This window comes from Nerophis ophidion, linkage group LG11, assembly GCF_033978795.1.
Source record: "Nerophis ophidion isolate RoL-2023_Sa linkage group LG11, RoL_Noph_v1.0, whole genome shotgun sequence".
Lineage (NCBI taxonomy): Eukaryota > Metazoa > Chordata > Actinopteri > Syngnathiformes > Syngnathidae > Nerophis > Nerophis ophidion.
Window position 1 is genome coordinate 60,807,878 of NC_084621.1, and position 72,089 is coordinate 60,879,966.

The window sequence follows — 72,089 nt, forward strand, 5'->3', positions numbered from 1 at the left end:
TGTCTGATGGAAGACGACGGCAGATACAAGGACGGCGCAAACTCCACAGATCTCCGGTAAGAGGCCACTTTTTAACACAATTTTCTCACCGAAACCTGCCGGTTGACAAGTGGTCGGGATCCATGTTTTCTTGACCGCTCTGATCCGTAGTAAAGATTCACCTCCGGGAATTTTAAACAAGGAATCACCGTGTGTTTGTGTGGCTAAAGGCTAAAGCTTCCCAACTCCATTTTTCTACTTTGACTTCTCCATTATTAATTGAACAAATTGCAAAAGATTCAGCAACACAGATGTCCAGAATACTGTTTAATTGCGCGATGAAAAGAGATGACTTTTACCCGCAAATAGTGCTGCGCTAATATTTCCTGACAGTCCGTGTCGTCACGCACACGCGTCATCATTCCGCGATGTTTTTAACAAGAAACTCCGCGGGAAATTTAAAATTGTAATTTAGTAAACTAAAAAGGCCGTATTGGCATGTGTTGCAACGTTAATATTTCATCATTGATATATAAACTATCAGACTGCGTGGCCGGTAGTAGTGGGTCTCAGTAGGCCTTTAACTCAATGTTGGTTGATTCATAACCCAACTAGTTGTCCTGGGCATGACGTTAAAGTGCATCCGGCAGTGGAGGCTCCTCTATGGGGTCTTGGCGCACTAGGAGGTTAACCCCTTTACTACTGTTACCCCCGGTGGTCCTTGGCAAAGGCCTAGTACCTGACTGCCCCCTAGCCAGGGATACGGTGAAGACCTCAACGACGGAGCAGGCAAAAGACGGTAGATTTAAAGGCCTACTGAAACCCACTACTACCGACCTTGCAGTCTGATAGTTTATATATCAATGATGAAACATTAACATTGCAACACATGCCAATACGGCCTTTTTAGTTTACTAAATTGCAATTTGAAATTTCCCGGGAGTTTCTTCTTGAAAACGTAGCGGAATGATGACGCGTGCGCGTGACGTCACGGACTGTCAGGAAATATTAGCTCAGCACAAGTTACGGCTAAAAGTCGTATCTTTTCATCTAAAAATTACACTGTAATTTGGACATCTGTGTTGCTGCATCTTTTACAATTTGTTCAATTAATAATGGCGACTATAAAGAACAATGCTGTTGGTGTTAAGCGGTGGATTGCAGCTGTCTTTAGCACCGAGACACAGCCGGTGTTTCTTTGTTTTTAACACAGAGCGATCAAGCGAACATGTTTCTCTACGTCAACCAGCATGTTTTTGGATGGGAAAGTTGTGATATATATCTTACCGGAGACATCATTGGATTATTTGTCCTCCTGCAGTAGCTGTTTTAAAGGCAGCTGTGAGCTTGGCTCCTAGGCTTCTCTCTGAGACACTGCATGTTCACCGCAGCCATCTGACCTCAAGGTATGTCTTTACAATCTCACTAAAACACTATTAAAACAATAAGCAGATAAGGGGTCTTCCAGAATTATCCTAGTAAATGTGTCTAATTACATCTGAAACGCTCACACTGCCGCTTTTTATTTTATTTTATTTTTTTATGTTTTTAGTCCTTCGATATCAATATCATCATCCACAAATCTTTCATCCTCGCTCAAATTAATGGGGAAATTGTCATTTTCTCGGTCTGAATAGCTCTTGCTGCTGGATGCTCCCATTAAAAACAATGTGAGGATGTGAGGAGCCCTCACCTTTGTGACGTCATCGTCTGCGACTTCCGGTAAAGGCGAGGCTTTTTTTATCAGCATCAAAAGTTGCGAACTTTATCGTCAATGTTCTCTACTAAATCCTTTCAGCAAAAATATGGCAATATCGCGAAATGATAAAGTATGACACATAGAATTGACCTGCTATCCCCGTTTGAATAAGAAAATCTCATTTGTGTAGGCCTTTAAGAACTACCACAACGGCTGCGATGTCGGGAGATGGCTGCAGCAGATAAAGGTCCCCAGTCGTCTTGGACTCCATGCCTCTGGACCCTGACCCTATTCTGTCAGGGATCGTGTGGTGACTGTCTGTGCACCAGTGTCCCCATGCACAGGCATCCTCCATAAAGGGATACACCCATACCAGGAGGATTGTCACTTGTTTGAGTGACCGCCGATGATGATGAGTGGGTTGAATTTATTTCACACAAAAGCAGAGTTATGTTCACTACAATGTTGGGTTATTCCAAACCCAACTATTGGGTTGAGCGATTTAGCAGTCCTACTAATAAAAATGATTTTCATTCCATTAAAATATAATCAAAAGCAAGATTAGTAATATTTTATTTTACAAGAATTGCCGTTTATGGTCATAGTTGTCACGGCGTGGTCGCGTTTTATGGTGTGGATGGTTCTCCCAGGATGCAGACAAGACTCCGGAGGCAAGGTGCAGGTAAGGAAATGATTTATTGTCCATAATTCAGGCGGGATACAACCAAAGGAGCACGAGCATGCCGATAGCACGGGTAGCTAAGGGGATAGCGAACAAGAAAAGCTTATCATGTAAACAGGCAAGCAAAAAGGCGAAGCTTAGCTCAGGAATCCAATTAGTAGCCGGCGTAACTGTTGTGTGGAAGCAAATAAGACAGCCAGACTAAGTGTGGCGAAAAGCTCTCTGATTAGTGCCCAGGAGCAAGTGAGTGTCCTAAACACTAATCAGAGGCGGGTGAAAACAATCTGCAGTCATGGCAACTAAAACACAAAACCAGGAGTGCTCAAAACAAGAACTGAGGGAGTCAAAAACTAAACAAACATGATCCGGGCAGCGGATCATGACAATATATAGTAGTTCTATACACCATGCTCAAATATGTTGATGTACATAAGATGTGTGATTGTAAATAATGTTAATGAGATCAATCCTTGGTCAAATTCCCTTTAACCTTCGTCTTGTGTTAGGGTCGGCACCGACCCGTTTTAGTTTTTTAATGCATAAAAGAACCACATAAATGTATTTTTTTGCATCAAGGCTTTTTGACTTTGGCCAGGAACCCCTATTTCAACAGAACAATTTTTTTTTTCACTAAATTATAAAATACTCTGGTTGAAATTAGGGTTGGTTTCGACCCAGTTATAAAATGAAGATTATTAAGCAATAATTAGAGCCAAAACTGAACACACTGACAGCCAGCTCCTCTCCCAATCATGTGTTTATATTTTAGGGGATTCTCATTTTACCTTGTTATGCAGTACAAAAACAAATAAAGACAGGCATGTCCAGACATGTGAGGTCAATTCAGTATAAAATTATTAAAATGAAAAAATATATTCAACAAATTTATTTAAGAGATGTGTTGTAATACCCCTCAGTAATAGTCAGGTAACACAATAACCTTTTATTTATTTATACGACTCTCTTGAGGTTCATTTGACCATTTTTTTAATTGAAATGGAATGGTATACTGACAAATAAAGGCCCAATGGCCCACACCAAATTATTAAAATATTAAAACCAATATTTTCATGGATAAGTAAGCCTAACAAGGTAACCAAGAGATAAAAAAACAAATTGGATAATAGATCATTGTTTTTAGTGTATTTTACAGCTGATTTAAGACATGGGTCAAAACTGACCCGTTAAGAGATGGTAACAGAAATCTAACACAAGAGGAAGGTTAAAAAACAAAGTACTTTTTTAATAATAATAAAAAAGCCTTTTACCCAAAAATGCGTTACTCATTGAAAAACAACCCAAAAAGGGTTCATAGTTTTGAAAACCCAGAAATGTAGTTAAAATAATACCGTTATAACGCAAAAAAATTGATCGCTCTTCATAAAAAAAAAACTCCAAAATTTAACCCAACACTCACAACTCATAAATTGGGTTATTAAAATAACCTAGCATTTTTAGTGTGTACTTTGGACAGCACAGAGTGTTTTGTTTTGTTTCTCCCATTCTCTTATCTGCCTCTGCACCTGTATCTCATGTAGCAGATGCAACCCTTGTGGGGGAAAAGCTGCCAAGTTGCTGGAGGATGTTGCGATGAGAGCCATTTCTGGAAATGTCGGAACGTGTTTTTCACAAAACGCTGAATATTGCAGGTTTCCACAGCACACAGGAAGTACAATTGCAATTCCAATTCAAATTGAAGAAAGCATACATTTCAAGTTGATATGTTTTGTTTTTTCCAGAAACAACTATTGTACTGTTTCAAAGTCAAAATGTTCAACTGACCTACTCAGTGGCCTAGTGGTTAGAGTGTCCGCCCTGAGATGGGTAGGTCGGGAGTTCAAATCCCGGCTGAGTCATACCAAAGACTATAAAAACGAGACACATTTCCTCCCTGCTTGGCAATCAGCATTAAGGGTTGGAATTGGGGGTTAAATCACCATAAAATGATTCCCGGGCGCGGCACCGCTGCTGCTCACTGCTCCCCTCCCCTCCCAGGGGGTGATCAAGGGTGATGGGTCCAATGGAGAGAATAATTTTGCCACATCTAGTATGTGTGTGACAATTATTGGTACTTTAACTTTTTAACTTTAACTTTAACTTACTGTACTTAGCGTTTCCATGCTAGCTGTTAGTGTCCTAACAGCATCCACATTTCTTAACTGATTTAAACTGTTTCAAAGTTAAAAGGCTCCACTCATTTATGGACATGTATTAGCATCGCTGTACTTGGTGCTTTCATGCAAATATAACCACATGCTGTTCCTTAATTTAACTTGTTAAACATATCTGAAACTAACAAATCATAACCATGTTAGCATGCTAGCTGTTAGCATTTTAACCAATATATATTTTTTGTGGATTCTGGAATCCACTACTCCGGCACTTCTTAACTGATTTAAACTGTTCCAAATTTAAAAGGCTCAACTTATTCATGGACATGTATTAGCATCGCTGTACTTGGTGTGTTCATGCATCATACCCATAGATATGTTAGCATGCTAATTGTTAGCATTTTACCCAATTTAATCAAAATTCAATGACATTCCGATTCATATTTTTTGTGAAATTCAGAATCAACTACTTTATCATTTCTCAACCGATTCGAAATTCTGTACTTATTCACAACATTTTGTGAGCATTTCTTTGCTTCGCACTTCCATGCTAGGTGGTAACAGATAGCATGCTTCAGACATGTTTGATTGTGCAAATACAACCATGTGATGTTCCCTAATATAATGTGTTAAACACGTCTGAAGTGTATGTAAACTTTTGATCCCTGTATTGATTTTGGCCCCTTCAACATTACATATGATTTGAAAAGTAACACTGTGTTTGAATATAGGAAAATAAAACACTATACTTTAATCAAGTGATTTTTTGGGCGTACAACCAAACGAAGCCCACATACCAATAATGTTACACTTACCACCGTTTGAGAATCACTGTAATATAGTATTGCTGCCTGAGGCTAAGCCAATCAGTGAACAGCACGTTCTGATTGGTTTGGTTTCATCTCGCGGTCAATATCACTGTGGTATTGAACATTTTAGTTTTTTTTAACCATTGTTATGAATATAAATGCATAACTTAGGCGATGAAGACACCATACAATTAAAAACTGTGTGCACGGTAGTGATATATGGATCGATACTGAAATATCGATACCGCTGACACTAGATCTTAATGGTTTAATATTGAGTCTCAAATCAAAATATGTGTGTGTGTGTTTGTATACAGTCATCTATATAAACGGTATGTAAATATATATACATATATATATATATATATATATATACACAAACTCCGTTTCCATATGAGTTAGGAAATTGTGTTAGATGTAAATATAAACGGAATACAATGATTTGCAAATCATTTTCAACCCATATTCAGTTGAATATGCTACAAAGACAACATATTTGATGTTCAAACTGATAAACATTTTTTTTTTGGCAAACAATCATTAACTTTAGAATTTGATGCCAGCAACACTTGACAAAGAAGTTGTGAAAGGTGGCAATAAATACTGAAAAAGATGAGGAATGCTCATCAAACACTTATTTGAAACATCCCACAGGTGTGCAGGCTAATTGGGAACAGGTGGGTGCCATGATTGGGTATAAAAGCAGCTTCCATGAATTGCTAAGTAATTCACAAACAAGGATGGGGTGAGGGTTACCAATTTGTAAGCAAATTGTCGAACAGTTTTAGAACAACATTCCTCAATGAGCTATTGCAAGGAATTTAGGGATTTTACCATCTACGGTCCGTGAACTCATCAAAAGGTTCAGAGAATCAGGAGAAATCACTGCACGTAAGTGATGGAATAACGGACCTTTGATCCCTCAGGTGGTACTGCATCAAAAACCAACATCAGTGTGTAAAGAATATCACCACATGGGCTCAGGAACACTTTATAAAACCACTGTCAGTATATACAGTTGGTTGCTACATCTGTAAGAACAAGTTAAAGCTCTACTATGCAAAGCAAAACCCATTTATCAACAACACCAAGGAACACCGCCGGCTTCGCTGGGCCCGAGATCATCTAAGACGGACTGATGCAAAGTGGAAAAGTGTTCTGTGGTCTGACGAGTCCACATTTCAAATTATATTTGGAAACTGTGGACGCGGTGTCCTCCGGAACAAAGAGGAAAATAACCATCCGGATTGTTATAGGCGCAAAACTCAAAAGTCAGCATCTGTGATGGTATGGGGGTGTATTAGTGCCCAAGGCATGGGTAACTTACACATCTGTGAAGGCACCATTAATGCTGAATGGTCCATACAGGTTTTGGAGCAACATATCTTGTCATCCAAGCTTATTTCAGCAAGACAATGCCAAGACACATGTTACAACAGCGTGGTTTTGTAGTAAAAGAGTGCATGTACTTTCCTGGCCTGCTTGCAGTCCAGACCTGTCTCCCATCAAAAATGTGTGGCGCATTATGAAGCGTAAAATACGACAGCGGTGACCCCGGACTGTTGAACGACTGAAGCTCTACATGAAACTAAAATGAGAAAGAATTCCACTTTCAAAGTTTCAACAATTAGTTTCCTCAGTTCCCAAACGTTTATTGAGTGCTGTTAAAAGAAAAGGTGATGTAACACAGTGGTGAACATGCCCTTTCCCAACTACTTTGGCACGTGTTGCAGCCATTAAAATCTAAGTGAATTATCATTTGCAAAAAAAAAAAAGTTGATGAGTTTGAACATCACATATCTTGTCTTTGTAGTGCGTTCAATCGAATATGGGTTGAAAAGGATTTGCAAATCATTGTATTCCGTTTATATTTACATCGAACACAATTTCCCAACTCATTTGGAAACAGGGTTTGTTTATGAAGATCCTAAATCAGGGGTCACCAACGCGGTTCCCGCGGGCTCCAGGTAGCCCGTAAGGACCAGATGTTCTAAAAATAGCTCAAATAGCAGCACTTACCAGTGAGCTGCCTCTATTTTTTTAATTTTTCTATTTACTAGCAAGCTGGTCTCACTTTGCTCGACATTTGTAATTGTAAGAGAGACAAAACTCAAATAGAATTTGAAAATCCAAGAAAATATTTTAAAGACTTGGTCTTCACTTGTTTAAATTAATTCATTTATTATTTTACTTTGCTTCTTATAACTTTCAGAAAGACAACCTTAAAAATGATTTTAGGATTTTTAAACACATGTACCTTTTTACCTTTTAAATTCCTTCCTCTTCTGTCCTGAAAATTTAAATCAATGTTCAAGTATTGTTTTATTTTTTTTATTGTAAAGAATAATAAATACATTTTAATTTAATTCTTCATTTTAGCTTCTGTTTTTTCGATGAGAAATATTTGTGAAATATTTCTTCAAACTTATTGTGATTAAAAGTCTAAAAAATTATTAGGGCAAATCTAAAAAATCTTTAGAATCAAATTTAAATCTTATTTCAAAGTTTTTTAAATTTATTTTAAAATTTTTGTTCTGGAAAATATATATTTTCAGGGCCCTGGAGGGGCACGGAAAATTGGGAGTCTCCCGGAAAAATGGAGGGTATACAAATATGACGCTGTAAAGCGCTATTCACATAAAACTCGTGGGCCGCACCAACATAATGTCTCGCGGGCCGCAATTGGCCCGCGGGCCGCGTGTTTGATACCCCTGATGATCAGTCCATGTTCAGATATACAGGATGTCCCTCCCTCTTAGGCGGTGTAATGCAGTGGTTCTCAACCTTTTTTCAGTGATGTACCTCCTGTGAACATTTTTTTAATTCAAGTACCCCCTAATCAGAGCAAAGCATTTTGGTTGAAAAAAAGAGATAAAGAAGTAAAATACAGCACTATGTCATCAGTTTCTGAATTATTAAATTGTATGACCGTGCAAAATATTGCTCATTTGTAGTGGTCTTTCTTGAACTATTTGGAAAAAAAGATATAAAAATAACAAAAAAATTGTTGACAAATAAACAAGTGATTCAATCATGAATAAAGATTTCTACACATAGAAGTAATCATCAACTTAAAGTGCCCTCTTTGGGGATTGTAATAGGGATCCATCTGGATTCATGAACTTAATTCTAAACATTTCTTCACAAAAAAGAAATCTTTAACATCAATATTTATGGAACATGTCCACAAAAAATCTAGTTGTCAACACTGGGTATTGCATTGTTGCATTTTTTTCACAGTTTATGAACTTACATTCATATTTTGTAGAAGTTTTATTCAATAAATATGTATATAAAGGGGGCTTCACAAAGGAAGAGGGGTTAGTGCGTCTGCCTCACAATACGAAGGTCCTGAGTAGTCCTGGGTTCAATCCCGGGCTCGGGATCTTTCGGTGTGAGGTTGCATGCTCTCCCCGTGACTGCGTGGGTTCCCTCCGGGTACTCCGGCTTACTCCCACTTCCAAAGACATGCACCTGGGGATAGGTTGATTGGCAACACTAAATTGGCCCTAGTGTGTGAATGTGAGAGTGAATGTTGTCTGTCTATCTGTGTTGGCCCTGCGGTGAGGTGGCGACTTGTCCAGGGTGTACCCCGCCTTCCGCCCGATTGTAGCTGAGATAGTCCCCCCCCCGTGACCCCAAAGGGAATAAGCGGTAGGAAACGGATGGATGGATGTTCTGTTTTGCTTAAGACTCAATTTTTTCCTGTTTTTGCACTTCTTTGTTTGCTTTGTCACCATGCCAACCAATTAGTTTCACCTGTCACGTCACGCACCTGATTTGTTTTGACTCACGCACCTGTTCAATCAACCGTATTATTTAAACCGAAAGTTGCCAGGAAGTCAGCCTGGCGACTTTACCTCGGATCCCTTCATGCCATGCTACCTCTGATACTGTTCATAGTTTTGCTTCTTGCCATGCCACGTAGGTTTTTGTTCTTTTATGTCACAGTTATCGAGTTTAGTTTCGTGTTCATAGTTTCTGCCTTTGTGCAAGTTTTTGTTTTATTAGCCAAGTTTTTGTAGTTCCGCCTTGTGCGCGCCTTTTGTTCCTTTTTTTTTAATAGTAATAAATAAGTATGTCCCCACCTTCACGCCTTACCTGCGCCAATTTCCCTTTGCCTTCCAGGAAAACAAAACCCAAAGTCCACGTTTTGACAACATAAAGATTTTTACACATAGAAGTAATCATCAACTCAAAGTGCCCTCTTTGGGGATTGTAATAGAGATCCATCTGGATTAATCAACTTCATTCTAAACATTTCTTCACAAAAAAATAAATCTTTAAAGGGGAACATTATCACCAGACCTATGCAAGCGTCAATATATACCTTGATGTTGCAGAAAAAAGACCATGTATTTTTTTAACCGGATTTCTGAACTCTAAATGGGTGAATTTTGGCAAATTAAACGCCTTTCTGTTTATCGGTCTTTTAGCGATGATGTCAGAACGTGACGTCACCGAGGTAACACACCCACCATTTTCATTTTCACATTACAAACACCGGGTCTCAGCTCTGATTTTTTCCGTTTTTTTGACTATTTTTAGGAACCTTGGAGATATCATGCCTCGTCGGTGTGTTGTCGGAGGGTGTAACAACACTAACAGGGAGGGATTCAAGTTGCACCACTGGCAAGAAATCTGCCGCCAGACCCCCATTGAATTTGCCAGAGTGTCTGCCGGCGATGCTAAGACAGACATGGCACAGAGATTTATGGATAACCTGCAGATGCATTTGCAACGATTAAGTCAACGAAATCACAAAGGTGAGTTTTGTTGATGTTGTTGACTTATGTGCTAATCAGACATATTTGGTCACGGCACGACTGCTAGCTAATTGATGCTAACATGCTACGCTAATCGATGCTAACATGCTATTTACGCTAGCTGTATGTACATTTGAAACTAGATACCCACATTTAATGGGAAACAAACACTTACCAATCGACGGATTTAAGTTGCTCCAGTGTCTCAAGATGCGAAAGTCCTGACCGTTTGGTCCGCACATTTTACCGGAGATGCTAATAAGGCAGCCATGCTATGGGCCACTTCATTAGGTACACCCATGCTATGGCTGAATAGCGTCAATAGCTATTCGCTCAATATCTTCAATTTCTTCTTCAATTTCGTTTTCGCTATCTGCCGCCATACTCCGACCATCTGTTTCAATACATGCGTAATCTGTTGAATCGCTTAAGCCGCTGAAATATGAGTCTGAATCCGAGCTAGTGTCGCTATATCTTGCTGTGGTAACCGCCATGTTGTTTGTATTGGCAGCCCTGTATGACGTCACAGGGAAATGGACGGGTGGATATAGCTATGGTGAAAATCCGGCACTTTGAAGCAGTTTTTCGGGATATTCCGGGAGGCGCAAAATTTTGAAAAAAACTTAGAAAAATAAAACAAGCCACTGGGAACTGATTTTTATTGTTTTTAACCCTTTTGAAATTGTGATAATGATCCCCTTTAACATCAATATTTATGGAACATGTCCACAAAAAAATCTAGCTGTCAACACTGAATTCTGCATTGTTGTATTTCTTTTCACAGTTTATGAACTTACATTCATATTTTGTTCAAGTATTATTCCATCCATCCATCCATTTTCTACCGCTTATTCCCTTTCGGGGTCGCGGGGGGCGCTGGCGCCTATCTCAGCTACAATCGGGCGGAAGGCGGGGTACACCCTGGACAAGTCGCCACCTCATCGCAGGGCCAACACAGATAGACAGACAACATTCACACACTAGGGCCAATTTAGTGTTGCCGATCAACTTATCCCCAGGTGCATGTCTTTGGAAGTGGGAGGAAGCCGGAGTACCCGGAGGGAACCCACGCATTCACGGGGGAGAACATGCAAACTCCACACAGAAAGATCCCGAGCCTGGATTTGAACCCAGGACTGCAGGACCTTCGTATTGTGAGGCAGACGCACTAACCCCTCTGCCACCGTGAAGTATATTTACAAAATGATTTTTTAATTGTTGCTATTTTAGAATATTTTCAAAAAATCTCATGTACCCCTTGGCATACCTTGAAGTACCCCCATTTGAGAACCACTGGTGTAATGAGTGTGTGGTGTGCTAGGAGGCAGTCAGGAGGGAGGCAGGCAGCTCCCATGCACACATGAAGAAGGTATGAACACTCACTGGGAATCAAGCAGGAGGACAAACTTCACTTCAGCAGAACATGGAGGAGAATATCAATTTGTCCGGATTATTTCAATTTTTAGCACATTTAATCTCGCTGGCTAGGATTTATTAACTTTTTTTTTTGTATGCAAAAAAAAAAAAAAAAAAGCCATAATGGATAACAACACGAGTGTTCTAAACGACACGACGCCGGCGGGCAACCAAACGCTGGGCGTGTGGAGCGACTACACGCCGGAGTACAAAGCGGTCAGCGTGCTTCTGGTGTGCCTCATATGCGGCGTGGGGATGGTGGGCAACATCATGGTCATCCTGGTGGTGCTGACCACCAAACACATGCGCACCCCCACCAACTGCTACCTGGTGAGCCTGGCCGTGGCGGACCTGATGGTGCTGACCGCCGCCGGGCTGCCCAACATCACCGACGCCCTGCGCGGCCAGTGGGTCTACGGCTACGCGGGCTGCCTGGGGATCACCTACCTGCAATACCTGGGGATAAACGCGTCGTCTTGCTCCATCACCGCCTTCACGGTGGAGCGCTACATCGCCATTTGTCACCCCATCAAGGCGCAGTTCCTGTGCACGCTGTCCCGCGCCAAGAGGATCATCATGGCGGTGTGGGCGCTCACCTCCGTCTACTGCGTCATGTGGCTCTTCCTGTCCGACACGGAAACTTTGGTGTATGACAACGTGGTTCTGCTCAGCTGCGCCTACAAAGTGTCCCGGAGTCAATACCTGCCCATTTACTTCATAGACTTCGCGGTGTTTTACGTGCTGCCGCTGCTGTTGGCCACCGTCCTGTACGGGCTCATCGCCAGGATACTTTTCCTGAACCCTCTGCCCGCACACCCTAAAGACAACACCAATAAATGGAGGAGAAGGACGAGCAATGGAGGAGGGAGGATGATCAATGCCAGCTCCTCCAGCAGCACCACTGCTGCTTCTCGCAGACAGGTGAGGGAACTTCATTAGCCTTCTTATTTCAACTGGTGTTCTATAGAACTGTGGTTCTCAACCTTTTTTCAGTGATGTGAACATTTTTTTTTTTATTCAAGTACCCCCCTAATCCATGGGTAGGGAACCTATGGCTCTAGAGCCAGATGTGGCTCTTTTGATGACTACATCTGGCTCTCAGATACATCTTAGCAGACATTTCTCAACACGATAAGTAATGAATAATTCCGCTGGTAATCACAGTGTTAGAAATAACGTTCAAAATATAACACATTCTCATGCATTTTAATCTATCCCATCCGTTTTCTACCGCACCTGTTCAAGAAGTCGCATTAATGGTAAGAATTATTTTCTTTATTATTGGTTAGCTTCAGGGCTTCACGGTGGCAGAGGGGTTAGTGCGTCTGCCTCACAATACAAAGTTCCTGCAGTCCTGGGTTCAAATCCAGGCTCGGGATCTTTCTGTGTGGAGTTTGCATGTTCTCCCCGTGAATGCGTGGGTTCTCTCCGGGTACTCCGGCTTCCTCCCACTTCCAAAGACATGCACCTGGGGATAAATTGATTGGTAACACTAAATTGGCCCTAGTGTGTGAATGTGAGTGTGAATGTTGTCTGTCTATCTGTGTTGGCCCTGCGATGAGGTGGCGACTTGTCCAGGGTGTACACTGCCTTCCGCCCGATTGTAGCTGAGATAAGCGCCAGCGCCCCCCGCGACCCCGAAAGGGAATAAGCAGTAGAAATGGATGGATGGATGGTTAGCTTCAGGTGGCGACTTGTCCAGGGTGTACCCCACCTTCCGCCCGATTGTGGCTGAGATAGGCGCCAGCGCCCCCCGCGACCCCAAAAAAAAGGGAATAAGCGGTAGGAAAAGGATGGATGGATGGTTAGCTTCAGAATAACAATGTTATTAAAAAGAATAAGATACCTGTCTCTTTGTAATGTTTGTTTGATCTTGAATGGGATTCTGCTGAAAATTGTAATTTTCCTGATGGAACTCTCCTGACGGAATAAACAAAGTACTATCTAATCTAATCTAATAAAATGTTGGTCTTACTTAAAAATGCTCGCATTTAGTTATATTCAATGTTAAAACAAATGATATGGCTCTCACGGAAATACATTTTAGAATATTTGGCTTTCATGGCTCTTTTTTTTAATTTTATTCAAGTACCCCCCTAATCCATGGGTAGGGAACCTATGGCTCTAGAGCCAGATGTGGCTCTTTTGATGACTACATCTGGCTCTCAGATAAATCTTAGCAGACATTGCTTAACACGATAAGTAATGAATAATTCCGCTGGTAATCACAGTGTTAGAAATAACGTTCAAAATATAACACATTCTCATGCATTTTAATCTATCCCATCCGTTTTCTACCGCACCTGTTCAAGAAGTCGCATTAATGCTAAGAAGTATTTTCTTTTTTATTGGTTAGCTTCAGAATAACAATGTTATTAAAAAGAATAAGATACCCGTCTCTCTGTAATGTTTGTTTGATCCTGAATGGGATTGTATAGCTCGGTTGGTAGAGTGGCCGTGCCAGCAAGTTGAGGGTTGCAGGTTCAATTCCCACTTCCGCCATCCTAGTCACTGCCGTTGTGTCCTTGGGCAAGACACTTTACCCACCTGCTCCCAGTGCCACCCACACTGCTTTAAATGTAACTTAGATATTGGGTTTCACTATGTAAAGCGCTTTGAGTCACTAGAGAAAAGCGCTATATAAATATAATTCACTTCACTTCATTGTGCTGAAAATTGTAATTTTCCTGATGGAACTCTCCTGACGGAATAAACAAAGTACTATCTAATCTAATCTCATAAAATGTTGGTCTTACTTAAAAATGCTCGCATTTAGTTGTATTCAATGTTAAAACAAATGATATGGCTCTCACGGAAATACATTTTAGAATATTTGGCTTTCATGCCTCTTTTTTTTTTTTTATTCAAGTACCCCCTAATCCATGGGTAGGGAACCTATGGCTCTAGAGCCAGATGTGGCTCTTTTGATGACTACATCTGGCTCTCAGATAAATCTTAGCAGACATTTCTCAACACGATAAGTAATGAATAATTCCGCTGGTAATCACAGTGTTATAAATAACGTTCAAAATATAACACATTCTCATGCATTTTAATCTATCCGTCCGTTTCCTACCGCACCTGTTCAAGAAGTCGCATTAATGGTAAGAATTATTTTCTTTATTATTGGTTAGCTTCAGGGCTTCACGGTGGCAGAGGGGTTAGTGCGTCTGCCTCACAATACGAAGGTCCTGCAGTCCTGGGTTCAAATCCAGGCTCGGGATCTTTCTGTGTGGAGTTTGCATGTTCTCCCCGTGAATGCGTGGGTTCCCTCCGGGTACTCCGGCTTCCTCCCACTTCCAAAGACATGCACCTGGGGATAGGTTGATTGGCAACACTAAATTGGCCCTAGTGTGTGAATGTGAGTGTGAATGTTGTCTGTCTATCTGTGTTGGCCCTGCGATGAGGTGGCGACTTGTCCAGGGTGTACCCTGCCTTCCGCCCGATTGTAGCTGAGATAGGCGCCAGCGCCCCCCGCGACCCCAAAAAAAAGGGAATAAGCGGTAGAAATGGATGGATGGATGGTTAGCTTCAGGTGGCAACTTGTCCAGGGTGTACCCCGCCTTCCGCCCGATTGTGGCTGAGATAGGCGCCAGCGCCCCCCGCGACCCCAAAAAAAAGGGAATAAGCGGTAGAAAAAGGATGGATGGATGGTTAGCTTCAGAATAACAATGTTATTAAAAAGAATAAGATACCTGTCTCTCTGTAATGTTTGTTTGATCTTGAATGGGATTGTGCTGAAAATTGTAATTTTCCTGATGGAACTCTCCTGACGGAATAAACAAAGTACTATCTAATCTAATCTAATAAAATGTTGGTCTTACTTAAAAATGCTCGCATTTAGTTATATTCAATGTTAAAACAAATGTTAGGCTCTCACGGAAATACATTTTAGAATATTTGGCTTTCATGCCTCTTTTTTTTTTTTTATTCAAGTACCCCCTAATCCATGGGTAGGGAACCTATGGCTCTAGAGCCAGATGTGGCTCTTTTGATGACTGGATCTGGTTCTCAGATAAATCTTAGCAGACATTGCTTAACACGATAAGTAATGAATAATTCCGCTGGTAATCACAGTGTTAGAAATAACGTTCAAAATATAACACATTCTCATGCATTTTAATCTATCCCATCCGTTTTCTACCGCACCTGTTCAAGAAGTCGCATTAATGATAAGAAGTATTTTCTTTATTATTGGTTAGCTTCAGAATAACAATGTTATTAAAAAGAATAAGATACCTGTCTCTCTGTAATGTTTGTTTGATCCTGAATGGGATTGTATAGCTCGGTTGGTAGAGTGGCCGTGCCAGCAACTTGAGGGTTGCAGGTTCAATTCCCACTTCCGCCATCCTAGTCACTGCCGTTGTGTCCTTGGGCAAGACACTTTACCCACCTGCTCCCAGTGCCACCCACACTGCTTTAAATGTAACTTAGATATTGGGTTTCACTATGTAAAGCGCTTTGAGTCACTAGAGAAAAGCGCTATATAAATATAATTCACTTCACTTCATTGTGCTGAAAATTGTAATTTTCCTGATGGAACTCTCCTGACGGAATAGACAAAGTACTATCTAATCTAATCTAATAAAATGTTGGTCTTACTTAAAAATGCTCGCATTTAGTTGTATTCAATGTTAAAACAAATGATATGGCTCTCACGGAAATACATTTTAGAATATTTGGCTTTCATGGCTCTTTTTTTTTTTTATTCAAGTACCCCCTAATCCATGGGTAGGGAACCTATGGCTCTAGAGCCAGATGTGGCTCTTTTGATGACTGCATCTGGCTCTCAGATAAATCTTAGCAGACATTTCTCAACACGATAAGTAATGAATAATTCCGCTGGTAATCACAGTGTTATAAATAACGTTCAAAATATAACACATTCTCATGCATTTTAATCTATCCCATCCGTTTTCTACCGCACCTGTTCAAGAAGTCGCATTAATGGTAAGAAGTATTTTCTTTATTATTGGTTAGTTTCAGAATAACAATGTTATTAAAAAGAATAAGATCCCTGTCTCTCTGTAATGTTTGTTTGATCTTGAATGGGATTCTGCTGAAAATTGTAATTTTCCTGATGGAACTCTCCTGACGGAATAAACAAAGTACTATCTAATCTAATCTAATAAAATGTTGGTCTTACTTAAAAATGCTCGCATTTAGTTGTAATCAATGTTAAAACAAATGATATGGCTCTCACGGAAATACATTTTAGAATATTTGGCTTTCATGGCTCTCTCAGCCAAAAAGGTTCCCAACCCCTGCCCTACTCAGAGCAAAGCATTTTTGGTTGAAAAAAAGAGGTAAATAAGTAAAATACAGCCAATATGTCATCAGTTTTTAATTTTTTAATTGTATAACATTGCAAAATATTACTCATTTGTAGTGGTCTTTCTTGAACTTTTTGGAAAAAAAGATATAAAAATAACAAAAAACTTGTTAAAAAATAAAAAAGGGATTAAATTATAAATAAAAGTTCTACACATAGAAGTAATTATCAACTTAAAGTGCCCTCTTTGGGGATTGTAATAGAGATCCATCTGGATTCATGAACTTCCATCCATCTATTTTCTATCGCTTATTCCCTTTTGGGGTGGCGGGGGGCGCTGGCGCCTATCTCAGCTACAATCGGGCGGAAGGCGGTGTACACCCTGGACAAGTCGCCACCTCATCGCAGGGCCAACACAGATAGACAGACAACATTCTCACTCACATTCACACACTAGGGCCAATTTAGTGTTGCCAATCAACCTATCCCCAGGTGCATGTGTTTGGAGGTGAGAGGAAGCCGGAGTACCCATGCATTCACGGGGGGAAACATGCAAACTCCACACAGAAAGATCCCGAGCCTGGGATTGAACCCAGGACTGCAGGACCTTCGCATTGTGAGGCAGACGCACTAACCCCTCTTCCACCATGAACTTAATTCTAAATATTTCCTCACAAAAAAAGAAATCTTTAACATTGATATTTATGGAACATGTCCACAAAAAATCCAGCTGTCAACACTGAATATTGCATTGTTGCATTTCTTTTTACAGTTTATGAACTTACATTCATATTTTGTTGGTCTTATTCAATAAATATATTTATAAAGGATTTTTGAATTGTTGCTATTTTTAGAATATTAAAAAAAAAAAAAATCTCACGTACCCCTTGGCATAGCTTCAAGTACCCCCATTGGAGAACCACTGTTCTATAGCAGTGGTTCTCAACCTTTTTTCAGTGATGTACCCCCTGTGAACATTTTTTTAATTCAAGTACCCCCTAATCAGAGCAAAGCATTTTTGGTTGAAAAAAAGAGGTAAAGAAGTAAAATACAGCACTATGTCATCAGTTTTTGGTTTATTAAATTGTATAACGGTGCAAAAATATTGTTAATTTGTAGTGGTCTTTCTTGAACTATTTGGAAAAAAAGATATAAAAATAACCAAAAACTTGTTAAAAAATAAAAAAGGTGATTAAAATATAAATAAGATTTCTACACATAGAAGTAATCATCAACGTAAAGTGCCCTCTTTGGGGATTGTAATAGAGATCCATCTGGATTCATGAACTTAATTCTAAACATCCATCCATCCATCCATTTTCTACCGCTTATTCCCTTTCGGGGTCGCGGGGGGCGCTGGCGCCTATCTCAGCTACAATCGGGCGGAAGGCGGGGTACACCCTGGACAAGTCGCCACCTCATCGCAGGGCCAACACAGATAGACGGACAACATTCACACTCACATTCACACACTAGGGCCAATTTAGTGTTGCCAATCAACCTATCCCCAGGTGCATGTCTTTGGAAGTGGGAGGAAGCCGGAGTACCCGGAGGGAACCCACGCACTCACGGGGAGAACATGCAAACTCCACACAGAAAGATCCCTAGCCTGGATTTGAACCCAGGACTGCAGGACCTTCGTATTGTGAGGCAGACGCACTAACCCCTCTGCCACCGTGAAGCCTAATTCTAAACATTTCTTCACAAAAAAAGAAATCTTTAACATCGATATTTTTGGAACATGTCCACAAAAAATCTAGCTGTCAACTAGAGATACGCGGTTTGCGGGTCGGGCGGGTCGGGCGGGTGACATGACGAAAAAATAGATTTTAAATAGATTGGGGCGGATGGCGGTTGAACCATTCGGAAATATTTGATATACATGGTTCAGGAATTGGTATCTTTTACCATTCAAAGAGCCTTGTAGGACCCGTCTCACAAAGCGATAGAGACATTAGGAGACGCAAATATTCTCTAGAATGACTACCGGCAGTCACCCAGTTAATAAGTATTAAGGCGTGCTATGAAGCCATTGGCTTTGTCGCCTTCTACAGCATGTACGATCTGCTTGTCAGTCCAGCAACATGTTGTGTGTGGCTTCCGCAGATACACGCACACAACAGCAAGGCATACTGGGTGACACAGAGTACATTAATGGTTGTGATATAAACAATGTTAACACTCTTAGTAATATGCGCCACGCTGTGAAGCCACACCAAACAGGAATGACAAACACATTTCGGGAGAACATCCTCACAGTAACACAACATAAACGCAACACAACAAATACCCAGAATCCTTTGCATCCATGAAACAGCCTGACTATTTCATACACCCCGCTAGCAGCAAACCAATTTGAGAACCACTGTTCTATAGCAGTGGTTCTCAACCTTTTTTCAGTGATTCACCCCCTGTGAACATTTTTTTAATTCAAGTACCCCCTAATCAGAGCAAAGCATTTTTGGTTGAAAAAAAGAGGTAAAGAAGTAAAATACAGCACAATGTCATAAGTTTTTGATTTATTGAATTGTATAACGGTGCAAAATATTGTTAATTTGTTGTGGTCTTTCTTGAAGTATTTGGAAAAAAAGATATAAAAATAACTAAAAACTTGTTGAAAAATAAAAAAAGTGATTAAATTATAAATAAGATTTTTACACATAGAAGTAATCATCAACATAAAGTGCCCTCTTTCGGGGATTGTAATAGAGATCCATCTGGATTCATGAACTTAATTCTAAACATTACTTTACAAAAAAATAAATCTTTAACATCAATATTTATGGAACATGTCCACAAAAAATCTAGCTGTCAACACTGAATATTGCATTGTTGCATTTCTTTTTACAGTTTATGAACTTACATTCATATTTTGTTGAAGTCTTATTCAATAAATATATTTATAAAGGATTTTTGAATTGTTGCTATTTTTAAAATATTTCAAAAAAAAAATTCACGTACCCCTTGGCATAGCTTCAAGTACCCCGATTTGAGAACCACTGGTTCTCAACCTTTTTTCAGTGATGTACTCCCTGTGAACATTTTTTTAATTCAAGTACCCCCTAATCAGAGCAAAGCATTTTTGGTTGAAAAAAAAGAGATAAAGAAGTAAAATACAGCACTATGTCATCACTTTCTGAATTATTAAATTGTGTAACAGTGCAAAATATTGCTCATTTGTAGTGGTCTTTCTTGAACTATTTGGAAAAAAAGACATGACAATAACTAATAACTTGTTGAAAAACAAACAAGTAATTCAATTTTAAATATGTCATGTCTTGTGATCATGTTTTGTTTAGTTATGTTCTGTTTTGCTTAAGACTCCATTGTTTCCTGTTTTTTCACTTCCTTGTTTGCTTCGTCTTTGGGGGACGGCGTGGCGAAGTAGGTAGAGCGGCTGTGCCAGCAATCTGAGGGTTACTGGTTCAATCCCCACCTTCTACCATCCTAGTCACGTCCGTTGTGTCCTTGGGCAAGACACTTCACGCTTGCTCCTGATGGGTCCTGGTGAGCGCCTTGCATGGCAGCTCCCACCGTCAGTGTGTGAATGTGTGTTTGAATGGGCGAATGTTGAAATACTGTCAAAGCGCTTTGAGCTCCTTAAAAAGGGGTAGAAAAGCGCTATACAAGTACAACCCATTTACCATTTACCATTCGTCACCCATCCATCCGTCCATTTTCTAACGCTTATTCCCTTTTGGGGTCGCGGGGGGCGCTGGCGCCTACCTCAGCTACAATCGGGCGGAAGGTGAGGTACACCCTGGCGGGGTACACCCTGGACAAGTTGCCACCTCATCCCAGGGCCAACACAGATAGACAGACAACATTCACACTCACATTCACACACTAGGGCCAATTTAGTGTTGCCAATCAACCTATCCCCAGGTGCATGTCTTCGGAAGTGGGAGGAAGCCGGAGTACCCGAAGGGAACCCACGCATTCACGGGGAGAACATGCAAACCCGTAGGGAACCCACGCATTCACGGGGAGAACATGCAAACTCCACACAGAAAGATCCTCAGCCTGGAATTGAACCCAGGACTGCAGGACCTTCGTATTGTGAGGCAGACGCACTAACCCCTCTGCCACCGTGAAGCCTACCATTTGTCACCATGCCAACCAATTAGTTTCACCTGTCATGTCACGCACCTGATTTGTTTTGACTCACGCACCTGTTCAATCACCCGTATTATTTAAATGATAAATGGGTTGTACTTGTATAGCGCTTTTCTACCTTCAAGGTACTCAAAGCGCTTTGACACTACTTCCACATTTACCCAATCACACACACATTCACACACTGATGGAGGGAGCTGCCATGCAAGGCGCTAACCAGCACCCATCAGGAGCAAGGGCGAAGTGTCTTGCTCAGGACACAACGGACGTGACGAGGTGTTGGTACTAGGGGGGGATTGAACCAGGGACCCTCGGTTTGCGCACGGCCACTCTCCCACTGCGCCACGCCGTCCCTAAACCGAAAGTTGCCAGGAAGTCAGCCTGGCGACTTTACCTCGGATCCCTTCATGCCATGCTACCTCTGATACTGTTCATAGTTTTGCTTCTTGCCATGCCACGTAAGTTTTTGTTATTTTATGTCACAGTTATCGAGTTTAGTTTCATGTTCATAGTTTCTGCCTTTGTGCAAGTTTTTGTTTTATTAGCCAAGTTTTTGTAGTTCCGCCTTGTGCGCGCCTTTTGTTCCTGTTTTTAATAGTAATAAATAAGTATGTCCCTATATTCATGCCTTACCCGCGCCAACTTCCCTTTGCCTTACGGAAAACAAACCCCAAAGTCCATGTTTTGACAACATAAAGATTTCTACACATAGAAGTAATCATAAACTCAAAGTGCCCTCTTTGGAGATTGTAATAGAGATCCATCTGGAATCATCAACGTCATTCTAAACATTTCTTCACAAAAAAATAAATCTTTAACATCAATATTTATGGAACATGTCCACAAAAAATCTAGCTGTCAACATGTTGCATTTCTTTTCACAGTTTATGAACTTACATTCATATTTTGTTCAAGTATAATTCAATAAATATATTTATAAAGGATTTTTGAATTGTTGCTATTTTGGAATATTTTTAAAAAATCCCACGTACCCCTTGGCATACCTTCAAGTACCCCTAGGGGTACGCGTACCCCCATTTGAGAACCACTGCTATAGAACAGTGGGTCTATAGCCTACCCCCATTTGAGAACCACTGCTATAAAGGACTGCATTTTATACAACTTAACTTTTGCCTGTCCCACTAGACCAGGCCTGGGCATTTAGTTTGACTCGTGTTGTATCGTTCATAGTTAATATTGTAAATCCCACATTCTTTATTTTCATGTACATTCTGGGTGTTTCATTCAGTAAAGAAAATGTAAAATTCCATTCCGGTTTTTAGCATTTGGACATTATTGTGAGGTTTTGTATTAGTGTTCCTAATAAATAGGTATAACGGCCCACATTCACATTTTTTTTCTCTAAATATGGCCCCCCGAAGAAAAATAATTGCCCAGGCCTGTTCTACAGGGTCATTTGACGCCACAGGCGAGAGTAGAGATGGAACAATCTAATAGATGTTGACATCCCAGTAACAACCACATTCATCACGATTATGCATTGATTAATTCCACCACAACATGTTTTTTTTTAAATCGCATAGACCGGTGGTTCTCAAATGGGGGTATGCGTACTCCTGGGGGTACTTGAAGGTATGCCAAGGGGTACGTGAGATTTTTTTTTAAATATTCTAAAAATAGCAACAATTTAAAAATCCTTTATAAATATATTTATTGAACAAATATTTATTCAACAAACTATGAATATAAGTTCATAAATTGTGAAAAAAAATACACTATTGCAATATTCAGTGTTGACAGCTAGATTTATTGTGGACATGTTCCATAAATATTGATGTGTTCTTATTTTTTCCTGAAGAGATATTTAGAATTGACTTAATGAATCCAGATGGATCTCTATTACAATCCCCAAAGAGGGCACTTTAAGTTGATGATTACTTCTATGTGTAGAAATCTTTCTTTATAACTGAATCACTTGTTTATTTTTCAGCAAGTCTCATCCGCAAACTCCGCGGATGAGACCGCAAACCGCGCATCTCTAGTTGACAGCTTGATTTTTTGTGGACATGTTCCATAAATATCGATGTAAAAGATTTCTTTTTTTGTGAAGAAATGTTTAGAATTAAGTTCATGAATTCAGATGGATCCCTATTACAATCCCCAATGAGGGCACTTTGAGTTGATGATTACTACTATGTGTAGAAATCTTATTTATGATTTAATCACTTTTTTATTTTTCAACAAGTTTTTAGTTATTTCTATATCTTTTTTTCCAAATAGTTCAAGAAAGACCACTACAAATGAGCAATATTTTGCGCTGTTATACAATTTATAAAATCAAAAACTGATGACATACTGCTGTATTTTACTTCTTTATCTCTTTTTTTTCAACCAAAATTTTTTTGCTCGGATTAGTGGGTACTTGAATTAAAAAAAAATGTTCACAGGGGGTACATCACTGAAAAAAGGTTGAGAACCACTGACATAAACCAACGGTTCTCAGACTTTTTTTCCACCAAATACCACCTCAGAAAACGCTTGGCTCTCCAAATACCACCATCATGACCAATATTACAATACAGTAGCATAGTACTAATTAAAAACAAGGCCAACATTTTTTTAAAGTATATTTAATATTTTTGGCCATGGCAACATTACACACGGTTTGAACAGTAACACTGTGTTTGAATATAGTAAGAAAAAAGACGATAATACAATTTTTGGCGCACCGCTAGATAGAGCCAGTGTTCTGTACAACAGTATAAGAATCACTGACAGACATTCCTTACTTATTTTGATGTGTTATTTATTACTCTCAAAAATACCATAACAGTACACAATAATGAATATGAACACATTATTTTAACAATAAATACATGAATAAATTATTGTTTTATTAAAATAAAAAATACAATTAACTTTGTTGATCCTCACAGGGGAAATTTTTATCCGGGAGTAATATTATACCAGAAATGGCAACAGAATTTTAGCTTTCATGTGCACGTACAAGCCAGTCTGCCCCACAAGAAGATGTAGAAAAAAAATGAACTTTTTGACTACAACTTAAAGATGCTATGTGTAATTATGTGGCCAGAAATGGTACTGCAACCACAGTCAAAATTATGTAGTCCTCTTCCACTCTCCAAGACTTGAGGTTTTCAGATACACAGCCGAATCCGAATCCTAATCCAAGGAACTTCAAATGGCAATCGAAGAGTCTTACGCTTTATGTTTCTCTTGTTTATGCTTCCTGCAAGATGGTTTACTAAGTAATTATGCCACATTTTACTGATCTTGATTAGCCAAATGTATTTGTAAAGTTACGCAGCGGGAGTCGGGACAGATTGTTGGCATTAACCTGGTAAAATGTCTAGTTTGAACGCACGGACAACCATCAAAATATTTATATATAATAATATAAGATATGTCAGGCTTGCCCCTGACTGTTTGTCTGTTTTAGTTTTTTCCTCTGCATTTCTCTGTTTCTTGTGTTTAGTATTTCCTGTCTTTTAGTTTCTGTCAAGTGCTCTTAATTTGTCAGCTTCCTGTCTTGGTCCCTGAGTGCTGTGTTCCTCCTCAGTGTGTTTAGTATTTCCTGTCCTTAGTTCCTGTCTAGTGCTCTTATTTTGTGCTACATTTTGTCCTGGTCGTCGTAGCGGTAAGCTGTTTTTGTTAGCCATAGCTATTTCCAGTTTTTCTGTTTATTATCCTCTAGCTTCCATGCTAAAGTTCCTTTTTGTTTCTTGTTAGCTTTTATGCTAAAGACCTTTTTTTTTTTTTATCCGCCCACGTGCGCGCTTTTGGTTTGAACCCTTTTGTTTGGTTTTGTCTTAGTATTTATATTAAAATCATGTTTGCTCACTTTATGCCTGCCTCCGTCTCATCATCATCATCATCATCATCATCATTTATTTTTATTCCTTTCATGAAAATGCATATTTACAAGCCACGTACAATTGACACTGTCATTGTTTTTTTTGTTTTTTCTTTCTTATACATTTCCATGATCAGAAAGGAGCAGATGGAAGAATTATATTCTTATATTTATCTGCCCCTTTTTTTAACACAAATTACAGTATTTTAGATGAATTATAACTGTTCCCTCCACCAACACCCAAACTCCAACATACTTTTCCATTTTCCTTTAAGCACTTTCACAATGACACGTCCAATCTAAATCAAAACTCAGTTTGATATAATTTCAGTTTTCTCTTTTTATAACTTTTTTTAAATACAAATATATTCTTACAGCTTTTTAAGTCTTTGTTTAGAGAATTCCATGCTTTCACACCAACAACAGACAAGCACATTTGTTTCAAATTTGTTCGCACTCTTGGATGTTTAAAGTCATACGGCCTTCTGTGGTTCTCATCTTCAGATGTGAACACAAATAACTTTTGTATGTCCTTCGGAAGAACTTTATTTCTCGCTTTGAACATCATTAATAGTGTATTCAATTCTACAATGTCTTTTAGTTTTAGTAATCTCTGCATCTTGGGGTTCGTCAACAAATACCCCTGACAAGATAGGCTACAGCACCCCCCGCAACCCCGAAAGGGACATGCGGTAGAAAATAAATGGATGGAATATATAATGCATTATATATCGCATAGACCTACTTGGATAGCAAGCCAAGGTCAACAGTAAAATTACCGCCAAATTTCGTCCAACCTAACTCCATGTTGCATCCAACCTGACACACTGTATTATCTTCCATGTACGCACATCACCATCTTTCTGTGCAGAGTACAATTCTATGAACCAACCCACGTTACGCATAAATCATATATCCTACCCCCATGTCAATATACAAAGTAGAAAATCATTACGTGTAATGCATTATATTGTGCCAAGCAAACACCCATCCATATGTGTTTGATGCATATACAGTACCAGAAACCGTAATTAGCCATGCTAATGTTGGAACGCATTTCCTCATCGTATCGGCATATTGAGAACGAAATAGGCACTGACGCTACCCATATGCACGTAGGTTTTATTTGTCGAAAATATATTTTGCCCTGTCAGTTGGATGACGCATCGACATACAAACATACTAGCTTTGTTAGACAAGATCATAGACTGTATTGGACAATACAGTTTGCATACTAAATTTCAATTTCCATGTATTACAAGTAATACGAACATCTAAATGCCTGATTTAACTATCAAGGAGGAAATGAGCCAGTTCGGCGTCAGTTGAAAAACTCTTCTCCGTCTCCAATCGTCTCCATCTTTCAAAGGCATCCCCGATACAAATCCTCGTTTTGTTCCTGGCTTTGTCATGAATAAGTGGAGAATCGTAACGACGCCTTTTAGATTTACTAAAGTCTGACATGTTTAATAACTTTACCTGAGGCAGTAGTTCGACAAAGATGGCGGTTTATAACTAGCAACCTGGATGTGACACACTCACAGATTTTATAATTGGTCAAACGACCATCGAAATGAAGACAATAACAATATTTCAGGGCTGTAAATCTAATTTTGAAATTAACATATCCCGGCTTAGCTACTGTTATCAGTTATAAAGGTATTCGAAAAGAACATGATTTATTAATGCCTTTTGACGTATCCGGGCCATTCAATTATGACTTGACATGCAGTTATTACATATGGCACCCTTAATGAAAATGGCAGTCAAACCTAAATCCACACAAACAGTTACTCTAAGGCAGGGGTAGGGAATCTATGGCTCTAGAGCCAGATGTGGCTCTTTTGATGACTGCACCTGGCTCTCAGATATATCTTAGCTGACATTGCTTAACATGGTAAGTAATGAATAATTCCGCTGGTAGTCATAGTGTCAAAAATAACGTTCAAAATATAAAACATTCTCATGCATTTTAATCCATCCATCTGGTTTCTACCGCACCTGTTTAAGAAGTCACATTAATGGTAAGAAGTATTTTATGTATTGTTGATTCGCTTCAGAATAACAGTGTTATCAAAAAGAATAAGAGACTTATTATACTCTAAAAATGTTGGTTTTGCTTAAAAATGCATGCATTTAGTTGTGTTCAGTCTTAAAAAAATATTATATGGCTCCCACGGAAATACTTTTTAAAATATTTGACTTGTATGGCTCTCTCAGCCAAAAAGTTTCCCGTTGGTTTTGCATAATACGGCCTTTTTAAATGAAGTCCTTGACATGATAAATAAATAAATAAATAAATGGGTTGTACTTGTATAGCGCTTTTCTACCTTCAAGGTACTCAAAGCGCTTTGACACTACTTCCACATTTACCCATTCACACACACATTCACACACTGATGGAGGGAGCTGCCATGCAAGGCGCCAACCAGCACACATCAGGAGCAAGGGTGAAGTGTCTTGCTCAGGACACAACGGACGTGACGAGGTTGGTACTAGGTGGGAATTGAACCAGGGACGCTCGGGTTGCGCACAGCCACTCTCCCCACTGCGCCACGCCGTCGTGATGAGTACATGTTGCTCTTTGTTTACACTGAACTGACTTAACACTAAGCTACTAAAGGACACGTTTATATTTAACTCCCTACTAACTCATTAGATAACTTGCCACTAGCATATTTTGACTCAGTTATTAGGTCTTACTTTGGCGTGCAAAGCCGGGTGGATCCTGCAAATGATGCGCCATACCAGACATATTAGACCCTTTAGCTGCAACTCTGTTTTGGTTTTACAAATGGGTGAGACATTGTCTTCAATGACACACATACACTTCAGCTTTTTTGGAGGTGAGGACAGTTCGCTGTTTTGTCCTGCTGTCATTTTTAAAGGCCTACTGAAATGAAATTGTCTTATTTAAACGCGGGTAGCAGGTCCATTCTATGTGTCATACGTGATCATTTCGCGATATTGCCATATTTTTGCTGAAAGGATTTAGTAGAGGGCTTCGAAGTGGCAGAGGGCTTAGTGCGTCTGCCTCACAATACGAAAGTCCTGAGTAGTCGTGGGTTCAATCCCGGGCTCAGGATCTTTCTGTGTGGAGTTTGCATGTCCTCCCCGTGAATGCGTGGGTTCCCTCCGGGTATTCCGGTTTCCTACCACTTCCAAAGACATGCACCTGGGGATAGGTTGATTGGCAACACTAAATTGGCCCTAGTGTGTGAATGTGAGTGTGAATGTTGTCTGTCTATCTGTGTTGGCCCTGCGATGAGGTGGTGACTTGTCCAGGGTGTACACCGACTTCCGCCCGATTTTAGCTGAGATAGGCACCAGCGCCCCCCGCGACCCCAAAGGGAATAAGCGGCAGAAAATAGATGGATGGATGGATGGATGGTTGGATTTAGTTGAGAACATTGATGATAAAGTTCGCAAGTTTTGGTCGCTAATAAAAAAGCCTTGCCTGTACCAGAAGTAGAAGCCGATGTGCGCGTGACGTCACCGGTGTGAGGGCTCCTCACATCCTCACATTGATTACAATCTCGGACACCAGCAGCGCGAGCGATTCTGACCGAGAAAGCGACAATTTCCCTATTAATTGGAGCGAGGATGAAAGATTTGTGGAGTAGGATAGTGAGAGTGAAGGACTAAAAGAAATAAAAAAAGAAAAAGACGAGGGCAGTGGGAGCGATTCAGATGTTATTAGACACATTTACTAGGATAATTCTGGAAAATCCCTGATCTGATTATTGTGTTACTAATGTTTTAGTGAGATTATAAAGTCATACCTGAGTGAAGCCATGGAGGAGCCAAGAAAGTCGCAGCTGCCTCTTTGACAGCTGCAGGACGAACGACACAAGCTCCGCTCATGTTTATGGTAAGAGCCAACTTATTACCACAATTTTCTCACCAAAACCTGCCGGTTGACATGTGGTACAGAAACATGTTCGCTTGACCGCTATTGTTCCATATTAAAGCTTCACAACAAACAAAGAAACACCGGCTGTGTTTGTGTTGCTACAGCCGGTCGAAATACACAACTTTTCACCAAATGCATTCTTCTTTATAGTCTCCATTATTAATTGAACAAATTGCAAACGATTCAGCAACACAGGGGTCCAGAATACTGTGTAATTATGCGATTTAAATCGGACGACTTTTAGCCGTGTGTGGTGCTGGGATAAAATGTCCGCTACAACCAATAACGTCACAAGCACGTGTCAACAACATAAGCGTCATCATTCCGCGACGTTCTCAACAGGACACTTCACGGGAAATTTAAAATTGTAATTTAGTAAACTAAAAAGGCCGTATTGGCATGTGTTGCAATGGTAATATTTCATCATTGATATATAAACTATCAGACTGCGTGGTCGGTAGTAGTGGGTTTCAGTAGGCCTCTAAAGGAGAACTGCAATTTATTTTTTTTTTTTACTGTCATTCACAATCATTATGAAGAAATGAAGACTGATAGATTTTTTTGACATGCATTCTAAATATTAAATAACAGTTTAAAAAAAGTAATCTTACAGTGGAACCAGACAAAACAACATCCATCATCATGTCTCCCATATTGATTGTGAACGAAGATAGGCAAAATCGCGCCCCCCCAAAAATGTGCAGTTCCCCTTTCAAGCTACATGTATATCGAGTAAGGGAGACTAAAACACACGGTAAAGAATTGTGATGTTTTCAATCACGGTTCTTTCTTTCTTTCTTTAGGTAATTTTGAACATGAACACACTTACAGCATAATACATCACACAAATTCATATCATTCACTTTACATCAGGGGTCACCAACGCGGTGCCCGCGGGTACCAGGTAGCCCGTAAGGACCAGATGTGTCGCCCGCTGGCCTGTTCTAAAAATAGCTCAAATAGCTGCACTTACCAGTGAGCTGCCTCTATTTTTTAAATATTATTTATTTACTAGGAAGCTGGTCTCGTTTTGCTCGACATTTTTAATTCGAAGAGACAAAACTCAAATAGAATTTGAAAATCCAAGAAAATATTTTAAAGACTTGGTCTTCACTTGTTTAAATAAATTCATTTATTCTTTTACTTTGCTTCTTATAACTTTCAGAAAGACAACATTAAAAATGATTTTAGGATTTTTAAACACATATACCTTTTTACCTTTTAAATTCCTTCCTCTTGTTTCCTGACAATTTAAATCAATGTTCAAGTAATTTTTTTATTTTTTATTGTGAAGAATAATAAATACATTTTAATGTAATTCTTCATTTTAGCTTCTGTTTTTTCGACAAAGAATATTTGTGAAATATTTCTTCAAACTTATTATGATTAAAATAAAAATAAAAAATTATGGCAAATGTAGAAAATCTGTAGAATCAAATTTAAATCTTATTTCCATGTCTTTTGAATTTCTTTTAAAATTTTTGTTCTGGAAAATCTAGAAGAAATAATGATTTGTCTTTGTTAGAAATATAGCTTGGTCCAATTTGTTATACATTCTAACAAAGTGCAGATTGGATTTTAACCCATTTAAAACATGTCATCAAAATTTAAAATTAATTTTTATCAGGAAAAATTACTAATGATGTTCCATACATTATTTTTAAATTTTTTTCAAAAAGATTCAAATTAGCTAGTTTTTCTATTCATTTTTTTCAGTTGAATTTTGAATTTTAAAGAGTTGAAATTGAAATTAAACTATGTTTCAAAATTGTTTTTGAATTTTTTTCGTGTTTTCTCCTCTTTTAAACCGTTCCATTAAGTTTTTTTTTCATCATTTACTCACGACAAAAAACCTTCCGTAAAAGGAAAAAAAAATGTACGACGGAATGACAGACAGAAATACCCTTTTTTTTTTATATATATATAGATTTATTTATTAAGGGTAAATTAAGCAAATTGGCTATTTCTGGCAATTTATTTAAGTGTGTATCAAACTGGTAGCCCTTCGCATTAATCAGTGCCCAAGAAGTAGCTCTTGGTTTCAAAAAGGTTGGTGACCCCTGCTTTACATCATGTCCGAAAAGGAGTAGGAAAAAGCAAAGCTTATTTAATCAGACCCCTTTCCCACTTCAGAGCGTTTACATATATATACATCATTTACTGACCTTTTCATAATAAATTGACGTCTCTGAATCAGTATATACAACAGTTTTGTTATATGCAGTTAATTAATTCAGACATTATTAACATACGGTTGATAGGAAAACCGGTAAAATCGTGGCATCAATAGGCGAGAGTGAACTTTGCACCCGCCAGAAAAAAAGTCTAATTTTAAATGTCAACACAACAAATTTGCAACACAGCAATCTGAAGAAAATATAAGTTGTTTAAATAATTACCCTCGGATCAAGTAATAACTAAAAAAACCCAAATGTAGTGCAAAAGTCATGGGGAGAAAATGGTGCACATCTTAATTTAGATTTTTTTTTAAATTTTAATTAAATTCTGCCATTTAGTACCCCTGGCAACTGCCCTGTCTTGTGCAATAAATCATGATAATGTGCCAGATTACAGTAGAGTAAACCCTCGTTCATCACTGTTGATTGGTTCCTAGCCTGACCGTGGTGAACTAATTCATTCGCAAGGTACAGATTATTATTCTGATCAGGGTTTTATGGCTGCCACTTACGATACCAATCATCCATGAGTGAGATCAGCTGATACCAACCATTACCGATCATACCTGTCAACATTTGTATTTCAAAATATGGGACATTATCATCACAAGTTGCCTTTTAATAATAAAATACAACTTTCTTGGATGTTTTGTAGACAAAACACATATCACTCTGCAATTAATTTTCCCAACAAGCACCGAGTGCTGCAGTGAACGCCTCCTCACGCAGCAGTCCCAGCTGCAGTCAGAGCAGCGAGGAGGCCCACACCCCAGTGAAATGTGCATGTGAAAAGCCCGCCTTGGTTTACAGAGCGAGATTTAAATGTTTCTTCAATGTCACCGTATAAAAAAATCACTGCAACATCCCAATCCTATTGTTCATGTTAAGGAGCCAGTCACTAGATTTGTGAATGTCACAATCATCCAGTATTTTGATTAAATGTGGTACTCTAACATTTACCAACTCGGAACAAGATTGATTTGAATGTTAACAATGTAAAGAATCAGCAGAATAAAGTTCATGCATCTAATCTAATAAGCATATTTTAAACTGACACTACGTTATTCCCAATCTCCTACAGCGTCCATTGCAATCAATTATGTATGATAAAACCTGAAGTGTAAACAACTGCATGCTCTTTTCTAGGTAAAAATAAGATTTTGTTTTATTTTTAAAGATATTTACACAAGGTCAATCAAAAATGTCCTTTACCATTTAGGAATTAAAACTATAAGGAGGTTATGTGTACAAGATGAATATAATGCATATTTACTTGTTTGTGGGCTTCACGGTGGCAGAGGGGTTAGTGCGTCTGCCTCACAATACGAAGTTCCTGCAGTCCTGGGTTCAAATCCAGGCTCGGGATCTTTCTGTGTGGAGTTTGCATGTTCTCCCCGTGAATGCGTGGGTTCCCTCCGGGTACTCCGGCTTCCTCCCACTTCCAAAGACATGCACCTGGGGATAGGTTGATTGGCAACACTAAATTAGCCCTAGTGTGTGAATGTGAGTGTGAATGTTGTCTGTCTATCTGTGTTGGCCCTGTGATGAGGTGGCGACTTGTCCAGGGTGTACCCTGCCTTCCGCCCGATTGTAGCTGAGATAGGCACCAGCACCCCCCGCGAACCCGAAAGGGAATAAGCGGTAGAAAATGGATGGATGGATGGATTTACTTGTTTGTATACTCATAACTATTAAATCAATTGAAATTAATTAGAAAGTTAACACTTAAATTGCCTGCCTATTCATTTATTTATTTATTTATTTTTAATATATTGAGCTGGTGTATACAGTGAAGGCAAAATAATAATTAAAAAAAAAAACTGTCACAGTTGAAATACTTACAGCTGCTACAAGGTTTACAACAACATTGATAGCAAAGGATGTTTAGTGTTAAATTTGTGGTTTAATTTGAATTACCAGTGAAATGCTTACTTACTTATTGCTATAAACAAGGTGTTCTTCAACTTTTAACAGTAGTGTGTGTATTACGCACCTGACTCTGATTACGGTGGCGTTGCCTCTCTGTTCCGCCACATCCTCCGCCTCCTGGCCTCCATCTTGAGCCGGCAAAAGAGCGTCACGTCCCGTTGTCAGCCCGTCGGCTTTGTCTCTCCACAGTCATATATTTATTACCAACACTGTTTGCGTCATAGCTGACATAGCAAATAGTTTGTGATTATTTGCTTTTAGACAAATGGCTTATGGTCGGAACCTTGGAAACACCTGGTGTAAGTAATGACCCTGACATTTAATACCCAATGTAGGTCTTTAACATGCTAAAATTACTAAACAACAATGTTCATGAAGGACATCAGTGTTTCAAGTTTATGACTCAAATTGGTTAGGTTTAGGCCGTAAGTTAAGTTCGTCTCTCAAAAAATTCTCAATTACCCTGAAAGGCCTACTGAAACCCACTACTACCGACCACGCAGTCTGATAGTTTATATATCAATGATGAAATATTAACATTGCAACACATGCCAGTTTACTAAATTACAATTTTAAATTTCCCGTGGAGTTTCCTGTTGAAAACGTTGCGTGTTTGTGACGTTATTGGATGGAGCGGACATTTTAGCCCAGCACCACTTGCGGCTAAAAGTCGTCTCTTTTCATTGCGCAATGACACAGTATTTTGGACATCTGTGTTGCTGAATCTTTTGCAATTTGTTCAATTAATAATGGAGAAGTCAAAGTAAAAAGATGGAGGTAGGAAGCTTTAGCCTTTAGCCACACAAACACACAGTGTTTCCTTGTCTAAAATTCCCAGAGGTGAAGCTTTACTATGGATCAGAGCGGTCAAGCGAACATGGTTCCCGACCACTTGTCAACCAGCATGTTTCGGTGAGAAAATTCCAGTCTCTCTCAGAGACTGCGTCAACACACCCTTGGACACACCCCTCTGAGTATTAGGTACTATTTAACTCACTAAAACACTAGCAACACAATAGAAATATGAGGGATTTCGCAGTATCATCCTAGTAAATGTGTCTAAAAAACATCTGAATCGCTCCTAATGTAATCACCTTTTTTTTTTTTTACTTTATTTTATTTATTTATTTATTATTTTTTTTCTAGTCCTTCACTCTAAATTTCCTCATCCACAAATCTTTCATCCTCGCTCAGATTAATGGGGAAATTGTCGCTTTCTCGGTCCGAATAGCTATTGCTGCTGGAAGCTCACATTATAAACAATGTGAGGATGTGAGGAGCCCTCACACCAGTGATGTCATCGTCTGCTACTTCCGGTAAAGGCAAGGCTTTTTTATTAGCGACTAAAAGTTGCGAAATTTATCTTTATGTTCTCTACTAAATCCTTTCAGCAAAAATATGGCAATATCGCAAAATACTCCCCATTTGAATAAGAAAATCTCATTTCAGTAGGCCTTTAAAACAAAAGTATTGGCTGAATTTTTAATGTGTGTTTTGGAAGGGGAACTGATCATATAAAAAGCATGAATTCAAATACGATCCAAATTTAAGTTACTAAAAAGCAACAATTTACCATGTTCCGTAAAACCATTATCTTTTTTCAGGTGGCTAAAAACATGTTGATAGAATCCAAGCTAATACTGCCATTCTTTTATTTTGCAAAATTTTTGCACTGAACAGGAAATTATGTGTGCCACATTTTAATGTTCTTTAACAAGTCAGTAGTGCTATTGTGGTACGCTGGTTAGTGATAATAAGGATGTTGAAAACATGACAACATATGTCGACGTATATGGACAATTTTTGATGGAATTAAACATATTTGGCTCTCAAATTTGCTGTGAAGAAAAGTGGCCAACCTGCAAGTACAGGCCATGTATGTCAACGCTGATGTCGCATGTTGTATTTCTAAAGGCGCAAACTTAAAGGTAAATCTACCAAACACTAAAGGCTCGTAAAAACCTTTTACTCCTTTACAGAGCTGTATGTTTGTTTATTGGATGAAGGGAATAAACCTTATTGAATGCATTGAGGGTGTGGTAACAGAGGATCCCTTTCCCCATTGGCCGATTTTAATCAGTTAATTTTAACTCAAATAGGATTTTATCTGCACAGGCAGATGCATGTTGTTTGATGAACGCACACCCACAAATACCCACGCACATATGTTGGTCGGGATTAACTGAACCACTTTGGACACAAGTAAACCAGTTCTGTGTATACTTTTTAGATTAACCAAAGGTCAAGAAAGGATCTGGGATTAGGTTTTGCTCACAGATGACGCCGAAAGCATTGATGTAATGCAGCTTGTGTAAATGTCACTTGTCTGTCTCATTCGAAATAACTCACTGTTGAATACAAAACTGAGCAACACTTTATTTGCTTGCCATCTTTGTCAGCCAGAGCTCTTGTGAAATAGTTGTTGAAACATGTGCAGTGTGTCATCATGATTGGTCGTCATGTTATTATTCGAGATTGAGAAATATTTACATATATTAACATTATGACCAGTTGTATGTTAACAATGGCAACAAGAAAACTGTCACATCGACACTATGATCCTTCAGGAATCAGGAAATTAGCAGTGATCGGCAGTAGCAAGCTACATGTAGCAAAACTCAATTTTCCAGTAGCTTCACTACATTTTTGACTTAGACGTAGACTTAGACTTCCTTTTTATTGTCATTCAAATTTGAACTTTACAGTACAAAGAAGAACGAAATTTCGTTGCATTAGCTCTTGGTAGTGCAGGATTAAAAAAAGCAATAAGGTGCAGATATAAATGAATAGATTACTGGACAGATATATACATTGCACTTTAGCATATGCATCCAGGTTTATGGATGTATGTTATATTGTCTTTTTTATTCCAGCGAGTTAATCCATTTTGGGGGGAGTTGAGGGGATAATTTGATTATGATGCGTTCAAGAGTCTTACGGCCTGAGGGAAGAAGCTGTTACTGAACCTGGAGGTTCTGCTACGGAGGCTGCAGAATGTCTTCCTAGAGTCCAGCAGTCTAAACAGTCCTTGGTGGGGCTGGGAGGAGTCTTTGCAGATTTTCTGAGCCCTGGTCAGGCAGCGGCTTTTTGCGATCTCCTGGATAGGAGGAAGAGGAGTCCTGATAATCTTTTCCGCCGTCCTCACCACTCTCTGGAGAGACTTCCAGCCTGAGGCATTGCAGGCTCCAGTCCAGAACAAGTAGCGATGTTTGTAGCTCAGCTATTTTTAGACCATGTTGGGAGGTAGCTTACATCAAAGCTACAAGCTACGAAGAGAGAAAATGGACTGCAAAACCAGGCCCCACCAAAAAATGGTAAATTGTACAATGACCTGAATGAATAAGAACATCCATACTTGCGGAGAAAATCTATGATGATTGGTTGGTGTTCGTGTGATGAATCACAATTGACTAATGTTGAGACGAAATATTACGGACTGGCCAATGAGAGGCAAGATTAGTCTGGTCATCGAAACCAGGAAGCAAAATCATAATGGACACACATTCTGTAGCTGTGGGGTTCTGTAGCTGAATACATGTCATACCAGGGGTCATAAATATATATATATATATATATACATATATATATATATATATACGGTACACAAACATTTCTGTTCGGTACGTACCTCTGTTTAGAGGTCACGATTCGGTTCATTTTCGCTACAATAGGAAAACAACAAAATATTAATTTTTGGGGTTATTTATTTACCACATCGCCCACCTCAACCACGCAGGGAGGGGGGGGGGGGGTGGTTGGTGCTCGCGGGGTGTATAACATAGTCAGGAAATGTCATGGATGCAAAGGATTCTGGGTATTTGTTGTGTTGCGTTTATGTTGTGTTACAGTGAGGATTTTCTCCTGAAATGTGTTTGTCATTCTTCTTTTGTGTGGGTTCACAATGTGGCGCATATTAGTAGGAGTGTTAAAGTTGTTTATATCACAACCGTCAGTGTACTCTGTGTCACCCAGTATGCCTTGCAATCTCATACATGTGCCGATAGAAGCAGCGAAATGCATGTGTCCGGTCGGCACGTAAATAGCATTCTGTGAATGGCGGGCACGATGACGTTCAAGAGGACGCAAATAGCATTCCGTGAATGGCGGGGGCGATGACGTTCAACAGGACGTTAAGAGTAATATCATCACGGCACGCCCTTGATTTTGTAGTCCGAGTGAAAATTGGAGAACGTTGACGTCCGGAAGAGGCATTGAATTCCGGAATCTCCCCGCAACAATCTGGGGGGTTGGCGATTGTGCAGCTGAGCCGCATCAGAGTTGCCAAAGAGCCGCATGCGGCTCCGGAGCCGCGGGTTGCCGACCCCTGCACTAGATAGAGCCGCAGGTTGCAGACCCCCACCCCAGACAAACGTTCCTTCTCCTCACAATGACAGCATTTCTGTCTCATTGTGTCAATTAATGTGTCTGTTCACCTTTAGTGGTATATTCAGTTTTTCCCCGCCAATTCCTCAACTCATGGAAATCATAGCTCGGCCTTACGTTCCAAACTGATAAGTAACAAAGACAAAGGAACATGATCTGAGCAACATGCGCTCCAACTTGTATTAAATCAACCAAACGGTTATATTTTTTTTAATTAACTGTTCCATCTCTAGTCAAAGCTAAAAATAATCATAAACAAAAAGTAGTGGGACAAGGTCAAGGTCCTCATGTGGACCGCGAGCCACCTATGGAAGTTATTTTATCGAGAGTCGCCATAGCTAAAACAATGTAACACTTAATCTTGAATGCAAAACATATTCCACACTATTGTTTGTTCCTTGGGCATGTGCCTCACAATACGAAGGTCCTGCAGTCCTGGGTTCAACCCCAGGCTCGGGATCTCTCTGTGTGGAGTTTGCATGTTCTCCCCGTGAATGCTTGGGTTCCCTCCGGGTACTCCGGCTTCCTCCCACCTCCAGAGACATGCACCTGGGGATAGGTTGATTGGCAACACTAAAAGGCTAAAAATAATCATTAACAAAAAGTAGCGAGACAAGGTAAAGGTCCTCATGTGGACCGCGAGCCACCTATGGAAGTTATTTTATCGAGAGTCGCCATAGCTAAAACAAGGTAACACTTAATCTTGAATGCAAAACATATTCCACACTATTGTTTGTTCCCTGGGCAGCACGGTGGACAGGGGTTAGTGCGTCTGCTTCACAATACGAAGGTCCTGAGTAGTCCTAGGTTCAATCCCGGCTCGGGATCTTTTTGTGTGGAGTTTGCATGTTCTCTCCGTGAATGCGTGGGTTCTCTCCGGTTACTCCAGCTTCCTCCCACCTCCAGAGACATGCACCTGGAGATAGGTTGATTGGCAACACTAAAAGGCTAAAAATAATCATTAACAAAAAGTAACGAGACAAGGTCAAGGTCCTCATGTGGACCGCGAGCCACCTATGGAAGTTATTTTATCGAGAGTCGCCATAGCTAAAACAAGATAACACTTAATCTTGAATGCAAAACATATTCCACACTATTGTTTGTTCTCTGGGCAGCACGGTGGACAGGGGTTAGTGCGTCTGCTTCACAATACGAAGGTCCTGAGTAGTCCTAGGTTCAATCCCGGGCTCGGGATCTTTTTGTGTGGAGTTTGCATGTTCTCTCCGTGAATGCGTGGGTTCTCTCCGGTTACTCCAGCTTCCTCCCACTTCCAAAGACATGCACCTGGAGATAGGTTGATTGGCAACACTAAAAGGCTAAAAATAATCATTAACAAAAAGTAGCGAGACAAGGTCAAGGTCCTCATGTGGACCGCGAGCCACCTATGGAAGTTATTTTATCGAGAGTCGCCATAGCTAAAACAATGTAACACTTAATCTTGAATGCAAAACATATTCCACACTATTGTTTGTTCTCTGGGCAGCACGGTGGACAGGGGTTAGTGCGTCTGCCTCACAATACGAAGGTCCTGAGTAGTCCTAGGTTCAATCCCGGGTTCGGGATCTTTTTGTGTGGAGTTTGCATGTTCTCTCCGTGAATGCGTGGGTTCTCTCCGGGTACTCCGGCTTCCTCCCACTTCCAAAGACATGCACCTGGAGATAGGTTGATTGGCAACACTAAAAGGCTAAAAATAATCATTAACAAAAAGTAGCGAGACAAGGTCAAGGTCCTCATGTGGACCGCGAGCCACCTATGGAAGTTATTTTATCGAGAGTCGCCATAGCTAAAACAATGTAACACTTAATCTTGAATGCAAAACATATTCCACACTATTGTTTGTTCTCTGGGCAGCACGGTGAACAGGGGTTAGTGCGTCTGCCTCACAATACGAAGGTCCTGAGTAGTCCTAGGTTCAATCCCGGGCTCGGGATCTTTTTGTGTGGAGTTTGCATGTTCTCCCCGTGAATGCGTGGGTTCCCTCCGGGTACTCCGGCTTCCTCCCACCTCCAGAGACGTGCACCTGGGGATAGGTTGATTGGCAACACTAAATTGGCCCGAGAGTCTATCTGTGTTGGCCCTGCGATGAGGTGGCGACTTGTCCAGGGTGTACGTCGCCTTCTGCCCGATTGTAGCTGAGATAGGCACCAGCGCCACCCCAAAGGGGATAAGCAGTAGAAATGGATGGATGGATGTCTGTTCCCTCCCCTCACCAGTCATTTATACGTCTGAATATAAGTATGTTTGGCTCTCTTCTATCCTAATGAGTTTGTAATGAGCTGATTTTTGTGTATTTTGCTTCATCATGGGTGTCCAATCCAATTCCAGCTCATTTATTAGCTGCACCTCGTAATCCTGCTGCTATCCTATCAGCTCCACCAATTATCAGATATATTATTGTGTATTGTGCCAGCATGCCACAGAACAATAAAAATACATAAATGCAAAAGAAGAAGGAAAAAAAAAAACCCTTGAAGGCTCTCAAAATCCCAATCTTGTCTGAAGGCAGCACTTCACCATCAGGATAAAATTTCAAGATGCAGTCATTGTTCTACTGCTGGTGCCATCAAACATCTTAGCAATCACTACAATGAGAAGAGAAAATATTTACTGTATTTGGAACGACAGCTAAGGACGCTTTGGGTCATCTTATTGTCTGATTATCAGAGTATAGCAGGAGGAGGTCTGGGACGGGGGTTCAATTATGAAAAGGTGTTGAAGTTAGCACCAAGTAATATGGAAAGATAATAAATCTTGTCATTTCCAACTTCATGCTGATGCATTGATTTGAAATATTTTTTTGTATTATTCTGACAGGAAAATCCACCTGAGGCATGTCCTCATAGTTTAGTTGTATCTCGATATCCATCCATCTTCTTCCGCTTATCAGAGGTCGGGTCGCGGGGGCAGCAGCGTAAGAAGGGAAGCCCAGACTTCCCTCTCCCAGCCACTTCGTCTAGCTCTTCCCGGGGGATCCCGAGGCGTTCCCAGGCCAGCCGGGAGACATAATCTTCCCAACGTGTCCTGGGTCTTCCCCGTGGCTTCCTACCGGTTGGATGTGCCCTAAACACTTCCCTAGGGAGGCGTTCGGATGGCATCCTGACCAGATGCCCGAACCACCTCATCTGGCTCCTCTCGATGTGCAGGAGCAGCGGCTTTACTTTATCTTGATATTTCACCACAATTGTTTTTGATAAATCAATCAAATATGTTTAAAGTGTAGATTATGACTTTAATTTAAGAGGGTTCCAAGGCAAGGTATATTAAAGGCCTACTGAAACCCACTACTACCGACCACGCAGTCTGATAGTTTATACATCAATGACGAAATATTAACATTACAACACATGCCAATACGGCTTTTTTAGTTTTCTAAATTACAATTTAAATTTCCCGGGAGTTTCGTCTTAGAAACGTCGTGTAATGATGCCGTGTATGCGTGACGTCACAGGGTTTTAGGAAGTGTGAGCGCTACGCACACACACAGGTAAAAGTCGTCTGCTTTAACGGCATAATTACACAGTATTTTGGACATCTGTGTTGCTGAATCTTTTGTAATTTGTTCAATTAATATTGGAGAAGTCACAGTAGAAGGATGGAGTTGGGAACCTTTAGCCTTTAGCCACACAAACACACGGTGATTCCTTGTTTAAAATTCCCGGAGATGAAAATTTACTATGGATCACAGCGCGGTCAAGCAGACATGGATCCCGACCAAATGTCAACCAGCAGGTTTCGGTGAGAAAATTGTGGTTAAAAAGTCGGTTCTTACCGAGTAAAAGCTGAGCTTGTGCCGTCCATAGCTGCCGTCTACTCGCCTGAGACACTGTGCGTCAACAGCCGGCCGTGGTACTATTAAACTCACTAAAACACTAGAAACACAATAGAAAGATAAGGGATTTCCCAGAATTATCCTAGTAAATGTCTTTAAAAACTTCGGAATACGTCCCAATGCTATCGTGTTTTGTTTTGTTTTTTTTCTCGTCCGTTGCTATCAATATCCTCAAACACAAATCTTTCATCCTCGCTCAAATTAATGGGGAAATTATCGTTTTCTCGGTCCGAATAACTGTTTTTGTTGGAGACTCCCATTAAAATCAATGTGAATATATGAGGAGCCATCAACATGTGACGTCATCCTCTGCGACTTCCGGTAAAGGCAAGGCTTTTTCAGGAAGTACCAAAATGGGCGAACTTTATCGTCTATTTTCTCTACTAAATCCTTTCAGCAAAAATATGGCAATACCGCGAAATGATCAAGTATGACACATAGAATGGACCTGCTATTCTCGTTTAAATAAGAAAATCTCATTTCAGTACGCCTTTAAATGGCAATACAATGAGACATCTAAAGGGAATTTCAACTGAAAGTAGGGACATCATTGTGAATATATCAATCAATCAATCAATGTTTATTTATATAGCCCCAAATCACAAATGTCTCAAAGGACTGCACAAATCATTACGACTACAACATCCTCGGAAGAACCCACAAAAGGGCAAGGAAAACTCACACCCAGTGGGCAGGGAGAATTCACATTCAGTGGGACGCCAGCGACAATGCTGACTATGAGAAACCTTGGAGAGGACCTCAGATGTGGGCAACCCCCCCCCTCTAGGGGACCGAAAGCAATGGATGTCGAGCGGGTCCAACATGATACTGTGAAAGTTCAATCCATAGTGGCTCCAAGACAGCAGCGAGAGTCCCGTCCACAGGAAACCATCTGAAGCGGATCATATATAATCCATAGAGCATATTTATAGTCTATAAAGACTAAAGTTAAGTTTGCTGTCATGATCCGTTGCCCGAGTCATGTATTGCTTAGTTTAGTAATTGCCTTAAAGGCCTACTGAAATGAGATTTTCTTATTTAAACGGGGATAGCAGGTCCATTCTATGTGTCATACTTGATCATTTCGCGATATTGCCATATTTGTGCTGAAAGGATTTAGTAGAGAACATCGACGATAAAGTTCGCAACTTTTGGTCGCTAATAAAAAAGCCCTGCCTTCACCGGAAGTAGCAGACGATGATGTCACCCGTGTGAGGGTTCCTCACATCCTCACATTATTTATAATGGGAGCCTCCAGCATATAGAGCATTTTCCGTTCGGGCTCCAGTACTCTGGAATGCCCTCCCGGTAACAGTTCGAGATGCTACCTCAGTAGAAGCATTTAAGTCTCACCTTAAAACTCATTTGTATACTCTAGCCTTTAAATAGACTCCCTTTTTAGACCAGTTGATCTGCCGTTTCTTTTCTTTTTTTCCTCTGTCCCACTGGAGGGGGTCCGGTCCGGCGGCCATGGATGAGGTGCTGGCTGTCCTGAGTCGGGACCCAGGATGGACCGCTTGTCCAGAGCCGGGACCCAGGATGGACCGCTTGCCTTTGTATCGGCTGGGACATCTCTGCGCTGCTGATCCGCCTCCGCTTGGGGTCGTTTCCTGCTGGCTCCACTGTGGACGGGACTCTCTCTGCTGTGTTGGATACACTTTGGATTGGACCCTCACAGTTGTGTTGGTTCCACTATGAATTGAACTTGCACAGTATCATGTTAGACCCGCTCGACATCCATTTCTTTCGGTCCCCTAGAGGGGGGTTGCCCACATATGCGGTCCTCTCCAAGGTTTCTCATAGTCATCATTGTCACCGACGTCCCACTGGGTGTGAGTTTTCCTTGCCTTTATGTGGGCTCTACCGAGGATGTCGTTGTGGTTTGTGTTGTGGTTTGTGCAGCCCTTTGAGACACTAGTGATTTAGGGTTATATAAATAGTCATTGATTGATTGATTGATTGATTGATAATGACACCGAAATGCTGTCATTGTGAGGAGAAGGAACATTTGTCTGGGGTGGGGTCTGCAACCTGCGGCTCTTTAGCGCCGCCCTTGTGGCTCCCTGGAGCTTTTTCAAAAATGAATGAAAATAGAAAAAAGTGGGGAGGAAAAATATATTTTTGTTTTAATATGGTTTTTGTAGGAGGACAACATGACACAAACCTTCCTAATTGTCAGACATTCTTTTGTGTTTATGTTGTGTTACGGTGCCGATGTTCTCCCGAAATGTGTTTGTTATTCTTGTTTGGTGTGGGTTCACAGTGTGGCGCATATTTGTAACAGTGTTAAAGTTGTTTATGTCGCCACCCTCAGTGTAACCTGTATGGCTGTTGATCAAGTGTGCGTCACTTATGTGAGTAAGAAGCCTCATACAACATGTGACTGGACCGGCACACAGTTAATATGATTAAAAAGCGGATATTAAAGGCAGCGTCATCACGGCACGCCCTCAGTATTGTTGTCTGGGTGAAAATCAGACAGTGGTTGACCCCGGAGATTTTCAGGAGATTTTCAGGAGGGGCACTGATATTGGGAGGGTTGGCAAGTATGCAGCTGAACTACGTCAGAGTGGCCAAAGCAAGCGGCTCCGGAGCCGCGGGTTGCTGACCCCTGCCCTAGTATATCTCCCAGCAGAACGCGCCCCCAGCTGGAGCTGTCCAGTACTACAATGGTTTTTATTAATCCTGGCATTACAATAACATTAGCTCCATATAATACAAATAACGGTGCTCTACTGTTGCCATTAATAATAAACATTTTTAAGTTGCGAATATAAAATGACATAGTAATAAAAGTCAAGAGCTTACTCTGCTAATTACAATCTCTAAATTCTACATCCTATCACTTATGCTGCTTCCGTGTGTCCATCTGCATTTTGAGGAAACGACCACCGCATAAACATGAGAACCCGATGTGACAGTTAGCAAGGTTGGTCATGAAAAAGGGAGGTTTTTTTGGGGGTTGGTGCACTAATTGTAAGTGTGTCTTGTGTTTTTATGTTGATTTGATAAAAATAAAAATAAAAATATATTTTTTAATTAAAGTTAATACAAAATTCTTCTGCAGCCCGGTACCAATCGAGCGGTGGTTGGGGACCACTGAAATAGTTTACTCGCCGCTGGACAGCACAGTTAAAAATATCAACTCAGTGTTAAATACTAAATGAAAAACATTTGATTTTACTAACACACATCAAAGTACCAAGGATTGGTACTGTTGAGTACAGGTATTGATTACCAGGTACATTGAAAGGTACCCAAACCTTCCCACTGTATTATGAATTAATGGTTTGCATGTACAAATGTGTTGTTATCCATACTGCATATATTAACACGTTTTACTGTAATAGGTCACAAAGATGCTGGCCGTGGTCGTGATCCTTTTCGCCTTACTATGGATGCCCTACCGGACCTTAGTGGTGGTCAACTCCTTCCTGGACAAGGCCTACCTGGACACGTGGTTCCTGCTCTTCTGCCGCCTCTGCATCTACTTGAACAGCGCCATCAACCCGGTCATTTACAACGCCATGTCCCAGAAATTCCGCGCAGCCTTTAAAAAGTTGTGTCACTGCGGTCCTCAGCGGCTGGAGAAACCTGCTTCATACAGCATGGCGCTCACCTACAGTGTCATCAAGGACATATCCAACGGGGAGAGTCTTGACCACTTCACCACGGACATAGAGGAGCTCCACACCCCGAGCGACCAGTTTGTACCCACTCTACCAACTGCCAAAGAGATTCTGTTTGAAGAGCCTCTGCTTTTGGGAAATATGTCTAAACTTAGTGAAAGGGGATCACCGGAAGTCAGTGAATAAATGAATCTGATACATTTTGCACCAGAGATTTAGAGGTCTTAGCTTATGATCAAGATGCATAAATCATATCAGGATTGTTTACAGCAGATACCCCATGTAAGGAAATAGTGCATTATTTATCCTGTTTGACCTCCCACTTGTCTCTAAGCATGGTGAACCCAATGGAAACTCACACGAGACTGAGCGGCAAACTACAGCCTGCCCTTAGACACTGTTAGTAAATGACCCCCAGAATACCATTATATGAGATGAATCATATTTTGTATTTATTTATTAGGGGTGTAACGGTACACAAACATTTCGGTTCGGTACGTACCTCGGTTCAGAGGTCACGGTTCGGTTCATTTTCGGTACAGTAAGAAAAAAACAAGATATAAATGTTTTGATTATTTATTTAACAAATTTGCTAAATCTTCCACCAAAAATATATTTCTTAGTGGAATATTTGATGTGAAGTAACCGGAAACTTGGATAGGTGAATAATTCATAATAACATTGATTTTGATTCAATATTATGTTTTGAGCAATGACAGTTTGAAAGAAAAAGAAAAACAGCTTTTGTTTGTTAGTCACCGTTGCAACTTTTTCTAAATTACATTTAGCCTTTAAGCTTTTTTAGTTCACTTTTTTTTATGTTTTTGTTTATTTTAATAGTATTTTTAGGATGTGCCGTGGGCCTTTAAAACATTAGCTGTGGGCCGCGTTCAAAGGACTCCGGCTTATTAGTGATTCCCAAAGCCCAAAAAAAGTCTGCGGGCTATAGAGTGTTTTCCATTCGGGCTCCAGTACTCTGGAATGCCCTCCCGGTAACAGTTCGAGATGCCACCTCAGTAGAACCATTTAAGTCTCACTTTAGAACTCATTTGTATATTCTAGCCTTTAAATAGACTCCATTTTTAGACCAGTTGATCTGCCGTTTCTTTTCTTTTACTCCTATGTCCCACTCTCCCTTGTGGAGGTGGTCCGGTTTAATGGCCATGGATGACGTACTGGCTGTGCAGAGTCGGGACCCAGGATGGACCGCTCGTCCAGAGTCGGGACCCAGGATGGACCGCTTGCCTGTCTATCGGCTTGGGACATCCCTACGCTGCTGATCCACCTCCGCTTGGGATGGTTTCCTGCTGGCTCCGCTTTGGACTGTACTCTTCGCGGCTGTGTTGGATCCACCATGGATTGAACTTTCACAGTATCATGTTAGACCCGCTCGACATCCATTGCTTTCGTCCTCTCCAAGGTTCTCATAGTCATCATTGTCACCGACGTCCCACTGGGTGTGAGTTTTCCTTGCCCTTATGTGGGCCTACCGAGGATGTCGTAGTGGTTTGTGCAGCCCTTTGAGACACTAGTGATTTAGGGCTATATAAGTAAACATTGATTGATTGATTGACTTTTGACACACCTGCTAGAGATAATAAAACATCTGATATATCTATGGGTAAAAAGCAGAGCCTGGCGACGCATGCGCGTTTATCATAACTCTCTCGCTCTCTCTGTCTCTGCCCCGAATGTTGCTGCGCACACCACTTTTTTGGGGGGGTTTTAACCCCTTCTTAACCCTGAACGTAAGTTTAGAATACATGCACCCCTAACTTAAAATGCCGGACATTCGAGGCATTTAAGAAACTCCACCTGGACAGACCCGCAAAGAGGACATATCCCGTGAAAAGAGGATGTGTGGTCAGTCTATCATAGCCCGATGCTAGCATGCCGTGTGTTGTTGTTTTTTTTGATTGATTGAAACTTTTATTAGTAGATTGCACAGTACAGTACATATTCCGTACAATTGACCACTAAATGATAACACCCGAATAAGTTTTTCAACTTGTTTAAGTCGGGGTCCACGTTAATCAATTCATGGTGCCTCGGTGTGCATTGTTTACAAAACGTGCGGTGCGCTACTTAATATGTCCGTGTCGTTCGGTACACCTCCGAACCGAACCGAAACCTCCGTACCGAAACGGTTCAGTACAAATACACGTACCGTTACACCCCTACTATTTATGCATATTATGGGCCTGGTCTACTAAAGATTTATGTTTATTAAACATGCACAAACTTGATAATGCATGCAAATGGGATCTACTACTAAACTTGTGCACACAGGGGATTATGTCTCTTAAAAAGGAAGATTAAAGAGTGCAATCTACTTTACATAGCATTTGTTTTTATGTACAGTACAGGCCAAAAGTTTGGACACACCTTCTCATTCAATGCGTTTTCTTTATTTTCATGACTGTAGAGCTGTGGTTCTTAACCTTGTTGGAGGCACCGAACCCCACCAGTTTTATATGCGCATTCACCGAAACGTTCTTTACTGAAAAATAAGATGTTTTTTTTTTTCAAATTCAAGACAAAGTTGTATGTTTTTGGTAACACTTTAGTATAGGGGAACATATTCTAAGTAACAAAGACTTAATTTAGAGTTATTTGGACACTAGGGGAACATATTCTAAGTAATAGAATATGTTAGTTATTTGGTTAGGGTCAGGGTTAGAGGGTTAGCGTTATAATAAGGCCATGCCGAATAAGGCATTAATTAGTACTTAATGACTTGTTAAGAACCAATATATTACTAATTTGCATGTTAATAAGCAACTAGTTAAAAGTGAATATGTTCCCCATACTAAAGTGTTACCATATTTTTTTTTTACTGGTGCACAAAATCAACCGTGCATGAACATCACCTTGTTCAAACAACAAAACTAAGATAGCGCATAAACTCACAACAAATTACACAGCGGCAAATCAGTCAGCTGTTGCCGTATCTGTAATATGCCAAAAGGGAGAAATATGTATTTATACGAAGAGTCGGGTGTGTTTTGATCTCCGCCGAACGCCTGAGGTCGACTCACCGAACCCCTAGGGTTCGATCGAACCCAGGTTAAGAACCACTGCTGTAGAGGTTGCCCTTTAGTGGGTTCTTCTGACCACCACACACTGCCAGGAGAGCCCGGATTTCTGGATATAACACTTGTTTTACTTTCATCAAATGGTGCACAATATTTTGCTTTTCAGCAAAGTGTATTCCTCTCCGTCTGCGTCTCTCAGCAGCACCGCCAACTCCAACTTTTTGTCTCATCACGGCTGCTGCTAATAAAGGCGACAGGTGATTAGATAACAAGGCCCACCTGGGCCATCTATGCACCTGTCGCTGCCTTTGAGGCCGGTCCTGACACACCCGTTCCGTGGCTGGCACACAGGCCACGCCCCCCTCCATTATGACTATTTACATTGTGGATTGTCACCAAAGGCATCAAAACTATGAATGAACGCATGTGGAGTTATGTACTTTTTATATATGTCCATTGTGGTTTCCATCCATTGCTTCAAAGTTGGGCTCTCCTGGGATAGCTCACCAAATGTAAACAAATGCTGTGGGTGGATCTACACATGACATCCACTGTAATGATACCAAGTACAGGAGCGTATCTAGTCGATGCTACTATGATTACATCGATATTGTTTAGCATCACAAAATCTTTTTTTTTTTTTTTTTTTAATTTATATTATGTTTATAAACTCAAGAAATATGTCCCTGGACACACGAGTACTTTGAATATGACCAATGTATGATCCTGTATCGGATTGATACCCAAAAATAATGTAAAGTATCAAAGAACAGAAGAATAAGTGATTATTACATTTTTACGTAAGTGTAGATAGAACATGTTAAAAGAGAAAGTAATCAGATATAAACAGTAAATGAACAAATAGATTTATAATTCATTTTATACCACTTCTCCTTAATTTGATAAAATAATAAAATGGAAAATGATCATATGTCAGCGGCTAAATTAGGAGTCTTTGTTTGTTTACTTACTACAAAAAGGCAAGTTGTCATGTATGTTCACTATTTTATTTAAGGACAAAATTGCAGTAAGAAGCATAAGATTTTTTGTTAAAATAAAGCCAATAATGACATTTTTTTGTGGTGCCCTTTAGTTAGAAAAGTATCAAAGTACCGGAAAGTATCTAAATACATGTTGGTACTGGTAAGGTTACCAACATATCTGTATCTGGACAATACTAGTGTCCACATATTTGGACTGTCAGAAATAAAAGATAAAAATATTAAGACACATTTTGTATTCAGCAATGACATTTTATAACCGCTGGATGATTAAGAGGCGGAATAAAACACATTAAACAGATTTGTTTTGGTGTTTATTGTTTTTTTTTTTTTTAGATCCGAAAATGTATCTCCTATTCAAAAAAAATTCTTGCAAAATACAAAATATTTTGCATTGGGCTCATCCCAGTCGTCACAACACCAGAGCACACGATCAGCTTGCCTAGAGTAGGTTCTGTTGTCTCGATCAAGCTTCAATAAAGCCTAGTTATATGTTATATTTGTATGCTGCATGTCAACAGCATGATGAAAAGCCAAAGGTTATGATGCCATAAAATGTAGAGAGAAATGAGTGTCTCCATGGCAACAGGTTGCAAAAATGTCATTTAAATAGGGTGATAATCACCACTTTTGTACTTGTTATCAATTGTACACACAGTCTGAGTACTGTTGATCCACAGGAAGCCCACTAATAGTACACACATCATAGTTTGCACATGCTATTTGTTTGGATCTTAATAGATCAGACCCCGTATGCGTAATAGATACCAGAAAGTAGACTAAGACTAAAATCACCACTTATTGCCATGTCTTTTGGGTGATTCAGACATGTTAAAACCAGGGAAGTAAGTACAGTAGTAGTGTTCTCACAGAGGTTTAGTCAGATGTTGTACAATACGTACTGTACTATAATATTTAAATGCTTGCAGTGTGCTAACTGAGTCAAAAAAGCTTCTTTTTTTTAATGAAGCACGTTCCAAGCATAACCACTATTTTACAATTGATGGCGTTTCCATGCCAAACGTAAACTTTCGGTCATGTTTTGCAGAGTGTGTTGTGGCTGGACTCGCTTCGGAATTGAACGCCGCTTTGTCTGTGCATGCCCTTGTAAAGTTGGAATGTATAACATTTACTCTTTTGTTTTGTACAACTTCCTACTATATTCCTGTGAGAACTTAGACCGATCGAATTGTGTACACAATAACGCTTAAAATGACACATGCAGGGTTGTTTTGGTCACTTGGGGGAAAAAAAAAAATGATGGTCCTTTCTTGCAGGATTTTTCTCAGTTGCCAGTGAAAAAGGACTGTAACAGTTGTCGCAGTAATTTATTGATATTTTAAATAAGACTGCTGAGAGCGGCATTTCCGTGATATGTGTTATGAAAAATGTGCAAAGCCATGATGGAATGTGTAAATAAATCTTGATAAAGTGCCACACTGTCCCCTGCAGTATGTATATAGCGGGTGTTGCTATTATTAGAAGGTACAAAGCAGCTCCAGTGGGAATGAAGAGTTTCTGCAAAGTGATGTTTTGTTTTTTAGTCCACTCTGTAGAGCAGGGGTAGGGAACCTATGGCTCGCGAGCCAGATGCGGCTCTTTTGATAACTGCATCTGGCTCTCGGATAAATCTGAGCTGAGACTGTTAAAAATAACGTTCAAAATATAAAACATGCTCATGCATTTGAATCCATCCATCCTTTTTCTACCACACTAATTCAAGAAGTTGCAATAAAAGTAAGAAGTGATTTATTTATTATCGGTTAGTTTAGGGTTTGCCCTCCTGGGGGTTCTTCAGACCACCAAGCACCGACATGAGAGCCTGTTTCAGTGTTACAATATTTTTTTATTTAGTTGCTTTCCAGAAATTGTCTTTTTCCTCTTCCGTTCTCGCTCGCACTCTGGCTCCAGCCCCAACCCCGTCCCCCCTCCTGGCTGCTGCTTATAAACAAAGCGACAGGTGATTAGATAAAAAGGCCCAGGTGGGCCTTCTATGTACCTGTCGCTGCAGGCCCGCAGGCCACGCCCCCTCCACAGTTAGCTTCAGAATAACAATCATATTACAAAGAATGAGAGACCTATTATACTCTAGAAATGTTGGTCTTACTTAAAAATGCACGCGTTTAGTCGTGTTCAGTGTTGAAAAAATATTATACGGCTCTTGCGGAAATACGTTTTAAAATATTTGGATTATTGGCTCTCTCAGCCAAAAAGGTTCCCGACCCCTGTTGTAGCGCTTCGATTTGTGCTCGGTAATGGAAAATCATTTCAGTATTGTGTTCCGCAAATGTACATTTTTGGAAAAGAAAAACAAAAAAAAAGCTGGTTTTGATCCATTCTGTTGTGTTTTGTCATTTTAAACCAGTCAGAGGAAAGGATTTGCATTCAGAGTGAAATGTGTGGAAGACTAAAAAAGTATTGTGTTGTATAGCCTTCGTTGTGAAATAGCATCATTCTGCACCTTCACATCTCCCTCTGCTTTGTGTGCATTTTTTTAGGCATTCTACCAAACTGCTGTTCTGTGATGTGTATAATGCACCAGCACAATATTTTGTCTGATGGTTATTCTTCTTACCTATCTGATGCTTTGTGCATATTTCTATGTCAAAACAACTTTGTTGCTTTGTGTTCTCTTGTTATTGATCATGTTGATTTTTTTTGTATCGTTCTCAGTCTGTAATAAATAGAGAAGGTGACAGTCGTGCAAAGTGCATTATTGCCCATTGTTCATATAAAGGGGTTGGAGGCACGTGGGTTTGTTAAAAGTTCCCAACTTGAGATTTTATTTTAAAAAAATAAAGGTAGGCCCACTTGTTGATTATAAAATATGTAAAAATCTAGTGAAACGTTGTCTGTGATAAATATAGTGAAAGCATGTATCCAACTAAAGCCACTGTTGTGTAATGCAGCATTGCATGCAACTTGGTAGGATAGGATAGGTCTTTATAGTCATTGCACAAGTACAACAAAACTTTGTTTTCAGCACAAACCTGTTCAAGATTAGACAAACAAACAGTGTACAGGGTTACAGAACAAGAACGCTGATGAATCGCCATAAGGTGCCCCGTAACAGATGGGAAAAAGGTAAACGTTGGGGAAGGATGAGTAAAGAAAAATACAATCTAGACTGGGCTTCTAAGGGGGCCCAGTCTGGAGTGGGAAAAAAACCTCCATAGCAAAGCATATATACATATTACGACATACATCTCGAGATATCTAGCAACAGAGGTGGTAGGCCGCAGCTCTCAGGCGCTGACCATCCATTCATCACCCCTATGGGATTTGCGTCAAGGGCATTGGGTTGGGGGGGTGGGGTGTGTATGTGTGGCGTATACTTTTGTGGCTGTGTGTGAGTGTAAGCTCGTAGTGTGTCTCTGTTCCGCGGCCGTGATGTATTGTGCAGTCGCTAGTCCAAAGTCAACAACAAGTATGTGTCCATGAGAGACAAGAAGGGAGTTTGTTGTGTCTTCACCGCACTGTCCTTCGGGAGAGTCTCGAAGCCAGGTAAATATGTGGGTGAAAATAAAATTTGCTTTTCACCATAAATTGTCTATGACTGGTCCTCAAAACTGCAGGGTAGACAGTCCGATGTAATCCACAGTTCTTCCCGCATCCTCCAATCATTTGTGGCAGCTTTGGAGTACTTTGAAGACTGCCAGCAATTTCCGATTTGTCGCAAACCAGAGCAACGCTTACTCCAATCAGCAGATGTCCTGTTGTCATGATTCGGAATAGGTGGATATCTTCACGTCCTCGACAGAAAAGGGTCGCCAGGCACGTGGCACTCCTTCTTCTCCCAAGTGTCCGTCGTGTGTCCAGCAACAACCGCTTTGTCACGTCTGCAGGTTCCCCCAAATCCAAGATCTTTTATATTTTATTGAGGCCAGTTAAATAGTTCCAATATTTAGATTTGGAGAGCAGTGCAAAAAGAGGCAACAAGAAAGTTAAGACAAGACAAGACAAAGAAACAAGCAGGAGAAGAAAGGGGAGCGTCCACCCTCTATAGCAGGGGTGTCCACACTTTCTGCAGGCGAGCTACTTTTCAATTGACCAACTCGAGGGGATCTACCTCATTTATATATATCATTTATATTTATTTATTTATGAAAGAGACATTTTTGTAAAAAAGTTAAATGTGTTTAATGATAATACAAGCATGTGTAACACATATAGATGTCTTTCTTTCACAAAGACAAGAATATAAGTTGGTGTATTACCTGATTCTGATGACTTGCATTGATTGGAATCAGACAGTAATGATGATAACGCCCACATTTTCAAATGGAGGAGGAAAAAAGTTGTCCTTTCTGTACAATACCACATGAAAGTGGTTGGTTTTTGGCATCTAATTCATCCAGCTTCCATACACTTTACAAGAAAAACATTGGCGGCAAATTCCGTAGCTTGCTTGATTGACATTCACGGCACCCGAGGGTCTTGTGAGATGACGCTGGCTGCTGCCAGTTCATTATTATGAAAAAATGACAGAGAGGAAGGCGAGAAACACTTTTTATTTCAACAGACTCTCGCGCCGTACCTTCCGTCAAAACTCTAAAGGCCGACTGCACATTTCCTATCTTCACAATAAAAGCCCTGCTTCATGCTGCCTGCGCTAACAAAATAAGAGTCTCGGAAAGCTGGCGTGCACAAGTGATGTGCACGCCAGCTTTCCGAGACTCTACCCTTTAGAGTTTTGACGGAAGGTACGGCGCGAGAGTCTGTTGAAATAAAAAGTGTTTCTCGCCTTCCTCTCGGTCATATTTTCATAATAATGATCTTGCAGCAGCCAGCGTCATCTCACAAGACCCTCCGGTACCGTGAATGTCATTTAAGTGACGTCTTGGTGAAGATTGATGATCACTAATTTTTAGGTCTATTTTTTTTAAAAGCCTGGCTGGAGATCGACTGACACAGCCCCCGCGGTCGACTGGTAGCTCGTGATCGATGTAATGGGCACCCCTGCTCTATAGTGTCCCGATACCAATATTTTGGTACCAGTAACGGTACCAAAAATGTTTTTGATACTTTTCTGTAGTGTTCTAAATAAAGGGGACCACAAAAAATGTAATTATAGGCTTTATTTTAACAAAAAAATCTTAAAGTACATTAAACGTATGTTTCTTATTGAAAGTTTGTCCTTAAATAAAATAGTGAGCATACAAGACAACTTGTCTTTTCGTAGTAAGTAAACAAACACAGGCTCCTAATTAGTCTGCTGACATATGCAGTAACATATCGTGTGAGTCCCCATTTTTTTTTTTGTCAATTTTAAGGACAAGTGGTAGAACATTTTTTATTAATCTACTTGTTTTTTTTACTGTTAATATATACATACTTTCTCTTTGAACATGTTCTATCTACACTTCTGTTAAAATGTACTAATAACTTATTCTTCTGTTGTTTGATACTTTACATTAGTTTTGGATGATACCACAAATGTTGTTATCAATCCGTTACCAAGTAGTTACAGGATCATACATTGGTCATATTCAAAGTCCTCATGTGTTCAGGGACATATTTCCTGAGTTTCCTGAGATGTTGTCATGCCAAAAAATATCGATGTAATCATAGTAGTAATGTTCCTGTACTTGGTATCATTACAGTGGATGTCAGGTGTAGATCCACCAATGGCGTTTGTTTACATTTTGACGCTTGTGAGCTACAGTGTGTACTGAAGCATGTTTAGCTGTTCCTCTTCCTGCAGGGATGATATTTGTAAGAAACTTACTTTATTTGTTGCCATGGAGGCGAGGATTAGTGATTTAGAAGTAGCTAAAACACTGGGGGCGTTTCAGTGTTATAACTTCAACTTTATCATTACTTTTTCAGCCAAAATGCGTCCGTTCTCCCTTTTCTTTCCACACACTTTGTCTGCTTGTATGTACTCCGTGATTGTGTGCTGCCGAACATGCTCCTCTGCTCGCAGAGCCAGCAATGTCACGACGTGATGACGATGGGGAAGCGCGGGGTGGCGGGCCGCTATTCTTCAGAGGCGGTATAGTACCGAAAATGATTCATTAGTATTGCGGTAGTATACTAATATCGGTATATCGTACAACCCTATTGCAACGTGACCGCAAGATGCAGAGACAGCAGGTGGCGTGCAGGTACTGTACAATTGTAACTCGATACAAATTAAAACGTGCACAGAAAACTAACACTTGTCGAGGTAGCGTGGCCACAAAAGTAAGCCTGCCCCATTGAGAGGATCAGAACAGTCCAAGAAGGACAGTTGAGGGAGAAAGATCAGAGGTAAAGTGTCAGGAAATGAAAGCACACAGGGAGTGGCAACAAGAAAACAAGAATGTTGGAACGGAAATACCAAGCACAGAAAAATAAATGTGTCCGAACTGTCGTGAAGGATCAAGATAGCCGCAGTGTAACACTAGAGCAGGAGTGCCCACACTTTTTCAGCAGGCGAGCTGCTATTTAACATATACTGTAGATTCCCTTCCTTCATGAATATATGTGTTGGACTGTTGGTGATTTAAAGGCCTACTGAAATGAGATTTTCTTATTCAAACGGGGATAGCAGGTCCATTCTATGTGTCGTACTTGATCATTTCGCGATATTGCCATATTTTTGCTCAAAGGATTTAATCGACGATAATGTTCGCAACTTTTGGTCGCTAATAAAAAAAGCCTTGCCTGTACCGGAAGTAGCAGACGATGTGCGTGTGACGTCACCGGTGTGAAGGCTCCTCACATCCTCACATTGTTTATAATGTGAGCCTCCAGCAGTAAGAGCTATTCGGACCGAGAAAGCGACAATTTCCCCATTAATTTGAGCGAGGATGAACGATTTGTGGATGAGGAAAGTTAGATCGGTACACTAAAAAAGAAAAAAAGAAAAGTCGACGGCTCCAGGCGGCGGCAGTGGGAGAGTTTCGGATGTAATTAGACACATTTACTTGGATAATTCTGGAAAATCCCTTATTTGCTTATTGTCAATCAATCAATCAATGTTCATTTATATAGCCCTAAATCACAAGTGTCTCAAAGGGCTGCACAAACCACAACACAAACCACTACGACATCCTCGGTAGGCCCACATAAGGGCAAGGAAAACTCACACCCAGTGGGACGTCGGTGACAATGATGACTATGAGAACCTTGGAGAGGACCACATATGTGAGCAACCCCCGCCCTCCCCCCCCCCCTCTATAGGGGACCGAAAGCAATGGATGTCAAGCGTGTCCAACATGATACTGTGAAAAGTTCAGTCCATAGTGGATCATACACAGCCGCGAGAGTCTGGTCCAAAGCGGATCCAACACAGCAGCGAGAGTCCCGTCCACAGCGGAGCCAGCAGGAAACCATCCCAAGCGGAGGCGGATCAGCAGCTCAGAGATTTCCCCAGCCGATACATAGGCGAGCAGTCCATCCTGGGTCCCGACTCTGGACAGCCAGAACTTCATCCATGGACATCGGACCGGACCCCCTCCACAAGGAAGAGTGGGACATAGGAGAAAAAGAAAAGAAACAGCAGATCAACTGGTCCAAAAAGGGAGTCCATTTGAAGGCTAGAGTATACAAATGAGTTTTAAGATTTCTGTTAATAGTACGTATTTTAGTGAAAGTCATACCTGAAAGTCGGATGGCTGCGGTGAACGCAGTGTCTCTGAGAGAACCAGAGGAGCCAAGATCACAGCTGCCTTTTTGAGCTGCAGGATGAAGTCGCGTAATCCACTGAAGTCTCCGGTAAGAGCCGTCACAATTTTCCCATCCAAAAACAAGTCAGCTGCAATCCACTGCTTTCCACCAACAGCATTCTTATTTGACGTCTCCATTATTAATTGAACAAATTGCAAAAGATTCAGCAACACAGAAGTCCAAAATACTGTGTAATTATGCGATGAAAAGAGACGACTTTTATCCGTAAGTGGTGCTGGGCTAATATGTCCCCTCCAACCAATAACGTCACAAACACACGTCATCATTCCGTGACGTTTTCAACAGGAAACTCCGTGGGAAATTTAAAATTGTAAGTTAGTAAACTAAAAAGGCCGTATTGGCATGTGTTGCGATGTAAGATTTCATCATTGATATATAAACTATCAGACTGCGTGGTGGGTAGTAGTGGGTTTCAGTAGGCCTTTAACTTATTCTGATCATTGATTTGAATCAGACAGAATTTACAGTACTTCCCTAGAAGTTCCACGACTTCGAATTTACCGTATTTTCCAGACTATGGGGCGCACCGGATTGTAAGGCACACTTCCGATGTCTATTCAGGTCTTTTTTCATACAAAAGGCGCACCGGATTATAAGGCGCATTAAAGGGGTCATATTAAGATGTATTTCTAAATGTAAAACACTATCTCACTATCTCTGGGAAAGGTAGGGGGTTGCCCACATATGCGGTCCTCTCCAAGGTTTCTCATAGTCACTGTCACCGACGTCCCACTGGGGTGAGTTTTTCCTTGCTCGTATGTGGGCCCTGTACCGAGGATGTCGTTGTGGTTTGTGCAGACACTTGTGATTTAGAGCTATATAAATAGACATTGATTTATTGATTGATTGCTATCTTGTGGTCTACATAACATGTAATGGTGGTTCTTTGGTCAAAATGTCGCGTAGATTGTTTTAACAGATCATCTTCAAGACGCTTTCTGAGCGTCTCTTCAGGATGTACCGCTTTGTGGACTTTTTTACGTGGCTCACCTTCGACAGCGTCTTCTCCCCGTCGTCTTTGTTGTAGCGGTGTGGCGGGAAAAGATGGCGCAAACTGTTTTAATGACATTCAGACCTTACTTAAATCAATAATGGAGCAGCTTCTCCTCATCCGTGGCTTAATGATGCAACATCAACGCCGGAAATGTGTCCCCTTAAAAAACATCCAGAAAATGAACAAGTGGATTAACGATTCATTTTTTACAGCTTGTCCTTTACAATTTTGACAAAATAATAGAATGGAAAAGGACACAATATTTGATTGCATATGTCAGCAGACTAATTAGGAGCCTAGGGGTAACAGTTCGAGATGCCACCTCAGTAGAAGCATTTAAGTCTCACCTTAAAACTCATTTGTATACTCTAGCCTTTAAATAGACTCCCTTTTTAGACCAGTTGATCTGCCGTTTCTTTTCTTTTTCTTCTATGTCCCACTCTCCCTTGTGGAGGGGGTCCGGTCCGATCCGGTGGCCATGTACTGCTTGCCTGTGTATCGGCTGGGGACATCTCTGCGCTGTTGATCCGCCTCCGCTTGGGATGGTTTCCTGCTGGCTCCGCTGTGAACGGGACTCTCGCTGCTGTGTTGGATCCGCTTTGGACTGGACTCTCGCGACTGTGTTGGATCCATTGTGGATTGAACTCTCACAGTATCATGTTAGACCCGCTCGACATCCATTGCTTTCCTCCTCTCTAAGGTTCTCATAGTCATTATTGTCACCGATGTCCCACTGGGTGTGAGTTTTCCTTGCCCTTATGTGGGCCTACCGAGGATGTCGTGGTGGTTTGTGCAGCCCTTTGAGACACTAGTGATTTAGGGCTATATAAGTAAACATTGATTGATTGATTGATTTGTTTGCTTATTTACTACTAAAAATAAGTTATCGTGTATGTTTACTATTTTATTTATGGCCAAAATTGTTCTTCGGTTGCAATTAGGAACATGTTTAATCTACCGTAAGATTTTTTTTTTGTTAAAATAAAGCCATTAATTCATTTTTTTGCAGTCCCAAAGCATCGAAATACACTTTGGTACTGGTACCAAAATATTGGTATTGGGGCAACCCTAATATTAGGTTTATATCAGGTCTTAAAACACAAAAAGCATACCCAATGTTGCAACTGTGGTTAGTAAAGCACACTCCAATGTGCATAAGTCCAAAATCTTGGAATTAAATTGTAAATATAATGGCCAGTACCATAAATTTGGGGCATTGCAGCTGAAATTAGAAGTAATTAGTTTTTAGAAATGATTGAGTCTACTACTTTCTGTTGTTTATCAAGCAACAGGACGTTCACCCATTAGGATGTAAACTGTATTCTTGTAAGGGGCGGCATAGCTTGGTTGGTAAAGTGGCCGTGCCAGCAACTTGAGGGTTCCAGGTTCGATCCCCGCTTCTGCCATCCTAGTCACTGCTGCCGTGTCCATGGGCAAGACACTTTACTCACCTTCGCCCAGTGCCACCCACAGTGGTTTAAATGTAACTTAGATATTGGGTTTCACTATGTAAAGCCCTTTGAGTCACGAGAGAAAAGCGCTAAATAAATATACGTCACTTGACTTAATCAAATTTGAATTACAGTATACTGACTACAACACATCTGTATTTCGTTCATCAGCATCAAGTCAACGACAGCAATATCAGTGAAGGCAAGATTTAACTACAGAAGAGTTGCCTTAACACCATCGCTCACCTTTCACCATCCAAATGCTCGGCAGTTTGATTCCCTGAATTTGTTTACAGAGTGTCAAGACGTGGACTATGGTGCGGTTTGTTTTCTCGTGGTGCAAAGCGATTGGAGCGGACATGGCGTGAAGATTAAGACATATTTTAATTAATACCTCAAAAAAAAAGGTACAAACGAAAGGCGCTCACCGAGGAGGTACAAAACTTGGCTATGAAAACAAAACTTACACAAAGGCAAAATTATAGTCGTAAAACAAAAACTTGCACTATGGCATGAATAACGAAAAATTTACTTGGAACGAGAAAGGAACAGGGATCATCGGCATGGATACTGTAACAAGGTTGTGTCGAGGGTGAGTAGAAGGTAATAGAGGGTGATGTGGCCAGGCTGACTGCCTGGCAATTACAGGCTTAGATGGATTAGATTAGATATTACTTTATTTATTCCGTCAGGAGAGTTCCTTCAGGAAAATTACAATTTTCAGCACAATCCCATTCAAGATCAGACAAACATTACAGGGAGACAGAACAGGATCGCTGACGGGTCTGCCGGCTTCCAGCGCCCCTTACAAAAAAGATGAAATACAGGTAAACAGGGGGGGGGGGGGGGGGGGGGGGGTGTGGAAGAATAGAAGATTAAAATAAAATTAAAAAAAAATCGGTCTTAGCCTGGGCCCTGGAGAGGGGGTGCAGACTGAGGCCAAGGGAACAAAACAACAACTCATAGCCATAGTATATGTGTGTAAGAGGGAAACATCAAACATCAAAGAACACAGAGGACATTAAATACATTAAAGCAGCAGATACAACCAGACACTTCTACATACAGCTATGAATAAAAAGTAAAAGAAACATATACACTGTGGTGGCCTCTGCGGTGTTCCACGCCATCGTCCGCTGGGGTGGAGGAACATGGCCAGAGACAGGAGCAGACCCAACAAAGCAACCAAGACAGCCGACTCCACTTTCGGCCAGTGTCCAGTCCGCATGGATGAGCGAGGATACGTCCAAGGTGACTGAGGTGTCCGACACCTGCCTCACCCAGTCAAGAACCCGCGAAGCCTCTCCGTCCCAGTGCTCAGTGCTAGCTCCACAGCCCTTGTCCCCTCATCCGCATCTCCTCCAGTCCCTCCAAAACCGACTCTGGGTGTGGCAGTGAGTTGACAGGTGCGTGAGTTCAAACAAATCAGGTGCGTGAGTTGTGAAGACATAACAGGTGAACTGATTGGTAGGCATGGCAACAAAAACAAACCAATGTGCGCAAAAACAGGAACTAATGGAGTCAAAAACAGAACAGAACTAAACAGAACATGATCACAAAGACATGGCACAGAGGAGACAAGAAGCACACTTTTCATCCCTTACTTTATTACACACCCATTAGGAATGTGTCTCCAACCAAAATAATCCGATCCAAATACCTGTACGCTTACTTGGAGAACACATTGAAATAAAAACTATGGTAGTAATCAAATTACTGTGCTTGTAACCTTATGAGTGACACCAGAAGAAGCATGTTTGGTTCTTCTGTAACCAAAGTACATCGTTTAAGAAAATATTTCGAGTGTTAGGTTGTTGTAAAGCTATTGTAGCTGAGTTCATGGTGATCAAGTCCATCATGTTAGGTCACATTTGATGTAAAGTAACCCAATACTACTTCTAGTGTTGCTAGTTGAACACACAATAATGTCTCGACAGAGAGCATATGGACTCATGACATGATGATGAATGACATAAACATTGGCAAATTCACTGATGGTCTGTTGACTAACTCACCTGTTTTCAATTACAGGCAGTGTCGGTTCAGTTCCCACTCACTTTTTTGTTTATTTAATTTTTTTTCCAAGAATGCGCCGCTGTAGCAGCTGCTGTTGCCAGGAGCTCTGTGCTTTTGTGCCATCCATTTCTGCCATTTCTGATTTTTCCCTCTTGTTTTATCCTTTGGGACTGTGTGACAAGGGGTGGCACTTTCGGGACTTCTGCGGTGCTTTTTTGTGAACTTCTGGATCTGCCTCCCCAAGAGCCTTTTACATAGGGACCAGCTGCTGGGACCTCTGCCCCACCAGAGTCCGTTTGGTGAGACTGGAGGAGATGCGGATGAAGAGACAGGCCTGCGGAGCTGGGGCTGAGTTGCCGGGACGGACAAGCTTCACAGGGTCTTGGCTGAATGAGCAGGTATCGGACACCTTTGTCTCCTTGGACGTAATCCTCGATCATCCATGCAGACTGGACACTGTCCGAGAGTTAATGTGCGGCCAAGGGTGGAGTCGCTCTCTTGGTTGCTTTGTTGGTCTGCTCCTGTCTCTGGACATGCTCCCCTCACCCCAGCAAACGATGGCGTGGAACACCGCAGAGGCCACCGCAGTGTATTTGTTTTTGTTGTTGTTGTTGTTGTTTGACTTTTGTGGTTATGTGTAGAAATGGCTGGTTGCATCAGCTCTGCTCTTTTAATGTCTTTAATATCCTTTGTGTTCTTTGATGTTTCCCTCTTACACACATGTTTATGTGTGCTATGGCTATGAGTTTTTTTCCCCCCTTGGCCTCAGTGTGTTGATTTAGGATGACTTAGACTAAATATTTTTTTTTCTCATCCCCCAGCGTTTACTTGTTTGTAACCGTTTTTGTAAGGGCGCCGGAAGTTGGCAGACCCGTCAGCGATCCTGTTCTGTCTTCCTGTAATGTTTGTCTGATCTTGAATGGGATTGTGGTAAGAATCTTCATTTCCCCTCAGGGATTAATAAAGTATTTCTGATTCTGATTCTGATGGTTGTTTGTCCTGGGTCTTCTACTGTCTCTGGACATGCTCCCCTCACCCCAGCAGACGATGGCGTGGAACACGCAGAGGCCACGCAGTGTATTTGTTTTTGTTGTTGTTGTTGTTGTTTGACTTTTGTGTTTATGTGTAGAAATGGCTGGTTGCATCAGCTCTGCTCTTTTAATGTCTTTAATATCCTTTGTGTTCTTTGATGTTTCCCTCTTACACACATGTTTATGTGTGCTATGGCTATGAGTTTTTTCCCCCCTTTGGCCTCAGTGTTTGATTTAGGATGGACTTAGACTAAATATTTTTTTTTCTCATCCCCCAGCGTTTACTTGTTTGTAACCGTTTTTGCAAGGGGCGCCGGAAGTTGGCAGACCCGTCGCGATCCTGTTCTGTCTTCCTGTAATGTTGTCTGACCTTGAATGGGATTGTGGTAAAATCTTCATTTCCCCTCAGGGATAATAAAGTATTTCTGATTCTGATTCTGATGGTTGTTTGTGTCTATGTGTGTCCTGTAATTTACTGGCAACCATTTCAGGGAGTTGTCTAGCTTTCGCCCAAAGTCAGCTGGGAAAGACTCCAGTCTGAGCAGGTAATATGTGATTCACACATAATTGTGTGAATGTTCCAAAGCATTCACACACATGGTTTTCTACACCAAAATAATGAACTTCTTCAACTTATTCTTCTTTCCCTCCAGATTTTAGCGCACTCTGCCTTCCACATTTTTCATCCGATTCAAACCGTTCCAGCTTCAAACTGTTCAGCCTATTTGGGAATCGCGGGATTTCCCTTGATAAATTCCAAAATTTCCCAGATTTCCCAGACATCCAGGTTTTCTGCGACATTTTCCTCATTCAAAATGAATTGGCCGTTTTTCAAACTTTCCCCATTTCCACATTTTTCAACCGATTCAAACCATTCCATCTTCAACATATTCCAGTCATCCTGGAAATTTAAATTATGATTTTTCCAAGATCCAGAATTCTATTTTTTCAAACCCTTTTTTTGGCGACTACTCCTCCCACATTTTTCAACCTATTTTAACCGTCCTACCGACCAAACATTCCTCTTAATCAGTTAAAAAAAAAAACATGTTTGTTTTTTTTAACTGGAAAAATTCCCGGTTTTCCTGAAATTCCTTAATACAATTTCTCAATTAAAAATGTTAATACTTCAACATTTATCAACGGATTTGAAAAATCCCAACACCAACCATGTCAACTAATTCAGAACATTCAGGTCATTTGAAATTTTCCCAAAAATTCCAGCTTTTCCCCAAATTCTCAAATTTCCCTGAAATTCTCATTTTAATGAATAGGACATTTTTCAAATATCCACAATTCTCACATTTTTTGATATGATTCAAACTGTTCCAAGTCCAAAATATTTAGCCTGTTCAAAATTGTGTGCTCTCCCTCAACAATTTTAAAGAAATCCCAGATTTCCAAGAATTCCCAGTTTTTCGGGACATTTTCCCCATTCAAAATTAATTGTCCAATATTTAAACTTCCACAATTCGCACATTTTTCAACTGATTCAAACCATTCCACATTCACCACATTCAACTCATCAAACTAACACTTTCCCAAGTTCCAAACCAAGGTTTTTGCTGGAAATTCAAACTGTAAAACATTCAAACTGTTCCAAAAATCTGACTGTTCTTACAAACGTACATTTATACTACATTCTGTCAGCATTTCAATTCAACTTCAGCATTGGAGCATTCACACGAAATTCCTTCAGGAATTGCCTCATCTAGTGACACTTATTCTTCAATATTATTTGTATCTCTCCTTCACAATTTACTCTCTGAATTATACTTCCAGCAACCGTAGAAGCAACTACTTCATCCAAGATGCTGCCATAATCAGATAACTAGAATATCAGTCACAGGCACACAGAGGACATAAATCAGATGGATTGATAACTAAATGGCTTAGCATGTGGTGTTTGAGCAATCTGTCAACGTTCCAAAAATGCCACACAATTTGATTCATGTTCAGGTTCTGTGAATAAAAAAAAACGGAATTGTCAAGCTGTAGTTGGTTATTCTGTTAATACGTGGATGATATTTGCGGGATATACACTTGACCATGCTAATTATCAGCTACTACAGAATACCATTTACACAGAACAGACAGTGAAGTACGTTGTGCACCGGTTCTTATTCGTTTTTTTGTGTGATTTGGTTTTAGCTGAAAGGTTTCACCAAAAACCTGTCTCGATTGACCCTGTGCATGTCTTAGGGGTGTGGGGGAATGCCACAGTACCAGGTAAAGTCCACAAAGGCACAGAGACCACATACAAACTCCACACAGACAAGAAATGTGAACCCTTGATCTCAGACACCTTGAAACATCCGTCCATCCATCCATTCATTTTCTACCGCTTGTCCCTTTGGGGGTTGCGGGGAGTGCTGGATCCCAGCTGCATTCGGGTGGAAGGCGGCGTACACCCTGGACAAGTCGCCAACTCACCACAGGGCCAACACAGATTGACAGACAACATTCACAATCACATTCACACACTAGGGACCATTTAGTGTTGCCAATCAACGTATCCCCAGGTGCATGTCTTTGGAAGTGGGAGGAAGCCGGAGTACCCGGAGGGAACCCACGCAGTCACGGGGAGAACATGCAAACTCTACACAGAAAGGTCCCGTGCCTGGGATTGAACTCAGGACTACTCAGGACCTTCGTATTGTGAGGCACATGTTCCACCATGCTGCCTATAATGTGACAGAAAGAGCTACACATGTTAGGTAGTGGTAGTGGTTCATTAAGAACATACTTTACAGTCTATTCACAGTTCACCATGTCAATCAATCAATCAATCAATCAATGTTTACTTATATAGCCCTAAATCACTAGTGTCTCAAAGGGCTGCACAAACCACCACAACATCCTTGGTAGGCCCACATAAGGGCAAGGAAAACCCACACCCAGTGGGACATCGGTGACAATAATGACCCAGTGGGACGTCGGTGACAATGATGACTATGAGAACCTTAAAGAGGAGGAAGGCAATGGATGTCGAGCGGGTCTAACATGATACTGTGAAAGTTCAATCCACAATGGATCCAACACAGTCGTGAGAGTCCAGTCCAAATAAGATCCAACACAGCAGCGAGTCCCGTTCACAGCGGAGCCAGCAGGAAACCATCCCAAGTGGAGGCGGATCAGCAGCGCAGAGATGTCCCCAGCCGATACACAGGCAAGCAGTACATGGCCACCGGATCAGACCGGACCCCCTCCACAAGGGAGAGTGGGACATAGAAGAAAAAGAAAAGAAACGGCAGATCAACTGGTCTAAAAAGGGAGTCTATTTAAAGGCTGGAGTATACAAATGAGTTTTAAGGTGAGACTTAAATGCTTCTACTGAGGTGGCATCTCGAACTGTTACCGGGAGGGCATTCCAGAGTACTGGAGCCCGAACAGAAAACGCTCTATAGCCCGCAGACTTTTTTTGGGCTTTGGGAATCACTAACAAGCCGGAGTCCTTTGAACGCAGATTTCTTGCCGGGACATATGGTACAATACAATCGGCAAGATAGATGTCTGAAAGAGCATAGGAAATACTTAAGCTTCGTTACTCCTACCTCTTAAATATATTTCATCCCAGCATTTAGGAGTAAGTTTGTTAACTTCGTGTGCACAAAATGAATAACTCTAAAAGGCCAGAGACATCAGGCCCCCAGTGAAACACCAGAATGAACTCAAAATGCACCATGACTTTCGCAGGGGAACCTAACCCGACGCACCTGAACCCCCAAGCACACAGGTCCCATCTCAAGTGCTCCGGCCTTTTGCTCAACTCGCCATTGTTCCGTGCAGAGCCAAACAATACACCGTCAAGTTTCGTATGTACCTAGCCTTCCCCTCTACATTAAAACTCAGAAGGTCGATGTTGCATGCACTAGCTGGATTGCAACAGAATACAGAATAAAATAGATCACATTCATTATTGTGTTCAAGGCTGCTGAATCACAGTCAGAGGGTTGTACTTATTCGATCACTCAGAAGTGCACGTTTTGTACTACTTTTAATCAGCTTCCCTCTTCAATTATTCAACCATGCATCGACCAGCTGGATTGAACATATCTGTCCAATGCCAAGGCAGGATGTGATGCCCTCATCTGAAGACTGCAGAGAAAAAAACGAGACCCATAATTGAAGAGAGAGAGGGGGAGAGAGAAAAGTGTGAAAGGCTTAGTTTTTACTTAAACCAGGGGTCAGCTACCCATAATGTTGAAATAGCCATATTGGACCAAAAATACAAAAACTAATCTGTCTGGAGCCACAAAAAATTGAAAGCCGTTTATAAGTCTTATAATGAAGGCAACACATGATATTAGCTATATTAGCCTACTATCAAAATGACTTTGTGTCGCAGGCTGAAGCAAATCATTGTTGACAGAAATGATGAAATGTAATATTTGTTCAAAAGTACTGGCTTTTAATGGCCTAAGGCCGGGGTCGGCAACCCGCGGCTCTTTAGAGCCGCCCTAGTGGCTCTCTGGAGTTTTTTCAAAAATATATGAAAAATGGAAATGATGAAACATATTTTTTGTTTTAATTAGTTTTTTGTAGGAGGACAAACATGACACAAACCTCCCTAATTGCTATAAAGCACACTGTTTACATTAAACATGCTTCACTGATTCGAGTATTTGCCGAGTGCCGTTTTGTCCTACTAATTTTGGCAGTCCTTGAACTCACCCTAGTTTGTTTACATGTATAACTTTCTCCGACTTTCTAAGACGGGATGTATGCCACTTCTTTTTCCGTCTCATTTTGTCCACCAAACTTATAACGTTGTGCATGAATGCACAAAGGTGAGTTTTGTTGATGTTATTGACTTGTGTGGAGTGTGCTAATCAGACATATTTGGTCACTGCATGACTGCAAGCTAATTGATGCTAACATGCTATTTAGGCTAGCTATATGTACATATTGCATCATTATGCCTCATTTATAGTTATATTTGAGCTTATTTAGTTTCCTTTAAGTCCTCATAATTCAATTCATATCTGTATGTAATATGGCTTTTAATTTTTTGCGGCTCCAGACAGATTTGTTTTTGCGTTTTTGGTCCTATATGGCTCTTTCAACATTTTGGGTTGCCTAAGGTATAGATGTGTGTGTCCATGTTAAAGGAAATGGCAGGTATCTAGTCGATGGATTTATTAAAATCTTTGGCAAGCTAGGTAATGTTTGCTGTGGTCTGGAACAACATGGCACACAAACAACTATCTGAAATGCAGCCAAAATTACATACAGATATTGTGTCGTGAGACATGCAAAACTAAATTATATACAAAGAGGATATTAAATGAGCTGTGTGCAATTATTAATTTCCACCCACCGTCTGAATGCTTCTGTATATGTGTATATGGAATACTATTTAATATTTAAACAACATTCAGAACATTTGTTCTCAGGACTGGACTGTGCACCTTACCTCCTTTTGCTCTATTTTTATTTTATTTCCTTCCTAAGTTTTGCATATTTATAGACTGTCACTCCGATACTGGAGTTGATTTTAATCTCATTGTACCTGTGTATAGTGACAATAAATAGCATTCTATTCTATTCTATTCTATTCTATTCCAAATGAGAAATAAAGATGCAATATGTACATACAGCTAGCCTAAATAGCATGTTAGCTTTGATTAGCTTGCAGTCAAGCACTGGCCAAATATGCCTGAATAGCACTCCAACAAGTCAGTAACATCAACTAAGCTAATATTTGTGCATTCATGCACAGTATAAAACATTTGATGGACAAGATGAGACTAAGAAAGAGTGGAAGATTGTACATGTAAACAAACTGTTGCATCACAGTTCACACTGTGGTGAGTTCAACAACCCCCAAAGTTAGTACGACAAAACAAAGCCTTTACACAAACATATTAAACAGTGGGATTTCCAACAATTGGGAAGGGTTGTCACGTTTGTCCTCAAACAAAAAACATACAAAAACAATAAAAATATTTCCCCCCCATCTTTTTCCATTTTCAATCCTTTTTTAAAAATGCTCCAGGAAGCCACTGCGGTGGCACCAAAGAGCTTCCTGACCCTCGACTTAAACGAATGAAGTGTACCTGGTTGAATGAATGTAATGTGTTCCAGCCTGTTGTAGCTACCGGTATACTCGATTGGAACCACTCTAATAATGAATATTTGAACGTTCTGGTCAGTGTTTCTGATTTAAATGTAAATGCACTTGAATGATTGACAATAGAGTGATTCCTGCAAAGTCCAAACTCTAAAAAAAACCCTGAATGAAGTGCTAAATGAAGCATGAAGGACCCTGACTGACGAGAGCAAAATCGGCTCGTGTTTCCTTCACCTCAACCAATCCCGGACTGAAAGAAAAAGATGGGAGCGTGAAAGGAACCATATAATCACACTTTGTTTCTGAGGTGCCCCAGGTAGTCTTTCACAGGAGTGTGCCTTTGTGAACAATGGCTGTGGTCGATGAGACAGAATGGGAAGCGGCTGCAAGTAAATTATGTGAGCTCAGCCAGGCACTTTTACGGGAAGGCTTTGCAAGTCAGTACAATGTGTCATTTTTGCAACAAAGTCGTTATTACTTATGTGCATCCTTCCGATCTTAACTTTGACGGGTCAAAGGTTTTTAATGGTTTATTGAAGCATTGGGTAAATTTAACAGTCTCAGTAAGGCAAACTGTAAAGGAGAGATTGATCTGAATTAGGGTTTTACCTAATACCGGTATTAGTATGGTAACGCTATACTAATACTAATGAATCATTTTTGATACGATACCGTCTCTGAAACGTACTGGTCCCGCAACCCCCCGCGCCTATGTCGAAGTCACGTCGTGACATTGTTCATTTACGAGCAGACGAGCATGTTCGGCGGCACACCATCAGATACAGTGTGTAGACAGAAAAGGAAGAACTGATGTATTTTGCTCTAAAAAGTAAAGATAAAGGTGAAGTTATAACACTGAAATGCCCTCAGGAAGAGGTGCTTTAAGATAAGGGGCATCGCCAGACAGATTTCACTGGGGCACGTACCCAACTGTTGATCTGCAGTGCCCCAGTAAAAAATTTCACCAATAAAAAAAACGCTTCAGAGTTTTAAGTCAACATAACATGGACAACAGCGCACATACTACTTAGTATGTTAATTGATTGCTACTGTATTCACTCCAAGTAACAATGAGCACATGGCTAATTAATATGGTAATTTATTCATGTGTGGATCGAGACTTCAGTTGAGAGAGAGAGAGAGAGAGAGAGGATGAGAATCACTGCGTGAGGTAGGTAACGTTTGCCAACGACATTTTGTTAATTACATTATTTTGATTTTGATTTGACTCAAACTGTAACTCCTAGATGGATTTAAGAAAGTTATTCGCCCGCAGCAGGGAAGAAGCAGCAGGAATGAGAGATGTAAGTAAAGTCCTAGCTAGCTAGGCAACATCATTGTCTTAAGTCGATGCTAAGTTAGCTAACGTTATTCGTTGTATCAAGACAAACATATTCATTTGCTGTACGAGCTGTCGGGGGAATTTCCAATGAACATGAAACATAATGTTGGTTATTGTCTGCTGGTTCTGCATCAATGATGATTTGGAGTAAGCATGTGTGAGTTGAGTGTTTCTCAAATGGTTTATCTTTAGGAAGAAAAACATTTTTCCATATCATCAAGTCGTGAGCCAAATATTTAAATCATTCGAGTTTATTTCACAGAAAAATAGCACAGTAGACTTGTCTTGTTAATCGGTGTGACTTTGACTAAAATAATCTTGTTTTGTCACCAGAAAAATGGCTACAGCTAAAGCATCTGGTTTTGTTTCCAGAAAAAATAGTAACATTTCTGTATTTGTTTTCAGAAAGATGGCTGAAAATATCGGGTTTTGTTGCCCCATTTAGATTTTAAAAAATATATTTCCATGTCTGTCCTGAGTCCTCCTCCAACTTGTTAGTCGGTTTGCCTTTTGCTAAAATACTCACTAATAGTCACTAGAAAAATGGCTAAAAATATCTGGTTTTGTTGCCACAATTAGATTTTTTTCTCCCTAAACTTTTTTTTTTTTTTCATGCACACATCTGACTGCGACTCACTGAAAATGACACACAATCCACTTTTATGTCACGACCCAGCAGTTGGGAACCACTGGTCAACTGTATAACAGTTACTGTAATATTTCCATGTCTGTCCAGAGTGATTGACCACTTTGCAAAAATGAAAACGAGACATTACAGTTTACTTCTCAGAAAATGATTCCCTGAACAGACACACAACAGTTGTTCATTTATTCTTCTACTGTGGCTTTATTGTTTTGTGTATATTTTATAGTTTTGTGTATCCGAAATAGGATTAGCAACATTGCCATAAATGGAAATTTAATAATATAAAAGAACCCAGAGATGTAGGGGTGCTTTATTTTCTGTTTTACTTTTGTAGATGTTACATTTGCAGATAATTACTGCAATAAATATTTCAAAAAGATTCATTGCTCTTCCTTTTTGCTTTTACCAGAAGCAGTTTAGAAGTCTGGAGTAAAAAAGTGCACAAGTAGGTCAAATGCATTAGTTAATTTCAGGTGGTTAATCAAAGATCCATACAACATAATCTGATATGATTTCATAGTTTAAAGCACTATGTATGTATTTTTTATGATAAATAAGTGTTAAAAATGTTTTTGCTTGCGCGCTTTGCACGCTCACATGAATTATTTGTTCCCCAGGTGTGCCCCAGTACAGTATTAGGTCTAGTGACGCCCCTGTTTAAGACATGGCTAGCCCGCTAGCGGCTAACGTTCATCAGCAGCCGGCAGTGTTTTAGCTACTTCTAAATCACTTATCCTGGTCTCCATGGCGACAAATAAAGTGTGTTTCTTACAAGTATCATCCCTGCAGGACGAGGAATAGCTAAACATGCCTCACTACACACTATAGCTCACTGGCGTCAAAATGTAAACAAATGCCATTGGTGGATCTACACCTAACATTCACTGTAATGATATCAAGTACAGGCACGTATCTAGTCGATACTACTATGATTACGTCGATATTTTTTGGCATCACAACATATTCTATAGTTTTTTTTAATGTATATTATGTTTATAAACTCAGGATATATGTCCCTGGACACATGAGGACTTTGACAATGACCAATGTATGATCCTGTAACTACTTGGTATCGGATTACCCAAATTTATGGTATCATCCAAAACTAATGCAAAGTATCAAACAACAGAAGAATAAGAGATTATCACATTTTAACAGAAGTGTAGATAGAACGTGTTAAAAAGTAAGCAGATATTAACAGTAAATGAACAAGTAGATTAATACCGTATTTTTCGGATTATAAATCGCTCCGGAGTATACGTCGCACCGGCCGAAAATGCATACTAAAAAAGGAAAAAAACATATATATGTTGCACTGGAGTATAAATCGCATTTTGGGGGGAAATGTATTTGAGAAAATCCAACAGCAAGAATAGACATTTGAAAGGCAATTTAAAATAAATAAAGAATAGTGAACAACAGGCTGAATAAGTGTACGTTATATGAGGCATAAATAACCAACTGAGAAGGTGCCTGGTATGTTAACGTAACTTATTATGGTAAGAGTCATTCAAATAACTATAACATATAGAACATGCTATATGTCTACCAAACAATCTGTCACTCCTAATCGATAAATCCGATGAAATATTCTTCCTCGATGTCGCTTCTAAAGAACTCTGCCAACTCCAAAGGTATGCGCCGCTTCCTCTTGTCGTTTTCTGCTGCATATTTCACTACGTCTAGCTTCTAATCTGCAGTACATGATTTCTTTTTTGGTCCAATTTTTGTTCAGCCGTTCTGAGTTTTTATAAGTTACCGCCAACGATGAAATGACCCATTTTAATAGCTACGGCAGTAGCATATAGCATATAGCAGTTAGCATTCCATGACCCACAATGCACTTCTGCCATGACTCTCCCCCGCCGAATTCTTATTGGTTGACGTGTGTGTGACAATTGCTGACATTTTCTTCGTCTCTTCCGCGAATGAGATAAATAATATTATTTAATACTTTAAGGTAATGTGTTAATAATTTCACACATAAATCGCTTTGGAGTACATGTCGCACCCCCGGCCAAACTATGAAAAAAACTGCGATTTATTATCCGAAAAATACGGTTATTCATTTTCTAACACTGGTCTTTAATAATGTTGACAAAATAATTGAATGATAAATTAAATGACACAATATGTTACTGCATATGTCAGCAGACTAATTAGTAGCCTTTGTTTGCTTACTTACTACTAAAAGACAAGTTGTGTAGTATGTTCACTATTTTATTTAAGGACATAACTGCGATAAGAAACATATGTTTAATGTACCCTAAGATTTGTTGTT

General features: G+C 40.4%; 1 protein-coding gene across 1 annotated transcript; it reads left to right on the top strand.

Annotated features, from left to right (window-relative positions):
• Nucleotides 1–11,531: 11,531 nt before the first annotated feature.
• Nucleotides 11,532–45,254, top strand: trhra (thyrotropin-releasing hormone receptor a). Its single transcript, XM_061916403.1, has 2 exons — nt 11,532–12,383; nt 44,267–45,254. The coding sequence occupies exons 1-2, from the start codon at nt 11,586–11,588 to the stop codon at nt 44,729–44,731; spliced, it is 1,263 nt and encodes a 420-aa protein (XP_061772387.1). The 5' UTR covers nt 11,532–11,585; the 3' UTR covers nt 44,732–45,254.
• Nucleotides 45,255–72,089: the final 26,835 nt, after the last annotated feature.

Bases quoted from the DNA above. Each gene is read 5' to 3' on its own strand.
- trhra (XM_061916403.1), top strand. From the start codon at position 11,586: ATGGATAACAACACGAGTGTTCTAAACGACACGACGCCGGCGGGCAAC. The intron at 12,384-44,266 runs GTGAGGGAACTT...TTACTGTAATAG, and splicing joins CTGCTGCTTCTCGCAGACAG to GTCACAAAGATGCTGGCCGT.